Source organism: Lactuca saligna, chromosome 7 (assembly GCF_052625555.1).
Source record: "Lactuca saligna cultivar CGN05327 chromosome 7, ASM5262555v1, whole genome shotgun sequence".
In the NCBI taxonomy this organism is placed as follows: domain Eukaryota; kingdom Viridiplantae; phylum Streptophyta; class Magnoliopsida; order Asterales; family Asteraceae; genus Lactuca; species Lactuca saligna.
The window spans coordinates 141,428,413-141,500,501 of NC_136423.1; positions in this window are offsets into that span (position 1 = coordinate 141,428,413).

A 72,089-nucleotide genomic window follows, 5' to 3' on the forward strand; every position below is an offset into this window, starting at 1 on the left:
TTCCAATGTCTCAAAATTACACTTAAGCTTGTAAGTATAACCATATTTACTGAACTTTAGTAAATTATGACGAATAATCTTATTGATCTTTTGTGGTGGACTTGACCAGTGCACAAGAATGTGTACTCGATCCCTTAGTCCTTTACTTGACTCACACATCCATGTGAACAAGTAATTAGTCCTATTTTTCCAATACTTGAAAGTTCTTATTTATCATGCTATAAAACTTGCATGATTCCAAGTTCCGGTCCAATTGAGACTTGGGTGATGAGAATCTTTCCTTATTTGGTAAATTTAGACATTACCACAAATGAATCAATTTCATATTTCCACTCTTGCTATTAATGGAATCATATAAGCAACAATTTTTCCTCAAATGCCATTGTAAGGATATTTTAAAATAACTAAAATCAAAAAAATTATTTTATTTTAAAACCATGCGGAAAAATTATCCTTACAATCCATATGAAAACTTGTTGTTATCTATTCCTAAGCAATATCTCATAACTCCTAAGAAGTAGCTCAAGAATCCGATTTTCAAACTACGCGATAGAAATCCATCTATGCGATCAGATTCAGCATATTCTATCTTTGAGTTCCTTTACTTTTCTTTGATTCTTAAAACATTACCATGTGACCCAGTCACATCATGTATCAGGAATCTCAGAATAGAAACTTAACAGAGTTAGATAGTGGACTTTACCTGAAGTAGAGTCAAACTTATTGACTTTAACCTCCTTAGGTAAATTTGGTAGCTTCGCAACCAATGCCCCTTCCTTTGGCAATATAAACATATGGAGCCTTTGATAATGGTACACGGGACTATCACAGACTTAGCTTTTCTCTCTACCATTTGGTCAACCGAGTTGACTATGGCCGATCCCTTTCCATTGGGAAGAGAATGCTTTTCTGGATTTCCTGTGTCACTATTGTCAATGTCCATCAAGTTTTAAGGAAGTTGATCTTAACAAATAGATAAGATCATTAAGGGTCTTGTCATAGTCTGTTTCATAGGGGTCCCAAAGGAACTCACTATGTGACTTAGAAAGTGATTGAACCACCAAATTTCTCAAGACTTTGACACCCAACTCTCCCGGCTTGTCAATATGTGACTACATCTCCAAGTTGTGACCACACCTAGACCTTGCCTTGCCAATAGGGCTTGAGTGATCTTAAACTTTTCAAGAACTTGTGGGTTAGGGAGAATAATTGGAGGAGGTGAATGAAGTATGATTTCCAAGGGACATCATCTTCATTTAGGAAAGCTTGTTTCAAGAGATTTGGGAAGATCATAAATGTCTAAACCAGACATCTTTTGGAAGATATTCAAGATAGTTGATTTTAAAATCCTTAATATGAAACCCAATATGAAATATTAAGGCTAGGACCCAACAAACTATTTTATAACTTAGAAGAGGGATGCCGTAATCCAAGCTATAAAATATTTGAAGGTAGGTGAATGACGATTCACCAATTTACACCATGAAAAACGAAATAATAATTAGGTTTTTAATTGGATTTGAAACTCCTAGATCTTTGAGATTCATTGAACTGTTCAATGGCATGTTTCAATCTCGAGTGTTCCCTTCAGGTTTTGTGACTAGGATGCCGAGGATCACAAAACAAGGCGTGAAGTAACCTTGCAAATTACTTGGTACCCTTATGTGTTTACCCCTCAATTGATGTGCCGGTTAACCACACACGCTCCATCGATACTATGATAAACATTAAGTTACCCTTTGCCTACCTTGTTAAATACGAGTTAGTGTGCCGGTTAACCACACACGCTCCACTAACTGACTTAAACAAAGTGCAAAGTGTAATTTCATGGATTAGCACCTTATTCACATCTTCCTAAGTAACTAAGATTGGGTATTTATAAGAGTTTAGTTACTTAGTATTTATCATTAATACTTTTAATGAAGGGAGAATTCTAGTCCTGTCAAACCCGTTCGGCTAACGACCCTCCACCAGTCAAGCAAGCGGTGGGTGAGAGTGGACACCCATTAAGTTTCCATTTTATAGGCAACAACCTTATACCCACCTTATAGACCGGCTTCGTGAATGAGGCGTACTAGCGGTAAGACTGACTTTACTCTTATACATACATACATATATATATATATATATATATATATATATATATATATATATATTATTAACTTATAATATTATAAAGTATAAGGGTTGAATTTTAACTTTTAAAATTCTAAGGGCTAACTTGGAATTAAAGTATTCATAAGAGAAAACTTTACAAATTCCAAAACTTGAGGGCAAGTTTTGAAACTATCCAAAACTAATTAATTCCATAACTTATGTGTTTAAAGTAATTTTAATCCAAAAACTCTTCAAGTTCCATAACTTGGGGACAAGTTATGGAAGACTTTAAACTAATAAAAGAATTAACTTTTCTTTATTTTATAACTTATGGAATTAATTAAGATTACACTTTTTTTTATTTATTTAATGAAGAGACTCTTGGTCCTCCATAACTTGAGGACAAATTATGGAGTAATAACTCCAATTAATTAGAACTAGACTCTTCATTTTGTAACCTTTGCCAACTTTTATGAGTTTTATGAAACTTAAATGTGACTTTTCATATAACTTGAGGACAAGTTACAAAAACACATTTTAGAATCAACTCTTAGATTAATTTGGATTGAAAACAACTATTTCACTCAACTTTTCTATTAATCTAAGCAACTCATAAGAACAAGATAATTCAAATCAAACTTTTTCATGTAATTAGTCTAACCTTTAAACTAATACAAAACATGAATCTATTGACAATTATCTTTGAAATTGGATTAGCATGAACATTACCACATCAAAAACATGTTTATAAGTTCAAAAGCATCTTAGGGTAATGTTCCTAGTCCAATTCCAACCAAAAAAGTCGAATTTATGCTGTCTGGGGGTCCAACTCGTCGAGTGCACTAACCAACTCGGCGAGTTGGATGCTTTTTGCCTTGGACTCGTCGAGTCCCTTCATGGAATCGGCGAGTCTACTGGGCAGACAGCATCAAAACTCGATTTTTCAGCTCCATTTGCAAGTATAACAAGAAAACAAGCCTAGGCTCTGATACCACTGTTGGGTTTTGAGTATTCTAATACTCCTAAATGTACATGCAACCCTAAATACCTTGGATCTATGTTTTCTCTATTATACATGCAAATATCAACTTTCCAAGGTATTGTTCTATTCTAGCATACTAAACTTTGAATAACACAAGTTAGAATAACATACCTTTTGTTAGTGCTTGTCTTCATGAAGCTTGAGTGCCTAGTGCCACAAGTGTGACACCTCAAATGGTTCACACAACACCAAATACACTTGGAATAACTTGATAGAATTCTACATTTCATGAAATTAGCTAGCCCTTTCTTACTCTCACTAGTCGCCGATTTTGATCAAGAATAAGATGCTTATATAGGTATACAATTAGGGTAAACCCTAATTGTCATGACTTTCCATTTCCTTGGATCCATGGGTTCAAATACACCATGGAGCATCCATGGAGCATCATATGGGTTTTGGCCCAACTAGATAATCCATGGAGCATTAGCCCACTATATAAGTATGGATGATTTGCACAATCAACCCATATATTTAATTAGTCTTCTTTTGATCACTTATTTAATCCTAGATCAATTCTTGATCAATAATAATTAAATAATCTTATTATTCTTATTATTAATATACTAGAACTTATAATATATTAATAACCATAAGTGTCTTATTTCTCTCATTATAGTCTATCCAAGTGCATGATGCCATGCAACCCAAATGGACCATGACGGGTCGGGTCAAGTCTTACCAATTATAGTTATGGACTTAGACATTAATCTAACACAAAGATAGCGCTTCACCTATTATGGCAAAAGGAACAAATAAACTTTGACTACATAGTTTTTGTCTGCTAGTCTAATCATACATGGACATACCCTTTATGACTACTAGTTACAAATAGCGTCGAAGTACACCAATGCACAATAGATTTATGTATAAAAACTCCATATGCATCTCGTTTTGAAGAATAAAAGATGTTATCTTCTTAGAATTACTCATGACTAGATCCATGAAGTAATGTCTAAGCGGGTTGTTTCAGTACTGAAAATTTACATTTCAAGTACTCATGTAGTATCAACGCAGTTTTAGTTGCAATTCCGAAAGCACATTGGTCAAATAACCAATACTCATGACAATCATGTATTAAAACACTCACTACCAATAGTACAACCAACTGTGGAGTTTTGAATATAATTAAATATTCTGGAAGTGGGTTCAAAACATGCAAAAGATAAACACAATAATTTAGTAACATAACTTTGATAGAAATAAATGCTCTATATTAACTCTCTATGAAATAAACTCAAAATGGTTACAATTTCATATTGTTATGTGTTTCGAAGATAAATCAAACAAATTAAATAGTCTAATACAATTCATTAGTAGATTAAATGTATCAAAACTTTCTCTAATTAACAGACTTGGTGGGTGACGTTGGCTTAGTGAATAGATCGACAAGATTATCTTCCGATAAGATCTTATTGATAATGGTGTTTCACATTCAAACAACAATGTAATGACTTCTTTATTATATTACATCTGAGCTTGTATAACTTGGGGTCTATGCTTGAGGTAAGCTCACCCTTATAGTCACAAGAACTTTCATAAGGACCATCAATGATTGAGTTTCAACAATGATGTCACTAATGAATTTCTTTCAGTCACATAGTTTTCCTTTGCATTTTGACAAATGCAATTTACTCTAAGTATCAATATTAAATCCACTATGGTATATTACTTGGTGCTTATTCAAGAAAATACAACACCATTTAGTAAAAAAAAAAACAAATTTCGAATGCGAATGTAATTGTGTTTATTAGTGTGGAACTTAACATCAATGTAATATTTACATTGATATTTTCCATACTAACATCATTTCATTGGTCTTTCTAGGACCCTAAGGAATATTATTGATCTTGGTTCAATGATTATTGCCAATTTGATCTAATTAGATCTATCATGCTCAAAGGATATAAGTCATCAGATCAGGTACAAGTCATAATCGATCCCATAAACAAATTTTCTTGAGATAAAACTCATTTATTCCAGCTCAATTATAGAACTATTAAATTAGCATTGCTCAAATTTCATACCATATTTTATTATCATGAACTTTCTAGAAGTTATAAGTCGCGAGTTTACTTGCGATTCCATGCTTCTAGCTTATACCAATGAATGAGTTACTTAGATAGATCCTTATGTACAGTTTCTCTTATGTTATTCAAGGTGAATCAATTCCTAAGCTAATCCAAGTTGTTCCACCAACTAAGTTATAACATTGTTTCTAGTGAACTGTGTATTATCCAAATACATTACAAGAATGACAATTGTACTCCCACTAGAATTTACATATATGAATTTGTTTCTTGAAATTCAAAACTTCTTGAATTACCTTATTGAAACAAGGATTCTAATTACTCTTACTGGCTTTACATACTTATTGTCTACCTTTGTTCTTAGAATTCAAAACTCCTTGAATTTTGTCATTAAAACAAGGATACCATTTTGAGAGATGCTTATTTTAGTTCATAAATGAACTTCATAAGCTTACACATTCTTCACAACCTACCTTGGTTTGAATGTGTTTGTTCACATCTATATTTAACACCTTTTGAAGATCCACGTATTCTTAATGATTAAGGCTAAGTGCTTAATCAACTAAGTTTCAAATTACCTATATTAAATCTCTGTCTATGTCTCTCTCTCTCTCTCTCTCTCTCTGTGTCTCTCTCTCTATTGGGTCAAAATATGGTTTATACTTTACTTTTATAGGCAAATGTATTTTCTTTAATATTTTATGAGTTTACGGTCAGGTTTACGGTCAGTGGGTGTTTACTGCCGTAAACAGGTTTACGGCCGTAATCCCATTTACGACCCATGTTCCCCAACTATATATAGGGTGAGGGATGTGAAGAGTTGACGACTAGAAGAGACAGACATAGAGAGCACATTGTAGAGAGAGAAACTAGAGAGAAGAATAGTGTGTGTGAGAGAATCTATTGTAAGGAGCATCAATCATATCATCAATACATCATACATTCAAGTTATTCTTCTTCTCGTTCTCTTCTATTAGATCTGGCATCATCCATTTGATCGGGATTCCGCACCATCAAACGGATCTGATTGATACACAAGGACGTGGACTTAAAAGGCGTTCTTCTCTAAAAGGCGTTCCGCACCATCGCCGTAACGTCCGATGCAAGGACGTGGACCTAAAAGGCGTTCTTCTCTCGGTTCCAGTGTCACATTTTTTACATTTTTAGCCCAAATCCAATTTTCTTTTCTTTTTAAATTACATTTAAAAAAAATTTAGTTTTTTAATTTTGACTTTTAATTTTTACTTTGACTTTTAAAATTTGACCTTTGACTTTAGACTTTGACTTTATCGTTTAACTTTTAAATTTTCAAATTTAGCTTTTCGGTTTTGACTTTTTAGTATGATTTTTTAAATTTGACTTTTAAGGTTGACTTTTGAGGTTTATAGTCAAAAGGCATTTTTAAATTTAAGTTTGACTTTTAAGTTTGTTTTTGTCTTTTAGTTATGCTTTTGATGGCTTTTGAGGTCTACGAGGGAAATGAAGACATGAAAGAGAGTCATAAGGATATGTTAAGACAAAATTTCAACATGTTCAATTATATCCCTGGAGAAACCCTGGAAGCTCAGTTGCATCGATTTACTACACTTACTACTGAGATGAATCTAGCTTGGATCTTCATGACTAAGTCTGAGATAAACAAAAAGCTGCCGAATGCACTTCCGAAGTCGTGGGATATGAACGTGGCTGTCATCAAGAAGACAAAAGATCTCAATCATCTTAGTCTTGCTTCTATAACTGAAGAACTTGACGCTTTGAAGTGTGGAAAAACAATGAGTTCCGCAAACACTCCGGTCAATGAAGTTTCATGTTCTCAATCATGTGAAGCTATGATTAAACTTCTTCGTGAACATAATGATTTGCTAAAAAAGGGAAGTCGAGGACCTAAAATACGAAGGATATCAACTTAGGAAATGACAGAAACCCCTAGAGGCTGAATTAGAAGCAAAAACCAAAGACTTTAGGAAGCTTCAGGAAGATTATAGCAATAAATGTGAAAATTATGACTAATTTAAGAGACCACTTGCTGAATTAAACTGATGAGCTTGACACATTAAAAAGAAAATTTGAAACTGCAGATTTTCATTTCAGAAAATTTGATGTGTCAAGCGAAGTAGTTGCGAACATGATAGAACATTGTTTGAAATTTAAAAATAACCAACAAAAGGGTTTAGGGTATGATAGTGTTCATCCACCTTTCAATCATAACTACACATCCATCCCTCTGACTAAGGAAGAAATTAAAAATGAAGCACATCTTTAGTATGGCCAACCCCCTATTCCAGCTTCAATTATGACTGAACAATCAGGCCCAACTGAGGGTGTAGAGATGAAAGATACTAATGTTTCTACTTCCTGTGCAGGTAAACTAGTGGAAGATGAGAACAAGGAGAAAACCATTGAACAAACCAACATCTCCTTGAACACTAAATCTGTTGCTTCAAACTCAGCTGCTTCTAATCAACCTGCTGTTGAGAAATACATACCACCAATTCCAGTGAAATAGAGTGTCTGCTGCAATTGTGCTTGTGGGAACAATAAGAGACAAGTCAAGGACACGCCACCAGGGGCAGGAAGAAACAACTTCACAGTGAAGAAAAAGACATGTTTTTACTGTGGAACACCTGGACACATTGCCATAAATTGTCCTAATCGCGCATATGTTCCCTACTATGCACAAGGGTTGCAGAACGCGCCAAGAGGGAGATACTCCAAAAGAAACCTCTCAAGGTCACGTTCAGACAATGGTGACTGGAACGCGCAGAATGACAAGAATCCAAATCCCAAAGGAAAGAAGGGAATGCCAGCCATGATGTCCAATCCAAGAGATGCTCCAGCGAAACCAAGACCGGCTAGATCAAAGTCATCTCGACGATCGGCTTCAAGCTCAAAAGCAAGTACTGAGCCACACATCAGATCTAAAAAGAAATAGGTTAAACCCAGCTACAAATGGGTTCTGAAGGCTAAATCTCCTAAATCAACTAATGACTATAATATTTCTTCATCTTATGTTTGTGATAAACAGGATATATCATGGGAGAGAGTACCCTGCAATGATGACAAAGGTCGACCCGGTTTCAAAATGGACTGTGTTCCAAAGACCAACTGATCCCGCTCTGTGTTAGAGCAGCTATGGAGGCATATCATCATACTTCGGTTTGTTGATAGTGGCGGTTCCAAGCACATGATAGGGGGCATCTATCAACTGTACAACATTCTGACATTTGTTTGAAAGTATGTGTCATTTTGAGGGAAATGAGGAAAGGAAGCGATCACAAATGGGGTTAGTGTTTAGTGACATGAATAATTTTCGGATCTGTTATGCAATTATGTGTGCTGTTCTTAGACCTTATGGATGCAAATTCAATTGGTGAATTACGGTTTGTGTTTCTTCTCTATACTCCTGAGTTTATCTTACTCTGATTCGTTTTAAAGACAATTTTTTATTTTCTTAATAGTTTTTCGTTAGTAGTTATTATTGGGAAGTAATATCATTGCGTGAAACGGGAAGACTGAATGTTGAAACCTCCATCATTTGCTGATTGTCCCACATTAGATGAATTTGCAATGATTGACTGGGTGTTTTTTTTAATTTGTTTTTTTCTCATTCATTTATAAATTTAAAATAATAACATTAGAAAACATTTATTTGGTATTGATAAATAAAAAAGGAATCTAATACTATTATAAATACAATTTTTGGATAGATTTATAACAAAAGCCTTATTTAAAAAAAACAAAAACAAAAAAACCACCATCCTTTACTAAGTTTTTTACTATAAATATCTTTTTTTTTCTTGGCACCTCGGTGAAGTTGGTGTATTTCTTTTAATTATTTTAGTCTTGGAAAAGATAAAATGTGACCATCATATTTGTATAACCACATTTAACATTTAATTTAATAATGAAAGATTTTTTTTTCTCCAGAATTCGAAATACCTTATGTCGAAAATCCGAAATTACAACATCAAAAATATACGTTCCAAAATCCTTGGTTATTTTTGTAAATACAGTAGAATGGTTACATAAATTTATACAATTTCTAATGGCAAGTTCTATAAAGCATCCATAAAGATTGTTTTCAGATCTTTTAAAAATTGTCATTACTCAGTAGTGAGGTTTTGGTGTGCAATTCATTGGCGTGGTAAAACCTACACTTCTATGAAGGTTGGACCCCACGAAAACGACCTTTCATTTCTTCCTTTTCTTAACCCATAACTAAAAACATTCATAAATAAAGAAACTTCTCAAAGTCCTATTTGTCTGTCCAATTTATTTTTCGTTTCCATTAATGAGGGGCTTTATTTGTCACCATAAAAGCCACGTTCAAAATGAAAGGTGTAAAGTGTAAACAAGATAAATAATAGTATTATGATTTCTAAAAGAGCTTGAGAAACTTAGCTGAGCCAAGACGATTTATTTGACCATTTCCATATGAACCCAAGATCGTGGTTGTTGGGATTAGTAGTTCGGTAAGATTAAATTAGTCAACATCAGACTATAGGAGTAATGATTTAAGGAAATGATTTTAATAAATAGTATATGATAGTTTAAAAATCACGTAATTATATACATATATTTTTCTATTTTTCTGGAAACGGCAAAATAAGATTAAATATAAAACCCTACAATTAGCAAGAAGCTAAAATGCAGGGAAAACAATAAGATTTCAATTGGTTTTTTAATTACACTAAACATATAAAAGAGGAATGACCTTATGTAACAATATTATAAGATAAATAAATGATGAAAAAAGAAAAAGTTAAATCATACTATACTTTTTTCTTAGATCTAGGATGTATTTAATATAATTAATTGATAAATATAAACAAGTTGTTAGTAGCAGAGTTGGAATTTATAGTTTTTATTTATATAAAAAATATGGCTAAATTAGTTGTTAAAAAGTCACAAAATTACATAATAGTAACTAAAAGTTGAAATCTTCCAAAAGCTAGTGGTTTTTGGATTTATATATATATATATATATATATATATATATATATATATATATATATATATATATATATATGTATATATATATATATATATATATATATATATATATATATATATATATATATATATATATATATATATATATAAACTTCTATGCCAAACAATATTTTTCCCGTTTTTTTATAAATAAAAAATAAAAAACTAAAAGCTCTTTTTAAAATCTAGTTTCATTTTCTATCAACTTGTTTTTTTCTATACAAAACAAAATGCATGTAGAGTATATTTGATTATATCATCACACTTCAATTAAATTAAAAATAATAATAATAAAGTTTAGAGGGTATATGGGAATCATACTTAAGTTAAATTAATAATAATAATAATTATAAAATTTATAAGGTGTATTTGATTTTATTTTGAACATTAAAACAACTTTTAGATAAAAAGATTTATTGACTTAGAGTGGTAAGAAACAAAATTTAAAAAAAAAATATTAGCTTAGCTTTTTCTGGTAGATAAAAATCAATAAGTCAACAATTTTTAATTTTTTATTTTTTTTATATATGTTTTAAGAGACATTTGTATTTCACAATCTAAAAAATTATAAAAAGTTTTGTAAAATTAGAAATTTTAACTTAATGAAATATCTTTTTGAACGGTTGATGAGAAATTATTTTAAAACTTGAAAAAGACAAACATTTATTTTAATTTATTGATTTTTCAAAAAACAAATAAGTTAATAAGCTACCTTCTTAACTTAGGCTTATCATCTATAATACTATTCTTCATGATAAAATTTATATTTAAAACTATTTATAAAATTCACAAGCAGTTATAACACCCGTATTCTCTATCTATCGTGGTTGTTAGATTAATTTTGTCGACGAGGATTTAATTTGGTGGTTTGGACATACTACTTTGGTTTGAATCCACTTATATATACATAATAAATTATAGTCTCAAGCTATTTCTGGAGCATTACAAAAAAAAAAAAAAAAAATCCTTAATCTTTACATAAAAAACAAAAATTAAGAAACCACTCCCCCTCTAATCACTTATTTTTTCGAGGAGGGGGACTGTGAAATTGCAAGAAACCCTGCGAAATGGTAAAAAATATGATATTTTGGCATTTCAAAAGAGCTTGCGAAATGGTCAAAATAATGTCCTGTTAGAGTTCAGAGTTTGTGTTGTATCAGAATTGTGTACGCTTATTTCGCATTTGTATGTCATGCATAATGTCTTTACCTATTCTGAAACGTATTGTTCCGATTTTAGAATTTATTTTATTCTTAGGTTCACAGTTCTAACTGTTGACTTAGGATTCATTTCTATTGTTTCTCAAATGCCTATATATAGGAGTACTAGTTAGAAAAAATTAGTATCTTTTTGACAAAATAGTTACACACATCTTTTATAATGAACTGTTATCTTACTCATTAATGAAAATAGATCTTATTTACTTCTTTGTGTTCTTATTAGTTGTTTAAATCTTCTTATGATGTTTTCTTATTAGAATTTGTTATTCTTAATTTCTCACAAGTGGTATTAAAGTAGGAGATTCTTTAAGATGTTTTCAAATCAAATATCGTTTGAATTTCTTAATGTTCTTCAGATTTTTACTTTTTATTTTCAATCGATTCCGCATTTTGCAATTTTTGTTTTGCAATTAATTCAAAATTCTTAGTTCAAATATTTCGTTTTCGATTTGAAACGCATTTCTAGCTTACAGATCTAAATTCTAATCCCATTTCTGATTGCAATTTTTTTTTGAAAATGTCTAAAGAAGATTTTCTCTCGATTACATTCAATCTTCCAAGTAGTATTGATTCTATTACCAGAATTCCTATTCTTTTTGCTGATGAGTATGAAGTCCGAGCTTTGCATTTTGAGGACCATGTTCTTTACATTGAACACATGGTTTAATCCTTTGGCATATGATAATAAAAGATTCTAAGAAGCGTTCGAAGACAAAAGGATTGTTACATCTCAAGGGTGATTTGATGACATCATTGCTGATGATAAGAATATTCATTCTGATGAAAAAAACAAGTTGATGAACAATATGAAAGTGACAAGAATTCTAAGGTTTTCTCTTCCACCTGATAAATTTCGTTTAGTTAGTTCTTATCAAACTGCGAAGGAGATTTGGGATAGAATGAAAGAATTATATTATGGTAATGCTGATCTAAAACATTCCATTCAAACGAAATTTATTTTTCAATTTGGTTCATTTGAGCAAAAGGCTGATGAAGCTTTAGAACAAACTGTTATTCGATTTAATCATTTTTTGAGTAGAACGCTCAAACATGAATTGCCAAGAAAAACAATTGAAGAAAAAGTTAAGTTAATGAATTCTCTTCGACCTGAATGGAAATCAATTATCTCAATTGATAAATCACATGAACAATTTAAAGATTATTCTCTTAAAAATGGTTGGAATTCTTAAGTCTCATGAATCAAATGTTCTTAAGGAAGCAAAAGTTGTTTCAAGTCTCGGTCCTTTAGCTTTCGTAGCTAAAACTGAAAGCTCAAAAGACAAAAAAAGTGAAAATATTGTTAAAGATTCCGAATATGATATTTTGGATGATGAACTCACAAGTGAAGATAAGGTGTTAATGGTGACGAATCCCAAGAAGTTTTTTCAAAAATAATTTTACTCGATTTAGAAACAACAACTGCAATGAATCTGGATTAATAATTTCAAGCAGGGAAATTCTAACTTCGAAAAGTCAAAAAGAGAAGGTTAATAAAAACTTCTCAAAAAGATGTGAAGAAGAGAAGGAGAAGAAATTGATCGGAGATTTAGGATATGATTGCAATTATTGCAACAGGAAAATCATTTCGCAAGGGAATGTATGTCAAGGAAACAAAATGAAAAGAAGTAAAAGGACAAGGATGAATCATATTATGTGAAGAAGATTGAAGATATTTGCAAGATGGAAGTCAATGGGTCTGCATTGGTGGTTGGTAATGTGGACAATGATGATGGAAATGTAGAGGTCTGGTCAACTTACTCCGAAGATGAAGAAGTTCTGAAGCGACCACATGGAGATTGTTTGATTGCAAAAGGATCAAAGAATTAGAGTGGTAGAAGATGTTTCATGGTGAAAAGCATGAGTTCTGAAATCCAAAGATACTTTATTGATGAAGGCATTGTATTGGATGCATGTTTCTAAACAAAGACGGTGAAGGAGCATGTATCGGAAAGTGAAAAGGTAGTTGATAAGCTACATTCTATTCTCAAATTTCTTGATATTCAAAATTTTCATTATGATTCTAAGCTAACTAATTTACATGTTAAAATTTTTGATTTTAGTGATAGCTTAAAGATGATTTATACTAGAAATTCTAATCTTTATGATAATCTTAATCAGATCACTTTTAAAAATGAAGAAAGACGGATGATGATTGAGGCATTGGAACTTAAGTTAGTTAGATTTAGAGATGATATTATTTTGTTAAAAAGGGATAATAGGATAATTCTGAAACAAAGAAATATCTTTCTTGAAATTGCAAAACATCTGTACACCAATATAACTTAATTACATATTGATTTTGAGATCGTAAATTTTTTTACATAAAATGATATAGATTTTTCTTGATTTGAAAGAAAATGAAACTAATACTAAATGTTATAGGTGTGAATCTATGGTCTCTTCTGATAAATCTTTAAGTGACTCATATAAAGTTGGAATGGAAGCGATTTTTGAAATAAAAAAACAAGGTCTTGATAAATGATATTTTAACAGAAAAGGACAAACAATTAACCAAACAAAATTTAATTGAGAAATATAACTCTTTATGCCAAAAATTGAATTTGGAAGAAAAACACAACTCTGTTAATGATTCTCATTTCGATGAAAACGAAATGAGTGAAATATCGGTTGAAGATGAAATTGATTGTTCTTCTTTTGTGAAAAATATTAATGAAATGAAAAATAATTTTATTTTTGAAGGTTCAATTGAATTTGAACATCATGTTATGAATAAAGGTTTTGAAAATATAAAAGAAGAAGCAATTGTTTTCCAAAGGTTCAGAAAACACCTAATCAAGTTTTTATGAAAAAGGGACTGAACAAAAATGACACATTGGAATTGACATCAATTGTTAAGCTTGATAATGAAAAAGGTTGTGAAGATCATTTTTGGTATGCACCAGTTGATAATGGCGATGAAACAAAAGGTCTTTTAGGAAAGACTTCTTGGGAAAAAAAGTGAAACATGTTTCAAAACCTTTGAACAATGTGAATATTTTCACATAATGATGTTAAAACAAGTGGCACAAATGATGTTCCAATTGGTTTCTCCAAAGGAAATTCAAAAGCAAAGAATCGAAAATCAATAGAAGAAATAAAAGTAAAGAAAAAGGCAATGAATGCTAGATATAAAAAGAATTTGATTGAAATGAAAATTTTTTGGAAGAAAAAGGAAAATAGGTGTAATGATAAGAAAGTTGATTATCAATCTTATAATTCAAATCAAAAGTTTGTTGATACATCAAGGTCTTTTAATCAAAATATTAATTCATCACTTCATCCAAAATCAAAATCGAAATTTTCACCAAATTCTTATTACTCAAAAGAGGAAAATTCAATGGTGTGTGTGACATCCCCATTTTCACGGTCAGAAAAGACCGATTTTGTTTATGCTTTATAAAGATCAGAGTATCTTTTTAATAAAAATGTCGCGGAATTTGTTCACAGTAAAATATGATAAATACGTTATCAAAGCATTTCCGAAGAAAAGTATTTGTATTCATTTTAAAACATTTGGGATGTTATCGTCAATACATAAATATAAGCATAAACAGAACTTACATTCATTATCACTAGTGATTTATATCTCTTTAATCTCTTAATGCATCGTGACTTCATATCAACATCTATGATATAAATAAACTGAGTGGGTCAGGTTGGGAAACCTGATGAGTACATAGGGTTTTCAACCCAAAATATTCTAATTATTATGTTTAATCATCAAACAGTTAACCCAATTACCCATCCCCATTATCTTCTTTACTCTTAAGGGTCTACCCTAAGAATAAACTATTTCTCATTCATTCATTCCTAAGGATTATCCTAAGGAATAGGTACGAACTCCATCATTGTCAATGACACAGCTGTTAAGCACAGCTGCTATTTCTATCACTTAGGCGCAACTGTCAAAATTGTGAATTTCTCTATGAGGCGCACCTGTCGGTATTGTCCTTCGGGCATAGTTGCTAAGGTTATTTCGTTTATTGACAGTATCGTTTTCGAGAGTCCACTCGCAATACTTGTCAATGGGTTTTTAGAGTACACTGATGAACACATCGTTCACAACACCTACAGGTTGCGGGCTTGCTAGTGTCCATTGGACTGTCTAGAATAGTCCATGGTTGTCATCCATACCTTGCTAGATGACGGGGTCATCGCTTGGCTCATCGCTTAGGTCATCACTTGGCTCATCGCTTAGGTCATCACTTCTAACCATAATTTACCACTCATATATCATCGCTCATCCTTCATCTCATCTTTCATCGCTCATCATTAATCTCATCTATAATCTACCCAAGTTTTACCCAACATATTTTGTAGATATAAAATACATATATAGTTTAAATCATTTAAAACATGTATAAAATCATTCATCTAGCATAAACAACAAGTATTCAAGTAATATGCACACATAACACGTAGATTATATATACTATTTCATAGCTATGTGTAAGATGAAAGGGACCATGCACTCACTTGAAAAGGTGGTGACTCGACACTCAGACAGCACTTCGTTACTCTTAACACAATTTTCCTTTGATAATACCATTACAACTAGAGTTTAGTCTAATATTCACCGAGACTATGTCACAACCAGAAATTTTGTGTCTTGTAATCATTACACTTAAGTAAAATGTTGAATCAAAACTTAAGAGCATGTATAATGCTTACTATATGACATCAAAATTTCCAATCAAATACATCATACAAGTACTAAAAATAGTCAACAAGCAATTGGAAACCCTAGAAGTTCTTGTTTAGGTCTATTTTGGACTAGGACTTCCTTATTGGACTCAAAGGACCAATAAGCTTCCAACTTGACTATCATGGGTTTAGAACCTTCAAATGGGCTCTAATTGGACCCACATTCATTTATTTCAACATTTTGGGCCATATTGGGCCTAGAATGAAATAAATTAAATATTATGAACCATAATTAACCCAATCTAGCCTAATAAAGCATAAAAATCACAATTATATTTTATAAGGCCAATAATCATTCAAATTAACTCCTATATGGGCTTAGGGGCAAAAAGCCCAAAAATCCTCTCTCTCCCTTCTCCATTCTCGACCCAAGCCCAAAGAAAAGGAAGAGTTGACTTTTGTTGCCACCTCATCTTTATTTGTTGGGTCTCCATGCATGCAACTCATATTTCCAAGCAAGTATCTTATCAAGGTCTCTCTCTTCTTCTCCCTCTCTCCCTCTCGGCCGAATTCAAAGCACACACACACACACACATTTCACTCATCTTTTCTCTCAAGAAACTCTCTCAATTCCTCTCCTAAATTTCGAGATTTTAAGGAGCTTCCAAGAAGATATCTCCACAAATTCTTCACTTAAGGTAAGATCAAGCTAGGATCCATGATTTTTGGTACTTTGTTTTATCAAAAACTTTTTCTAATTCATGTAAAAATCTTGATCACTCTCCTAGAAACTCTCTAAGTTCGAGATCATCCAAGAAGTGGTACTAAGGCCAAATTTTCTTCCATTTCTCCTCCAAAACCGAAACCACACCCAAAGGTGAGTTTCATACTCCCTATTTTTCTGTTTTATAAGTTTTGTGGGGGGGGGGAGGGGGGGAATACAAGTGAAAGTGTAGATCTATGTGTATTTGTATGCCTTGTATGATTTCTATGCTTATATGTGTGTTTTTTTTTGTGTGAGTATGATGTTGGATCTAGTCAAAAGCCCTTAAAAATTGAGATTTACTTTGTGTTATATGTTATTAGCATAAATTATATTACTACTTATAAATTATTTCAAGAAAAATAACCAAGTTGATTGATTCCATCTCCTTTGGGCTAAAAACTCATTTTTGGACTCAAAATGTTAAAAATATAAAGTTAAAGGGCCCAAAATGACAAAACACGAATTCTGATGGGTGTAACGAGTCAAAACAGATTTTATAATGTATTTTCTGGAAACATACCATTTTGAGGGATTAAAAAGCAAAATTTGAAGCATAATGGGCCAAAAAAATGACATTTTCGGCCCAATAGGGCCCAATATGCGAGATTTTCAAAATTGAGGGGTTGAAACTGTACTTTTCTGTAAAACAGGGAACTATTAGTGTTCCAAGTCCATTTCAAGGGTTAAAAATGCTTTTCATAATTAAAAAGGACCAAATATGCAAAAATTTAATTTGGGCCAAAAGTGTAAAAGTTGCGGAAAAATGAGGTTACAGCCGTGAAAATTATATTTTGAGGGACTAAAACTGTTTTCAAATGAAAATGTGATAAAAAATATCATTTTCAACAAGTTTTGATATTAAAATGCCAAGAAAAATGGTTTAAGGACTAAATCAGAAATTATTTTATTCATAGGGTTAAAAATGTAAATTTACAAAAAGAAAAGGGGTTGTAAACAGAAAAACTTCAATGTTTAGATCAATAAATCCGTTGCGATAAAACACTGACACCGCGACTATCAACAAATCACAATACACATTCAACACCAAAAATCGTTATCAAACGAATTGATTCGGTCTCGAATCAATAACAAACCTGAAACGACTAACACGACGACAACTCGATACATACACGGAAAATTTGGGAATTCAATACACACGTGGGAATGCACAGACGTCGATACACCATCTTTGGGCCCAAAAGTGTCAAATCTTGCTTGTTGGGCCTAGCTAGCCCAATGACCTGATCTTTAGGCCCGAAGACAACATCCTTACGAGTTGTTGTGGTCTTACATGACCCCAACACAACGTAAAAGGACTTTCAATGGCTTTTATACTATTGGACCCCAAGGGTCCTTTGGTACTGCTAGTAAAGTCGAGAATTCACCAAATGCGAGTCGGGCCAAGGGCTCTTCGCACTCACTATATCCCCGACCGACTAATGGGATTATTGAGGTCTTCGTGCTCTCTTTTCTCCTCGGATGTGGGACTACAAGAAGTCAGGGCTGTTGGGTTACGTGAATAGTACGGGCGACGCCTAAGGGATCATTAGTATAGTTGTAAACTGGTTGTTTGTGTAACGCGTATTTATAACAATTCACCATGCGTAATAATCCAATGTCGCCTGGAAACAATGACTTCACATACCGCGATGGTACAACAACTATACGGAATTCAAAGTGTTAGGAAAACATCGGGTTTTCCTAGGGTTATTCAATACATACAGTTACGAGATGTACACCAAGTTTAATAAACTCTTTTTACAATTATAGAAACAAACAAGCATACTTATGGATCTTCGCAAACTTTTTGATAAACTCTTTTCAGAAAATATCGGATTTTCTGGTAGTTTTCAAAACAATACAAAACATTACTTTTCAAACACCGCTTATGAACTCACCAACATGTCATATGTTGACGTTTTTCAAAATACTTGTATTCTCAGGTAACAGGTAAACCAAGGGGAAAAATGTATTTAGTGATGGCTTGCAGTTTGTTTATCTATTATCGAACAATTTATTTTTAGGAATGTAATGTTAAAACAATGTACCAAGTGTAAACCCTACCAGTTGTACTATCTCAATGCATGGTGATGTATAATGTTATGTTTCATATATATTCAATGTTGTGGTATTCAATTGAGTCACGATAGCCCTCGGACGTTTCCGCCGTCTGGTTCGGGGGGTGTGACAGACTAATTAATAGTCTTGCTATTATTACTATTATATAAGCATGAAACAATATTTCTCAACCACTATATACAGACAGGGGCCAGACATAAAACACCGGAGGACGGGACCATTTTGGCATATAGCACTTCTGAAATCCAACAACCTTATGCGGCCCTTTAAACCAGATTTCCCGTACCGTGAGTGATTAAAAGATATTATAACGACATTTATATAACTCAAAATAATAGTCCAAATACTTATTATAATGTCCTAATAACATTACTATATTAAAACATAAGATATACTAACGATAGGGTAGGCGTAGCTCACTTACAACGAGTTTTTTTTCGCAAAACCGGACTTCGCTAGAGCAGCGTTTCCAAACTGAAAAGCTCTTCTTCTTGGAGTTTCCTGGCGCTCCTGGACTCGCCTCTAGCACTTGGGAATTGCTAGGGATTGGGAGGAGAGGTTTGGGGTATTGAGAGAGAAAGAAGAGTGAAGGTGTGAGTTTTGAGAGTGATTTATGCCTCTATTTATAGGCTGAGTTCGGTGCGAACCCGTCGTGTTCCCTACACAAACGCAGCGTGTTCGTTGCCATGTGTTGCCATCTTGTTCCAAGCCGTGGGGAAGAAGGTGTGGCCAAGATTGCGCCACGTGTCACTCGCAGATTACCTCAAAAACTAATTATCTTCTAAAATCCGTAACTTTTGCATACGAGCTCCGTTTTTGATGTTATTTATATCCACACATAGCTAATAACAATATCTACAACTTTCATTTAGACTCCATTGGTTAATTCTCCACCGATCTTAATCTAATAAGTAGGAGGAGATTATATTGTTAAATGTCCGCATAAAATTCATAACTTCTACATACGGAGTCCGTTTTTATCTGTCTTTTTATCGTTGAGTTCCTATTAATGAGATCTTCAATTCTCATTTAGGTTGTGTAGGCTAAAAACTGCTCGAACTAAAATTCGAGTTTCAGGTCGTGCACTGTTATGCCAAATCTTAGAAAATTCATAACTTCCTCATACGAAGTCAGATTTGGGCGTTCTTTTTTTTGTATGTTCTCAGTTTAACACATACTAAAACTTTTGTTTAGATCACTAAGGCTAAAAATTCATTTATCATAAATTCACTATTTACGTCTCCCGTTACCGTGTCGGTTTTGCCGTAAAACCTCGACATGTCATATCTTATTCGTTATAACTCAGATTTCGGCGTTCTTTATATGTACGGAACCCTTGATACATATTCTACAACTTGGTTAAGATTATTTATTCTAAATAGTATTTTTTTTAAAAGTCATTTTTGATGCTTATCGTTTCTAAATTGACTAGCCCAAAGCTGCGGATGTTACAGTGTGAATTCAAAATATGTTAAGTTGTTAAAGGAAAAATGATTTGGATCAAGATGAAACAAAATTAAGACTACATGAAACAAAATTAAGACAAAAAAACAAATTTTTCGAAAAAGATGGCACTAAAAATGAAAGAATTTATTCAACGAAATCTCAATTTGTTGAAATTAATCTTTGCTATTTCAAACTCTAGTTTTCATGATGGAAAAAGGGGTGAATAATATTTAAATTAGGTAATAATTTTGGATTGATAAAACTAAGATTTTTCCAGTTTTGATCTCAAAATAAAAAATCTCACGTGGGTCCAAGAAAGTTTGGGATCCTAAATTGGTGTAAATTTTGTTGGTAATGAATGACAAGAAGTTCGATTCGGATTGGTATATTGATAATAGTTGTTCTCATCATATGACTAGAAGGAAATCATAATTGAGGGAGTATCAAAGTTTGAAAGATGGAGGAAGAGTGAAATATGACAATAATATAACCGGTGAAATCAAAGGATATGAGATGATTAGAAATAGCGAATTCACAATTCGCAAGGTAGTATATGTGGAAAGATTGCAGCACAATCTAATAAGTGTTTCTTAACTTTTTGTAGGTACTGATCTTAAAGTTTCTTGTGATGAAGAAGGATCGGAAATAGTACATAAAGAATCTAAGGAAGTTATTCTAAAATAAAAAGGAAATACGAAATATATCCTCTTAACTTGCATCGTATTCAAGGAAAACCTTATATTTGTCTACTTCCGAAAGAATCTTCAAATGATAGTTGGTTATGGCATAGGAGACTTTCACATCTTAATTTAAAGGGTTTTAAGAAGCTTGTTCTTAGCGATCTTGTCCGAGGACTTCCACTTGTCAAATATTGAAATGATCATTTATGTGCTGCTTTTAGTTGGGTAAACAAAGTAGAAAATGTCATTATTAAATCGTAAATACCAAGATAATTGACCATCTTGAATTAATTCATATTGATATTTATGGCCCATCATCTATCGAGGATTTGAAGAGTTCTTGACTAGCAAAGGAATAAGTCTTAATTTTTCATCTCCTTACTGTTGAAACAAGAAAGTGGACCTCTTCAGCTAAGATGGACCCATAAACCCCCCTTTACAAAAGCAGACCTAAAGACTCGAAGAGAAGAGCTACCCAGAGAGCTCATTTGTTATCTAGTGAACTAAAGACAAGTTGGTGACCTGTAGAAGCACCATGCATGAAGACAACTACTTTTACTGAGTTTACTTGTACACGTTGTAATATCTGGTGGACCATTCAAGGACACCGAAGTCAGTCACTTTAGTTTATTTTATCATTGACTTGTAACCTTTGGGACTCAATAAATAGAGGTTTCGACTTCATATATCGATACCACTCAAGAGCTTATCAATTACAAAAACTCTTCATCTTCATATTATCTGAGTTATCCTTTGATACTCCACTCGAGTCCCTTTTCACTTTAGTTGAACATGATTTACTGACATGATTTGAGTGCAAATCATGTACGATTCAACCAAGTGTTTACTTGATATAACTTATTATAACTTCCTGCTATTTACTTTCATTTACATTTCCACAATATAACTTATCTAACTTATTATTATTGTTGAGCTAACAAGATCTACTGAGATTAACTTTATTCCGAAAGTATTATCTTGTTACTAACGTTATCAAGTTTTTCTCTCAACACTTACACTCAACAACAAAATGGTGTAGTTGAAAGACAAAACCATTCTCTCTGTGAAGATGCAAGGACCATGATATTCTTTGAGAATATGTCGTATTTTTTGGCTGATGCAATCGGAACTACATGCTTTACTCAAAACTGATCTTACACTAATAAACAATTTTCAATTACTTCTTATGAGATATTAAATAACCGTAAACCTAACATGAAATTCTTTCATGTTTTTGGTTCCAGGTGTCTTATCTATAATTTAAAAGAACATCAGAACAAATTTTATGGGAAAGCTGTTGAAGCAATCTTTTAGGATGTACACTCATATCCAAAGCTTATCGTGTTCTTAACAAGAAATTGAAGAAGATTGAAGAAAGTTACTATGTAACTTTCGATGAAAATTACATTAAATCATATCAAAAGCAAGATCATCAAACTGAATAAATTTTTCCAAAAACAACTTCATTGACAATTCCTCTTATATCTTATATGAAGTTTTTTTGAATTTGTTTGATGAACCTGAAAAAGCTATATCTTCAAAATCAAAGGCAGTTAACAATCAATGTGATGAAATGCTAAAATTGGTTGATGAAGTAATTGAAAATGTTGAAATTCATGAAGAATAAGAAATTAATAACATAACTTCTACAACTCATCTGATCGAGGGGAGAGTGAAGAAAATTCTAATGTATATTCAATTTCGAATTTAGAATTTCACATAAATATTAATGAGCTTATGTAGGGTGAGAATTTAAATTATCATGGTTATTTCCAGGGAGAGCTCAACTCTGAATGCCGATATCCAAGGGGAGAGTTACTTAAATAATGAGAATGATGATCAATCAGAAGTTAAAGAAGTCAATGTTGAAGTTGATCATGAATATGACTTGAATTATCCACCTTTGACAAAATGGACAAAAGATCATACATAAACCTAAGTTCTTGGAGATACATTTTCAAGGGTTCTTACTCGAGCTCAACTTAAAGAAGAAAGGCTATACTAATGAAAAATATAGAATTTTGCGTGTTTAATTCATTCATTTCTAAAATAGAACCTAAAACAGTAAAAATTGTTCTTGATCATCCAGATTGGGTTAAAGTAATGCAAGATGAATTGAATGACTTTTAAAGGAATAAAGTCTAGGAATTAATTCCAAAACCACCAAATGCATATGTTGTTGGACTGAAATGGGTGTTTTGGAATAAGATGGATAAAGAAGACAATGTGGTATGAAGCAAGGCACATCTCGTATTCAAAGGCTATTGTCAAGAAGAAGGAATAGGCTACAAAGAGACATTCGAACCTGTAACTCGTTTGGAATCAGTTTGTATTTTTCTAGCGTATGCTGCTTACAAAAACTTTGCAGTTTTTCAAATGAATGTGAAATGTGCATTCTTAAGGGAGAACTTGAAGAGATTGTATACATTGAATAAACATCAGGTTTCGTAAATGAAAAATTTCCTTATCATTGCTATATTTTTTATAAAGTTTTTTTTATGGACTAATGGTATGAAGCTAAAACTCATTTTTTAAAGGATCGGTTGACCCTACCTTCTTTTGTAAGAAAGATGGTGATCATTTGATGATTTTCCTAATTCATGTTGATGATATCATTTTCGGATCCACAAATCCACGTTTAGTTGTTGATTACTAAAAATTAGTGGAAACTAAGTTTGAAATGAGCTCATTGTGTCCAATTAATTTCTTTCTTGTATTGAACATTAGACATAGTTCAGATGACATTTTTATAAACCAAAAGGCTTTCACAATGTCCTCGGTTACTAAATTCAGAATAAATTACGAATACAAATTAAAAGTTCTTATGGTGTTCGGAATAAATTGACACCATCTCTTGATAAATTAGCTATAGATCTTACTTTACACATACAAATGATTGGATCATTTTTATATCTTACATCAAGCAGACCCAACATCATTTAGCTATCTGTTATTGTGCTCAATTTCAATAGATTCCCCGCGAACCTCACATGATTGTAGTAAAAAATATTTCCAAATGTCTTTAGAGAACAGTCTCTCTTTGTTGTAGTATCTAACTAATTTTAGATTCTTTGTGCATGCTTACTCAGATGCATATCTTGGTGGATATGGGTTTGATCATAAAAGTATGATAGGTGGATGTCAATTTCTGGATGGAACACTCGTTAGCTGGTAATCAAAGAAGTAGACTTGTGTTTGTTTATCTACTACAAAATATGAATATATAGTAGCGATTTCTTGCCCTTCGCAAACCCTTTGGATTCAAAGTCAGCTGTGAGACTATGAGATAAATATGAATAAAATACCACTATATTTTTTATTCATAAAGCACAATAAGAATATGTCATAATACAACTCAATATTCTAAAACGAAACTTATTGCTTTCAGATATCATTTTTTTAAAGGTCATGTTAAAGATGGAAACGTTTAAGTTCATTTTTTCATTCAACATATCAATTGGCAGATATCTTCACAAAAGATTTAGCTGAATCAACATTCAGTTGTATTTTAGATGGGCTTGGAATGATAGAAGTTGATTCAATTTTGAAAACTTCTTGAAAAGTTATTTTTGCGAACTGTTATTGTTCATCTGCGAATGATTCTGTTCTTTGGAGGCAGTTGGATCATTACTATTCGTTTGTGAATGGTTCCGATCTTCAAAGGCAGTTAGAGCATTACTGTTAATTTGAAAATGGTTTTGATCTTCAAAGATAATTAGAGTTCTATTGTTCATCTGCGATCAATTCCGATCATCGTTGTTAATCAGAAGATTTCATATTTGTGATTCAATCACTGTTCATCTCGGTACAGTTCCAATCATCGTCATTATGTAACACCCCGTTCTTAAAATATCTATTGATGGGTTCCCGGGATCAAGAGTAAGGGTGTTTTGGTCTTTCATGAGTGATGGGTTATTTTTCGGGAAGGTTTCGGATCGGGGTGTGCTGCTAGAAGCGAAGATCTTCTCGCCACCTTTCCGTGGATATAAAGTTCAACAGAATCGGATCTAGAATGAAGTAGTTATGATGCTTTAAAGATATTGACATTTATGGCCCATAATGGGAAAAGTGAAGAAAAGCCAAGCATGAGAATGGGACACGCCGGGTACGCCCAACGTAGGCTGGGTTACGCCCAGCATAATCGGGTAATGAACGCGGGTCTGTGGGGGGGCGTACGGCCGACGTACGTACAGAGTCTTTAAACCCTAATTTGAGGGTGAGACACTATATATAGAACATTATGGATTCGACCCTAGCTCCCATATCAGCCTCCCTAGCCTCAGAAGAAACCCTAGAACGTTCCAACCTTCATTTCTAGAGATCTTGGCCTTGGAAAGCTTATCTTGCTGGTTTAAGCTTGAAAGAAGAAAAGATGGAGTTGTGAAAGAACAAGTTGAGTCGCTGGAGCTTGTAGATCTAGAAAGGCATCATCTTATAGATCCCTTTTGAGGTAAAAAGTCTCTAGCTTGAAAATCATTTTGTGTAGATCTATGTGTTGTGCAGTTTTGACACCATTCTTGTCCCAAAAATCTCATCTTGATGGATGATTCGAGTTGGTCGAGATTAGTTGTCCTTTCAGACCTTAGGAGAGGTATTGAGTAACAAAAATGAGGTCCCACGGGCTTTGGTTGTCTCATATGTGATATAAGTAGGTCTTAATGGATTAAGACCTTGGATTAAGAGCTTTATGGACGTCCCAGGTAATAAAGTTTGATACTTTATGGATCCCAGACATATTTGGCCTATGGATATGAAGTTTGGGCTTAAGAGCTTGAGCCATTAAGAACTTATGTGGATTTGTTGATCAGCGAGGTTACGCCCCTCGTAAAGTGATGTATTCCCAGCGTACTCACCATTCTGCCTGTACGCGTAGCATACATCAGGGGTACGCCCCACATACTCTATCTGCATGGATCATGAGTTTTGGGCCGCGGTTTCGGGGATGTTTGGGTATTTGGGCCTTAGTGGGCCATCAGAAATCTTATTATATGGACCAAGGAATGTATTGTGGGATTAGGATGAGGCCCATTAAGGGATTGGGCCCAATCTAGCAAATTGGGCCATTAATGGACCATTAGTGGGCTTGAGAGCTTACCTAGTGTTGGGCCTCTCATATTGATTATGGGCCTTAGTCTTGGACCAGACCGAGTTAAGGGTAATTGGTCAATTTACCCTTCGAAGGATATTGTGATTGATCTAATGGTTATTTCTGCTTTGTTGGCTAGTTCGGGATTTTCGGTGAGTCGGTGATTTGGGAGTCTGCTTTTCAGTTCAGAGTTTCGGCAGTTGCGAGGTGAGTTATCCTCATTATATCGACAGGGTCTAAGGCATCAAGGCCAAACCTTTATCGGATTGTAATCCGGGTATTGTTGTTGTGTTATGAGTTTGCTATGTTTGCATCCTGGTAGTTAGGATGGTATATGTTAGTGACCGGTTAGGTCGGTATCCTGTTTAAAGTATGTTATGTATGTGATCTGCTAGATCGGTTGACTGATGATTAATTGTTATGTGGTTATATGTTTATGTGCACATGGTTGGTTGACTGGGATTGGGTTGAGGCGGGTCCCGCTTTGTGTTGTAGGCCAAAATACCCAGGGTTGACCGGATATCCCGAAGGCCTAGCGAGCGGTTCGGATAGGCTGTAGGCCCCATGAGGGCGGACCAGACATGCCGAGGCTTGGAGAGTGGACCAGGCCGACTGAAGGCCCAGTGCGGGCAGACCAGTTATACTGTAGACTCAGAGAGTGGACCAGGTGTGTTGAAGGCCCGGTGCGGGCGGACCAACCACACTACAGACTCGATGGATATGGCTAGACTCGGAGGGTGGACCAGGTGGACTGAAGGCCCGGTGCGGCGGGCGAGTCACACAGTAGACCCGAAGTGCATGGTTGTTCTATGTTCTATTATGATATGGCATGTTATGTGTATGGTATATGTTGTTGGTATTTTGGGGGTATCTCACTAAGCTTTCGGGCTTACAGTTGTGGTTTAAATGTTTCAGGTACTTCAGGAGACTGTGGCAAGGCAAATGCATGATCGTACCGCTCTTCATGTTTTATGTGTTTATGATGTGGTTCTGGGGAAATACTCTGATAATAAGTGTATTGAAAACCTTTTTGTAATAACTTTATGAAATTGGGTTGTTTTTGAAAATTTTAAATTGGTTGGAATTTTTATGGTCATTAGACATTAATCGTAACAAAATTTCTTTTTGTAGTTACTCTTTGTTTAAAATAGATTGTGAGAAATCGTATGACGATGTACAAGGTAATTGTTTGTTTCATTTCTTATTTCATGTTGTTTACTATTCACCTGTGATGGGTCGCAAAATTTGAAGCACATCGTAGTTTCTTTTTTATAAAAACTTTCAAAAATCCAAAAAGATTTTCTCTTTTATAAAATTTTTCAAAAATCCAAAAATATTTTCTTTTATAAAAAATTTCAAAACATTTAAAAAGATTTTCTCTTTTATAAAGTTTTTCAAAAATCCAAAAAGATTTTCTCTTTTATAAATAATTTAAAAAAAATCCAAAAGGACTTTCTCTTTTATTAAAATTTTCAAAAATCCAAAAGTATTTTATATTTTTCCTAAATTCTTTAACACTTCCTGTTATTGCATGCCAAATCGGAATTCTATGGGATTATGTATTTTCTTTTATGAAGCATTGACTAGGTAGGTGTCCCTTGAAGTATGCTGCAACAAGTTGTTCGTAGCCTAATTGATTCTTTTGTTTTTGAAGCCTTAATGAAATTTCTTGTTCTAAAAATTTCTTCTCAATAGGCTATATTACAAATAATCATCGAGCTACCTTTCTATACTCATTTGGGAGTTTGGAGATTTCCGCTAGAGCATTCATTTCCTAGAGGTACAATGTTTCTTTTAGCCAATTGTGGAAATTGATGATGTCTTGAGTATATCCAAAATCAAACATAGGGTTCTTTAATAAACCATAAGGAATTCCTGATTTACTAATCAATAATTTTTTATTAACCCTTGTGTATGGTCGAACGTACATAGTGAGAAGTCAAATTGGTCAGGGATTGATGTATCCTATAAATATGGTAGGTGCATAGAGTAGATTAAGATTCGACCGAGCCAAAAAACCATTATTTACATATTGTGTTCATTTAGTTCTTTGAATGTCTTAATTTTTTGTGTTCGTAATCAATTCTAACATGTTACAATTGGTATCAGAGCATGGTTCTCTCAATGAATTACAATTTTCTCATGTTTTTCATTTTTTGAGTCGTTCGTTCCAATTCAAAATATTCCACACTTAAATTCAGAAAACTTGTATTGATCGATTCTTTTGAATAGATTCTGCACTCTGCATGCTAGATCAATTGATTTCTGATCAATATTTGTTTGATTTCCATTTAAATCTCATCTTAAATCTAAGGTCCTCTTTCTTCTAAATCTATACAACAATGGCGAACTTCAATCTGAAAATAATGACAAACTTCTCTCACTTGCTCAGATCATCAACTAAGATTCCAATGCTGATTCCCAAGTACTATAAGGAATGAGATGATAGGATGGAAGTCTATCTGAATGGTATCAATGAAGATTTGATGCGATCCATCAACAAAGGTCCATATCTTTCAGAGATGTTTATTACTCTTAGAACTGCTACTATGAATGATGATATGATCACTCAAGGAAACAAGATGAAGGCGAATGATAAGAAAGGTCTATATGAATTATGTGGCGCTCTTCCACCAATAGCTTACAATTATGTTCGCGAATCTTCTACAACCAAGAAAATTTGGGATACCTTGAAGGTAAATTATTAAGGTAATGAGAAAACGAAGAAAAGTTATGTGAAACAGTGCTTGCTAGAGTTAGGAGAGTTAAAACAGAAGGATAATGAATCAACCGAATTGTACCATGATCAATTGAATGAACTGAATTTCAAGTGTTCTCGATATGGAGTGACCCATTTGTCCCTATATTTTAATCATACTTTTCTTATGGGCTTGCCAACAGAGAGGAGGAACATCTGTTTGGTGATTAAAACTCAAGAAAGTTTTGATGGTTACTCTCTTGTAAATCTATATAATGTCCTGAAATCACATGAATGTGAGATCAATGACATTGCCGAAGAAAGTAAACTGAGTCTTGGATGACCATTAGCTTTGGTATCGGAAGTTCCTGGTAAAGAGTCTGAGTCAGAAGAAGAAACCAAGGACAATGAAGAGGTAGTTCTATTCTACTCTGATCATGAAGCAGTCGCTTACTACTCGAACAACAAGGTGAATAAATTCTTCAAGAATCCTTTCAATGTAAAGTGTAAAAGATGAGTCGAAAATGGAGAAGAAAGATGTTAAGATTATGCATGAGAAGAAGGTGTTGAAGCTTAAAGGAGACTCAGGTTACGATTGTAACTATTTTAATGGGTCGAATCATCTGGCGAAGGACTGCATGCTCAGGATGAAAGAAGAGAAGAATGAGAAAGTTAAGGATGAAGTGTATTATGCTGAGAAGCTAGAGGAGATTAGAGCTTGAACTAAGAGTGTTTCTTTGGTGGCGAGAGGAGGTAATGAAGAAGAAGGAACTTATAATATATGGTCTTGTAGATTAGATGATGATGAGATGAAAAATCCAATTCATGGAGCCATTTATGCGAAACTAGAGGAAGATTACAAGGAGAAAGTTGCTTTGGATGATTTGAGTGATGAAGATCAGATTACTGGCCAGTTTTTTATGTCTACTTACTCGAAAAAATCACCAATGACTGCTAAGGTACGTGATCTTCTTAACTCATTTAAAATTCCTTCATCTTCTTATAATGATATTTTGTCTGAAATTGATAATACGTGTGCTTATCTTAATGACATATTAATCTCCATAAGTAGTGAAGTAGAAAAGTCCAATTCCCTTTGTTATGAAACTAAGAATAAGATAGAAGAAAAGAAGGGTGTAATAGAATATTTACACTTAAGAATCACAAATTTGTTTATTGATAGGGATTTTATTTGTATGGACAACATTATGCTTGTTAAACAGTGCCATATTTATTGTAATCCTGCTAGGATATTGTATGCTAAAATGACTGAACTTCATCATTCTGCTAAGATTTGTAGTGAACAACATCGAAAGCTACTTCCTTTTCTTGCTTTTAAAAGAGAACAAATAGACGAAACTACATATGATTGTGAAACAAAGATAGAAGATTAAGATAAAGTTCCAAATGATTCATATCCGTATGGGATTGTAAATATTAATGAACATCTAAATGCAAATGATTCATATGCATATGGGATTGGATCAGACTTATGTTAAGTTGGTACTTTGTGCAAAATTGAAGCCGCCTTTGAAATCAAAGAAAAAGAAGCCCTTCATGTCTCTTGATGTTGAATGAGAGATGTTTTCCTGGGATCATTATGCTTTCGTATCAAAGGAAATATGATATCACTATCTCCATATTTTGTTTTAATGGCTTCTATCTTATTCTTTGGCATCAGAATGCACTGAAATCCTCGAGGTTATGGGTCTTACCAACTCGAAACTTAGATTTTGTAATGTCTGGAATATGATTTCGCTTCCATATCCCAAAAGTGAATGAGCCAAGACTCCATGCCAAATGATTAATATTAACTTGGTGTCGAATTACATGGTGTACTTGGTTAATGTTCGAAAATTGTGTCGGTTCTTATCCAATTGGGAGCATCAAAAGATCCGATGGACATGACGGTTCCAGATTTCATGGGTATCAAGTAGAACACGATGATCGCTTTTATGGCGTGCGGGGTATGCTATGGGGAACTCACTAAGCATTACCTTACAGTTTGTTGATTTGTTCAGGTAGATCTGAGCCTAAGGGAAAGGGCAAGGCTTGATGGCGCAGAATGCACTCCTCGGCATTTGATTTGATGGGACATTCTGATATTTAAAATAAAATGTTGATGTTATGGATTTTGAAAACAATTGTCATTGTTATTTCATATTTTTAGAAATGTTTTGGTTAATTAAAAATGAAAATTTTATTTGAAAATTTGGGTTATTATAAGTTAGTATGAGAGCCTTGGTTTGAGGGATTCGGGCACACTCTCGGGTGTGCCGAGACTCAAACTAAGGAAATGGTAAAACTGTATTAAAAAAAAATCAAAGGTTAACAACTTCTTAAAATGAAAAAAAGGGAGAGTACAATGCGTGTTATCGGCCGATCCCAAGTAAGTAGTTCCCCAATATTTACTATTAGTCTTAATACAGTCTCGAACAAAGGAGAAAGATTTAAAAAATGATTTTCATGGTGTTTTCAAAATAATCAAAGAGGATGTGATGTGTACTACCAGTCGAAGCTAATAAGTAGACCCTAAATTACCACACGGTTATTTGATATTGTGATATGTTAGAACATAATGCAAGTGATAAGATAGGGATCTTTGGGAATTGCATGATAGAATTAGCTAATTGTATGATGCTTGATATCCTAGGGTTCTTCTTTGTATGAAATTGACATCATTATTGTAGTTTTGTAGTGTATGTATCATAGTTATACATAACTAAGATTCTATAGCCTGAGAATGTTTGATTTGACCTTATTTCCCATTCATATTTGGTAAATAGCTTAGGGTAGGATCAGATATTCGACTGTCTATAGGGTCCAGTGCTATGTATGATTAACGCACACGAGTGCAGTAGGGTTGGTGGATGTTTCATGTATGAGTTGTGTGGGGTCAGCCATCCAGTCTCGTGATGTTTAGCATTCCTATAGGGAGTGAGGATTAAGCACATGCGTCTTCTTGTGTATGTTGTTAGGGTTGTTGTGATGATCCTTGAGACAAATACAGGTAGGTGTGGAAGGTAGTATGGTCCCATACTATTGAAAGCACATGACCCATAAGCGTAATAGGGAACTCACAACCCCTTGTGCTTTGTTGGGAGTTGGTTCCCCATGTTTGATAGGCGAGTTATCTGATATCTCCCTAGTTTATTTTCAGCATGGTGATGACGCATAGTTTGGAGGCACGATCCGGATCGGGATCGGGAGCTGGCAGTCAGAATGGACCAACTATGCCCGAGGATAGGATTAGGGAGATTCTTCACGAGGATGTTGTTGCTCAGTTTCGAGAAGAGTCTCCAGTGATGTTCAGGTCTATTACAACCACCATGTTGGAGTATTTTGATGAGCGTTATGCTACTTTGTCCGAGGTTGCTACTGTTGCAACCAGCGCAACCATTCTTATCGCTCGTGTTGGTGTGATGATTGATTGTGAGGGCCAACGAGCGGTAGTTTGAACCCCAAGTGGGGGAGAACTGGTTATTTATGGAGAGGGCACCAGCGAAGGTTAAGGGTTTTGTTCGGCTGCCATGGCTCGTCGGTATATTTAGCATGGGTGTGTTGGTTTTTTGGCTTATGTGGTTGACACTCGAGTTAGGCATTATATTTAAGTTTCATAGGTTCCAGTGGTCATGGAGTTTGCTGATGTATTCCCAGAGCAGTTGCCCGGTGTGCCTTCTCGAGAGGCAGGTCGAGTTCAGGATTGACCTTGTGCCAAGTGCGTCCCTGATTGCCAAGGCGCTATACCGCTTGGCATCGCCTGAGATGCAGGAGTTTTCATTTCAGATGCAAAAGATGCTAGGTAAGCAGTTCATGAGGATGAGCAGTTATTAAGAATAAGGATGGTTCACACTGAATGTGCATTGATTACCGGGAGATGAACCAGTTAACGATAAATAACCGTTATCCTCTTCTGCGGATTGATGACCTCTTTGATTAGTTGCAAGATGCATCTTGGTTCTCCAAGATAGATCTGAGGTTTGGGTATCATTAGGTGAGAGTAAGAGACGAGGATGTGGAGAAGACCATGTTATGGACTTGTTATAGGGATTACGAGTTTATGGTGATGCCATTTATGCTCACCAATGCGCCTGTTATGTTTATGGATTTGAATAATCGGGTATGCAGTCCGATGCTCAATCGATCCATCATTTTTTTTATTTTTGATATCTTGTTGTATTACTAGACTAGAGAGCAGCACGAGGAGCCTGTTCGAGTGCTTTTGGGGGGGGGGGGGTTGAGGTGATAACGACTTTATGCCAAGTTCTTGAAGTGCAAGTTTTGGTTACGAGAGGTCTAATTCGGGGGGGGGGGGGGGAGTACCTTGTTTACTAGGATGAGATTTTGGTCGATCCAACCAAGATCGAGGTTGTATTGGAGTAGGAGGTTACGAAATATCCCATGAAGATCGGGAGTTTCTTGGGTTTAGTAGGGTACAATCGGAGATTCATTCAGGACTTCTCCAAGATTATGGTAACCCTCACTCGTCTGACGAGGAAGGGGTGGATTTACGTTGGGGCCCTGATAAGCAGTTGTCATTTGAGAGTCTTTGGCAGAGGATATGCAAGGCACCAGTTTTGAACCTGCCGGAGGGAGTCGAGTATTTGGTGGTATTCCGTGTCGCATCCTTTATTGGTTTAGCGGCACTCATGATGCAGAAAGGACAAATAAATGTCTATGCTTCATGGCAGCAAAAGCCGCATGAGTCGTGATAACCCACACATGATCTGGAGTTGGGGTTTGCGGTGTTCGCCCTCAAGATTTGGAGGCATTATCTATATGGGGTCTGTTGTACTGTTTACACAGATCACAAGAGTTTGAGATATCTGATAGACTAGCCAAACCTTAACATGAGGCAACACAGGTGGCTGGATGTCGTCAAGGATTATGACTGCAAGATCCTTTACCATCTTGGTAAAGCCAATGTGGTGGTGGATGCCGTGAGCCGCAAGTCAGGTGGATCTTCAATCAAGGAGATATGTATGAGGATATCCGTTGATTATCCGCTTATGGGATTGATCAGGGAGGATTAAGCAGAGGAAGTTCGAAAGGAGAACTGTATGCAGTAGAGGATCTCGTAGAGAGATTGACAGATTTGTCATGGTTAGTTGAGGGTTGTTGAGCCTATGTTGTCGGGATTGGGTTCCAGTTTCAAGTGGGATCAGGCAGATTGTGTTGGAGGTGCTGTATTAGTATCTAAGTTCATAACTATATTTGGTATGTACTTGACCTAGTTGTATCATGGTCCTTTTAGGTTGCCTTCACCAAAGCAACTTGACTGGATGAGTAATGGAGAAACAGGTTACTATGATTTATTAATATATTATATGAATAATATATTAAAAGAGAAATCATATTTGTTTAATTAATATTGGTTAATAATTAATTAAGAATTAATTTTTTGATTTAAAGATATTAATTAAACTGCAGGGACTGAAAATGTAATTATAAGATAATTGGAATTTTGGTTGTGGATACCATAAGCAAGGGAAGGAAGAAATCTTATGGGATCCCATAAGGATTTTTCGTCCAAGGGGTTTGATTCTGGTAGATTCCTATGGGCTTCTTAGGGCTTAAGCAACGAGATTAGGGATTTGACTGAAAACCTAATTCTGCAGCTATATAAAGACCCCTTTGTCATCCAAAAGTCGGTCACTTAAACCTTAGAGATCATAGATCTGATTTTAAGCCTCCATTCCCTTATCTCCATCATTCTCCAATTGCTTTGGTGTTTGTGATCTATTAGAGGGACGACATTTGAGGTGGTAAGGTTCTCAAAAGCTCAAGATTTTCAAGCAACAATCAAGGTAACATTCTTACTAGTTTATATATGTTGATTTTAACCTTTATTGTATGTTAGATTTGGGTTGACAAGTCTTGGACAAATTGTTGCATTTACAAATAGAAAAACTAGATCGAAGCATTAGGGTTTGCATGAACACCATAGAAATGTTGTTTTGTTGATAACCCAACAGTGGTATTAGAGCCTGGTTCGTTTCTCTTTTGTATTTGATGCATAGATAATTTCTTCAAGCTCAAAATGTTGAAAATTTCAGCCTCTGACTGATGGACTCATCTAGTCACTAGATGAACTCGGTGAGTCCTGTTCTGTGACTCGACGAGTCGGCTCGTCTGGTGGCTGATTTATCGGGATATTGACTAAAATTGAATTGGGATAATTACCAAAAACAGTTTTGACTGACAAAACTCGATTTTTTCAATATGGTGTTGATTATGCTAATTCATTTGTAGCATAATTGTCAAAAATAAGATAATTACTTGTTTTTATAAGATAAATTTAATTATTTGTATTTTTTATTTGAATTATCTTGTAAAGGAAAGGATTATGTCAAATTACGTGATAAATATTAATAATAAGATTAATTAATGATTTTTCAAGTGTAATCTAAAAGATGTTTTGAAAAATTTCAAAACTTGCCCTCAAGTTTTGGAATTTAATTTTTGATTAAAAGTTGAACTTTGAAATATTTAAATTCTAAACCCTAGAATTTTACATGTTTAAAATTCAAGCCTTATTATAACACCCTGATCCTCAGCTACTAATATTAGTATTGCTTCGTTCAATTTTTGAAGGACCTACTCGATGAGTTGGCTTCCCTACTCGTCGAGTAGTAGCGGGTTAGTCTGTGAAGTTTAATGACCAACACTCCGAGTCCAGGAAGGCACTCGACGTGTAGATTATGGCAGATGAAACCCTAAGTACGGGGACATGCGCCCTATTTAAAGGGGTCATTAACCTCCCCCAACTTTCCCTTTACAACTTCTCATCTTCCGAAACTCTGATTTGTGTGTGTGTGTGATCTTTAGTGGGTTTAAGCTTGAAGGAAGGACTCGGTGAAGGGAACACTTGAGGAAGCAAGCTAGAGGCAGCAAAGAACTCGTGGGCATTCAAGATCCACCCTTGTGAAGCACTCCCTGAAGGTATTAGGCCATTCCTTGGCTCATTTCCACCTAAAACCCTCTTTTGCATGAAATCTAAGAGAGGGATTTTAAGTTTAAGCTAAGATATGAAGTTGTAACTTCAGATTTGGACTCCCTTTGGACTTTATATGCATAAAGTTATCAGTTGCACCTAGCATGAGCCTTCCCCTCAAGTGTATGACTCCATTCTAAGCTTAGATTTCTATTTGAGAGCTTAAAAGCCTTGCATGCACGTAAAGTTTGGAACTTTATGTGAGAAGCATACCTTAGAAGCTTGGATCTGTAATTTGGAAGCTTTGCATGGCTCAAATGGGTCTGCATGGCCTCAGATCTGTAGGAACTCGCCGAGTCACATAGGGTGACTCGGCGAGTCTTATGAAGATAGGCATGGACTCGACGAGTTGGATGAACAACTCGACGAGCCCGATGAATGCTGCCATAAACTCGGCGAGTCGGATGAAGATTGCCGTAGACTTGACTAGTCGAAGGAGCAACTCGACAAGTTGATTAAGACTTCCCTCATCTATGGAATGTACGTGGACGTGTCGTCTTGCAAGTGGGGAAACTTGACGTGTAGCCCTAGATTATCGATCGGACCTCGTGAACTCGACGAGACACTTGGGTGACTTGACGTGTAGAATATTTTCCCTGAAACTCGGCGAGTCACTTGTTGCACTCGGTGAGTTAGGGTCAACATGGACTATTGAGTCGATCTTAACTGAAGTGGACCAGGGTGGATTTAGTCAGAAAGTGTTAGTTCGTGGTGTATATTTAGTCGAAAAGTGTTAGTTCAACATCTGTGTCAAGTGAGTATTCTCACCATACCTATGGGTCTAAGGCAACAAGGCCGACCCATTATGTGATTACGTTATACGTGATAAATATTATGTGTTTGCTATGATATGTGATTGCATGTTGTATGAAGACCCCGGGGGAAGCCCGTGGCATTGGATGTAAGACCATGAGGGATAGACCATGGCAGTCCTTGGTGAAGACCATGTGGGGTAGCCCATGGCATTGGATGTAAGACCATGCAGGGGAGCCCATGGCAGTCCTAGGTAACGACCATGCGGGGTAGCCCATGGCACTATTTCATATTTTATTTATGCATGACTTATGTGTTATGTGTGTAGCTTTTATGGCTATCAGGATATGTGTTGTGTGGATTGTGTGTGGTATGCTCTAGGGAACTCACTAAGCATTTCGCTTACAGGTTGTTGATTGTTGCAGGTACTTCGGAGCCTAAGGACAAGGGCAAGGTGTGATGATGTGGCGCGTACTCTACCTCTCTTTTGGATGTTTTAGGACTCTCTGATGTTTTTAGAAAAAGAGAACAATGATGTAATGAATGTGAATTGGAAACAAATGTTTTGAAAACCTATGGAATGTGTAATCGGTTTGATTAATTAAAACGAAAAATTTTCTTTGTAAAATTTGGGTTGTTACAAGTTGGTATCAAAGCCTTGGTTTGAGAGATTCGAACACATCCTCGGATGTGTTAGGACTCAAACTGAGGAAGTGATAATTACTTTCAAAAGTAACTTAAAAAGGATTTTAAACCCAAAAGAGGAGAGTACAACACTCATGATCAGCCGAGCGAAGTAAGTAGTTTCCCAATTTGAATATCCATGATATACTGATAATGAGCTCTTTTGATTATGCGAACTTGCTAAGTGTATGTGAAAAAAATTATATACGGTTAGGAGTCGCAGCCTTAGAATGGGTGATTTAGCCTTATTTCCTTTTCCTTGTTTGGATGTGGTCTTAGGTTAGAATCTGTTATTCAAAATTCTATTTGATCCTTTCTGTGTATAATTTGCATGCCTAGTAGCAACCTGCATTGATTGGTATGATTGTTGTGAGTAGGATGATCATAGGGTGCTCAGGGATTGATTCATGCGAGAGATATGATTCGTAGTTTTACGGATATGATAGATTGGAAGTACTGGGTAAAGCAGGGGGAAAGGTACGGGTAGGTGTGGAAGGTAGTACTGGGCCCATACTATTGGAAGCATAGGATCCGTACCCGAACCCATGTTCTACCTGGGAATTCCAAAGAAGCATGGTATGGATGCAATATCGATATGGTAAACCTGATCTTTATGTTTGTGTTATGACAGTTCAGCAAGGTGGTTACGCGATTTCGAGCAGGGGGATCAGGATCGGGATCGGGATCGGGGTCGGGATCCGAGGCTGGGTCAGGCGGCCCTACTAATGGTATTGAAGAGAGGCTGCATGAATTGGTTGCGGCCGAGGTTATGAGGGGCATCCTTGATGCTACCCCAGTCATCTTTGGGACGCTCAAGGAGGGCATGATGGAGATCATGGAGGAGAGACTTAGAGCATTCAGGGCTGATATTTCTGCGGGCCAGGGTGGAGCTCGAACTTCCTCGTTTAGGGAGTTCAAGGCGTGTGGAGCTCTGGAGTTTTCGGGGTTCAGGGATCCCATTGTGAGTAGACGCTGGGTGGTAGACATTGAAAATGCTCAGCGTACGACTTCTGGCCTGGAAGAGGCAAAGGTCGGATTTGCTTCCTTTATGCTGAGGGACAGGGCCCGAGATAGGTGGGGCGAGGTTACTAGTCAGATGGGAGTAGCTGGTATGGCTGGCATGACGTGGGCTGAGTTTGTTCGACATTTTGATCAGGAGTTTGCACCACCTATTGAGGTACAATGGATAGTAAGAGAGTTTCATGATCTACAACAGACTACTGAGACTGTGGCGGAGATCACCGCCAAATTTCGAGAGCAAGCTTTGCTGATTCCTCACTATTCAACAGATGAGGACATGAGGAGGACCCGATATAAATCTGTGCTGAGGGAGGATATTCAGGAGTTTGTGAGTTTCACAGGGTGTAAAACCCCCTGTATGAGATGGTTGAGAAGACCCGTGAAAGGGAGATGGAGTTGGAGTCCCGCACGAAGTAGAAGACTGAGCAGGTACAGGCAGCGGGGACTCAGGCTAAGAAGCCTAAGCCCTATGATTCTTCGAGTAAGGGCCAACAGGGTCAGGTCCAGTGTGCCAAGTGTGGGAGATTTCATAGTGGGGCTTTTCGGACAGCCAGAATGTCAGGATGCTACTCTTGTGGCCAACACGACCACTTGAGTAAGGATTTCCTCAAGAAAGGCTTGATATGTTTTCACTGTAACCAGACAGGTCATAAAAAGGCTGATTGTCCGAGGTTGCACGGTGGAGGGGGAGGATCTATGGCGGCACCCGCGCCCACCACTATGAGGATTACGGATGGCCGCCCTATGGTATAAGCTCCAGCAATGAAGAGCCGCGCTTTCCAGCTGACTACCAAGGAGGCTCGAGCAGCACTAGATGTTGTGGCTGGTATGTGTTCATTATTTTATATTGAATTTATGTTAAATGGTTATATGTATGATTTTTATGCTTTAGATAGGGACCCTCTTGGTCAATGGTATGTCGGCTCATGTTTTTTTTGATTCGGGGGTTACCCGATCTTTCGTGTCTCTTGCGCTTAGCAAGAAGTTCCGAGATGCACCGGGGACCCTAGATACCCCGCTTGAGGTGGAGATTGCAGATGACCGCACTGTAAGTGTTGCGAGGGTGTATCAGGATTGTGTTCTGAATGTGCATGGCGAGAGGTTCCACGTTGATTTGGTCCCCATACCATTGCGAGGATTGAAAGTGATTATTGGGATGGACTGGCTGGGGGCCAATGAGGCCATGATCAATTGTGAGCGGCAGTTAGTCCGGGTTCGAATCCCAAGGGGGGAGAACTGGTTATCCAGGGCGAGATGGCCTTGTAGGGCCCGACCCTTTGTTCGGTTGCGAGGGCGAGGAGGTTCTTGCAGCAGGGCTGCATGGGATTTTTGGCCTATGTTTCAGATACGCGGGTGGAGGCAGTGACGGATATTGATAATGTACCAGTGGTGCGGGACTTTCAGGACGTCTTCCCTGAAGAGTTACCCGGAGTGCCTTCGGAAAGACAGGTGGAGTTTCGAATCGATTTGGTACCGGGTGCCGCCACGATAGCAAAGGCACCATATCAGTTGGCGCCACCCGAGATGCAGGGATTGTTTGCGCAGCTCCAAGAGCTACTAGACCAAGGGTTCATCCGTCCGAGTAGTTCTCCATGGGGAGCTACGATCCTCTTTGTGAAAAAGAAGGACGGGTCACACAGGATGTGCATCGATTATAGGGAGTTGAATAAGCTGACAGTGAAGAACCGTTATCCTTTGCCTAGAATTGATGATTTTGGTTGACCAGCTCCAGGGGGCATCGTGGTTCTCTAAGATTGATCTTCGGTCAAGGTATCACCAGATGAGGATTCGGGATGAGGATGTACCGAAGACAACTTTCAGGACTTGCTATGGGCATTACGAGTTCGTGGAAATGCCATTTGGGCTCACTAATGCTCCGGCCACATTCATGGACCTCATGAACCGAGTGTGCAGGTCGATGCTGGATCGGTCGATGATTGTTTTTATTTACAACATCCTGGTCTATTCTAATACCAGGGAACAGCACGAGCAACATTTGAGAGAGGTACTGAGACCTTGAGGATGGAGAAGCTGTATGCAAAGTTCTCCAAATGTGAATTCTGGTTGCGGGAAGTGCAGTTTCTGGATCACATCATCAATCAAGAGGGTATTTCGGTTGACCCAGCAAAGGTGGAGGCGGTGATGCGATGGGAGGTACTGAGGAATGCCTCCTAGATTCGTAGCTTCTTGGGCTTAGCGGGTTATTATCGGAGATTTATCCAAGATTTCTCAAAGACTGCTGTGCCATTGACCCGTCTGACCAAGAAGAATGTGACTTTTCGATGGGGTGAGGACCAGCAGAGGGCTTTCGAGACCATGAGGCGGAGGTTATGTGAGGCTCCAATTCTAGTTCTGCCCAGGCGGTTGGATGATTTAGTAGTGTATTGTGATGCATCTATTTCAGGGTTGGGTGTGCTACTGATGCAGAGGGGGCACGTGATCGCTTATGCCTCGAGACAGTTGAAGCCTCACGAGGCTAATTACCCCCACTCATGATCTGGAATTGGGGGCAATGGTGTTTTCCCTAAAGATTTGGAGGCATTACTTGTATGGGGTGAAATTCATTGTGTATATAGATCACAAGAGCTTAAAGTATTTAATGGACCAGCAGAATCTTAATATGCAACAGAGGAGATGGTTGGACGTGCTTAAGGATTATGACTACGAGATACTATATCATCCAGGGAAGGCCAATGTGGTGGCCGATGCGTTGAGTCGCAAGGCGATGGGGTCGCCAATCAGAGGTATCTGTATGATGGTGACGGTAAGTTCCCCCTTGATTGACATGATTCGAGGGGCTCAGGTCGAGGGTGTGAGGAAAGAGAACTAGAAAATGGAAAGGATTCGGGGGCAGTATCCTTTGTTTATTAAGGATAGTTGAGGCTTGTTGATGCATTGTGGCCGAGTGTGGGTACCGGTGTTAGGGGGAGTGAGGCAGAGACTGTTGGAGGAGGTGCATAAGTCTAGATTTTCTATACACCCAGGTGCAACAAAAATGTATAGGGATTTGAGGCGGGGCTATTAGTGGCCCTGCATGAAGCGAGAAATTGTCGGGTATGTGGAGCGGTGTTTGACCTGTAGGAAGGTCAAGGCCGAGCACCAGCGACCTCATGACAAGGTTCAGCCATTACCCATTCCCATGTGGAAGTGGGAAGAGATCAATATGGACTTCGTCACGAAGCTACCACGGACAACGAGGGGAGTAGATGCCATATGGGTAATCGTGGATGGACTGACGAAGAGTGCCTGCTTCATCCCGATCTCGGAGAGTATATCTACAGAAAAGTTGGCAGACGTTTATGTTCGGGAAGTGGTGGCTAGGCACGGAGTGCCGATATCAGTGGTATCAGATAGGGATGTTCGGTTTACATCAAGGTTTTTGAAGAAGTTCCATGAGGAACTGGGTACCCAGCTGCATTTTAGTACGTCATATCACCCCCAGAGTGAGAGCACGATCCAGACACTAAAGGACATGCTGCGGGCATGCGTGCTGGACTTCGGAGGAAGTTGGGATGCGTATCTTCCACTGGCAGAGTTTTCATATAATAACAACTATCATGCCAGTATTGACCGAGCACCATTTGAGATGTTATATGGGCGGAGGTGCAGGACCCCAGTGTGCTGGAACGAGGTTGGGCATCGGGTTTTAGGGAGCACGGAGGTGGTACTCGAGACCACCAGATTGATTCAGCAGGTACGCGACCGGTTGCAGGTCGCGCAGAGCCGTCAAAAGACTTATGCGGATCGACGGCGATCAGACCTCGAATTTCAGGAAGGGGACTTTGTTTTACTAAAGGTGTCGCCCTGGAAAGGGATTATTCGGTTCCGCAAGAGGGGCAAATTGGGGCCCCGGTTCATAGGTCCATTCAGGATCGTAGCCTGGGTGGGCATGGTGGCATATCGATTAGAGCTTCCAGAGGAGCTTAGTCGGATTCACAACACCTTCCATGTATCTCAGCTTCGGAAGTGTGTTACCGACGAGTCCTCAGTCATACCCTTGAACGACATTCAGTTGGATGGGAGCCTGAATTATGTCGAAAGACCAGTTGCGATTTTGGATAGGAAGACAAAGAAGCTTCGTAATAAAGAAGTGAAGATGGTTAAGGTGCAATCACAGCACCGAAGGGGTTCCGAATGGACCTAAGAATTGGAAGATGAAATGCGAGGTTTCTACCCGGAGTTATTTGAACAAGTGGGCTTCGAAGACAAAGCCTAATCCAAGTGGGGGAGAGTAGTAACACCCTGATCCTCAGCTACTAATATTAGTATTGCTTCATTCAAGTTTTGAAGGACCTACTCGAGGAGTTGGCTTCCCTACTCATCGAGTAGTAGCGGGTTAGTTCGCGATGTTTAATGACCTACTCGCCGAGTCCAGGAAGGCACTCGACGAGTAGATTCTGGCAGATGAAACCCTAAGTACGGGGCCATGCGCCCTATTTAAAGGGGTTATTAGCCTCCCCTAGCTTTCCCTTTACAGCTCCTCATCTTCCAAAACTCTGATTCGTGTGTGTGTGCGTGTGATCTTTAGTGGGTTTAAGCTTGAAGGAAGGACTTGGTGAAGGGAACACTTGAGGAAGCAAGCTAGAGGTAGCAAAGAACTCGTGGGCATTCAAGATCCACCCTTGTGAAGCACTCCCTAAAGGTATTAGGCCATTCCTTGGCTCATTTCCACCTAAAACCCTCTTTTACATGAAATCTAAGAAAGGGATTTTAAGTTTAAGCTAAGATCTAAAGTTGTAACTTCAGATCTAGACTCCCTTTGGACTTTAGATGCATAAAGTTATCAGTTGCGCCTAGCATGAGCCTTCCCCTCAAGTGTATGACTCCATTCTAAGCTTATATTGTTATTTGAGAGCTTAAAAGCCTTGCATGCACGTAAAGTTTGCAACTTTATGTGAGAATCATACCTTAGAAGCTTGGATCTGTAATTTGGAAGCTTTGCATGGCTCAAATGGGTCTGCATGGCCTCAGATCTGTAGGAACTCGGCGAGTCGCATAGGGTGACTCGGCGAGTCTTATGAAGATAGGCGTGGACTCGACGAGTTGGATGAACAACTCGACGAGCCCGATGAATGCTGCCATAAACTCGGCGAGTCGGATGAAGATTTCCGTAGACTTGACTAGTCGAAAGAGCAACTCGACGAGTCGATTAAGACTTCCCTCATCTATGGAATGTACGTGGACGTGTCGTCTTGAAAGTGGGGAAACTCAACGTGTAGCCCTAGATTATCGATCGGACCTCGTGAACTCGACGACTCACCTGGGTGACTCGACGTGTAGAATATTTTCCCTGAAATTCAGCAAGTCACTAGTTGCATTCGGAAAGTTAGGGTCAACATGGACTGTTGACTCGATCTTAACTGAAGTGTACCAAGGCGGATTTTGAGGGTAGTGACTGGTTATTATATGTCGTTCTTTAGGAAGTTGAGTTGGAGCAGCTCGTGGGGTATATTCAGTCATAAAGTGTTAGTTCAGCATCCGTGTCAAGTGAGTCTTCTCACCATACCTATGGGTTTAAGGCACCAAGGCTAGCCCATTATGTGATTACGGTAGATGTGATAGATATTCTGTGTTTGCTATGATATGTGATTGCATGTTGTATGAAGATCCCGGGGGAAGCCCATAGCATTGGATGTAAGACCATGAGGGGTAGCCCATGGCAATCCTAGGTGAAGAGCAGGTGGGGTAGCCCATGGCATTGGATGTAAGACCATGCGTCGGAGCCCATGGCAGTCCTAGGTAAAGAGCATGTGGGGTAGCCCACGGCACTATTACAGATTTTATGTATGCATGGCTTATGTGTTATGTGTGTAGCTTTTATGGCTATCAAGATATGTGTTGTGTGGATTGTGTGTGGTATGCTCTGGGGAACTCACTAAGCATTTCACTTATAGGTTGTTGATTGTTGCAGGTACTTCGAAGCCTAAGTGCAAGGGAAAGGTGTGATGATGTGGCGCGTACTCTACCTCTCTTTTGGATGTTTTAGGACTCTCTGATGTTTTCAGAAAAAGAAAGCAATGATGTAATGAATGTGAATCCGAAAAAATGTTTTGAAAACCTATGGAATGTGTAATCGGTTTGGTTAGTTAAAACAAAAAATTTTCTTTATAAAATTTGGGTTGTTAGACTTATACTATTATAATATTATAAGATTATTAATATATATATATATATATATATATATATATATATATATATATATATATATATATATATATATATATATGATTAAACTAGTCTTACTGTTGGTAGGTCTAATTCACGAAGCCGATCTATAAGGGGGTATAAGGTTGCTACCTATAAAATGGCAGTTTAATGGATGTCCACTCTCACCCACCGCTTCCTTGATTGGTGGAGGGTTGTTAGCCGAACGGGTAGGATAGGGCAACTAATTCCTCATTAAAAGTATAATGATTATGTGAAGTAACTAAATGTTTTTTATAAAAATTTCTCAATCTTAGTTACTTTAGGCAAAATGTGAAATGATGCTATTCCATGAAATTACATTTGGCACCCTTGCCAAGTCGTTAGTGGAGCGTGCGTCGATAACTAACACACTAATTTGGAACTAGCAATGGTGGCAAATGGTAACTTGATGTTTATCATCGATCAATAGAGCATGTATGGCTAACTGGCATATTGATTAGGTGATTTGTAACATCGAGAGTACCAAGTACATTCGTATGGTTATTCACACCTTGTTTGTAATACTCGGTATCCCGGTCACAAACTTGAAGGGCATATCGAGAATTAAATATGCCATTGTAAAGTTCAATGAATTTCAAAAAAAATCTAGGAATTTCAATTCATTTAAAACTAAAAACTCTTTTTCGTTTTTCATGGTGGAAATTAGTGAATTGTCATTCACTTACCTTCAAATTATTTACATTTTAGATTACGACATCCCTTTTTCTAAATTGTGAATAATTGTGTCGGGTCCTAGGCCTTATTTCTCATTCGGGTATTTTATTAGGGATTCTTATCCAATCAAACTTTGTCTCTTTTTCTTTTCAAATGTCTTATTCAAAAACCAACGCTTCTACCTCAACCCATGCTGGTTCATTCTCACTCATGAATTTGTGTAGGAGGGTGATTTTTGACAGGACCAACTTCAATGATTGGATCCACAACATCCAAATGGTCACCCGCTACGAGAAATTGTTGCATTTGAAGCTCATGAGCGAGATGCTACGAAATTTCATTGCATCATGCTCACTACAATGACTATTGAACTGCAAAAGTCCTATGAGGACTGCTTCCCCTACGATATGCATCAAGATTTGATGGATAGGTACCATCAAAGCGCGAGGCAGGAAAGGTACGAGATCATTGCATTGATCATCACTACCAAGATGAAGGATGGTGAGTCCATCATGGCCCACCTGCAAAAATGCAGAGATATGTGGACCACTTGCTGAAGTTAAATGTTAACTTTGATGAGGAGTTGGCCATAGATATCATTCTACACTCCTTAAGTCCTTGTTACAACCAGTTTTGCATGACCTACCACATGAACAAGGAGGAGGTCGCTCTAAGCAAGCTTCAAGTCCTGCTAATGACTATTGAGAGTGATTTGAAAGACAAATCTGCTTCATAAATTCCTGCTGCTACTGCCCCCGTCTTGGCTATAGGAAAGGGAAGGCAAAGAAGAGGAAGGATCCTTCTAAGAGCCACAAGGGAAAGTACCACGATGGTACCTCTTCTAGCGGAATCAAGGCTGGTTCCGCTGCACCCTCCTCCAACCCGAAGGATGTAGAGTGCTACTACTACCATGATAAAGGGCATTGGAAACGAAGCTGCCCGAAGTACTTGAAAGATATTAAGGATGGGAAGATAAAGTCGTCCTTCACAGGTATTTATACTATTAATTCTAAAAACTCATCACATGCTATGTCTAGGGTCCTTGATACAGGATGTGGTTTTCACATTTGTTCTGATTTGCAGGGTCTAAGAAGAAGTAGAGATGTGGAGCATGGGAAGATAAACTTGATCATGGGGAATAGGAAAGCGTCGCTTGTCACCAAGATTAAAGTTTACTCTTTAGTACTTAGTAGTGAGTTAGGTTTAGATTTGAATAATTGTTATTACTCGTTAGAAATGACACGAAACATTATTTCTTTTCAAGGTTTGTATAAACAAGGTTTTAGATTTTTGTTTGATGATAAAAAAAGGTTCTATTAATGCTTTCTTTAATGGTACTTTCTATTTTGAAACATTGCCTTGTAATGGAATATATGAAACTGTGATGGTTGTAGAAAACTTAGGATATGATGTGTTGCATATCGATTCTTCCAATAGTTTGGACAAAGCATGCTTGTAGCATTGTTCTTTTAGACATGTCAATAAGAAGCGCATAGTCCAACTTCAAAAGGATGGAGTGTTGGAGTCATTCGACCTTAGGGACGATGACGTGTACAAATCTTATTTGCTTGGAAAGGTGACCAAGTCACCCTTCATTGGTACTTGTGAAAGGGCTGACAGTTTATTGGATCTCATACACACCGATGTGTGTGGGCCCTTTAGATCCACCACAAGGGATGCAAACTGCTTCTATGTGACTTTCAACGACAATTCTAGCAGATATGGGTATATCTACTTAATCAAGCAAAAGTCAAAGACCTTTGAAAAGTTTAAAGAGTTTAAGCAATAAGTGGAGTATCAGTAGGGCAGGAAAATTAAGATGCTTCGATCCGATCGAGGTGGTGAGTACCTTAGTCTTGAATTCCACGACTACCTCAAGGAATGCAGAATTGTTTCGCAATTGACACCATCTAGGACACCGCGGTTGAATGGTATGGATGTGCGGCGCAATCGAACCTTTTTGGACATGGTTCAGTCCATGATGATTCGTGCTTTGTAACCTATCTCATTTTGGGGGTATGCCTTAGAGACTGCCGCCCAAATCCTTAAACTAATCCCTACTAAGAAGATTGCCAAAACACCTTACAAGATGTGCACAGGGAAAGCTCCCTCGTTGGCACATATTAAGGTTTGGGGTTTCAATGCTTTCATAGGACAAGAGACTCACGACAAGCTCGAACCTCATAGTGAGTGGTGTATTTTCATCGTCTATCCACAGAACTCCTTTGGATATCTCTTCTATAGACCGAGTGACAATGTTGTCTTCGTTGTGAGGAAAGGGTTTTTCCATGAGCGAGAAATCATAAGCTAAGAAGACAGTGGGAGGCAAATTGATTTTGATGAGCTTCAAGAGTCAAGCGTTGAAGGAACCTCTAACTCTGGTGTTCAACCTGAGGAGGAAACTCCTATTGAACCGATTAACGAGTCCTTACCTTCTTAGATGATCTAGTAGAGTTAGTGTTTTGCCTGTGTTCTATGGTTTTCATATAACAAGTGAAGCTGATATGTTTATTAGTGATAGCACACTGGTAGATTTGGATAAACCTAATAGTTACAAGGAAGACATGGCAGGCCCAAAGTCTGCAAGATGGAAAGAGGCTATGGACATTGAGATTCAGTGCATCTATGACAATCAATTTTGGAACTTGGTTGACAATGTACCAGGTTGTAAGACGGTCGAGTGCAAATGGATCTTCAAGAAGAAGACCAACATGGATGGGAAAGTGCACACGCACAAGGCGTGATTGGTAACGAAGGGCTTTACTCAAGTTCTCGGAGTTGACTATGATGATACTTTCTCACCAGTAGCAAAGTTAAAGTCTATAAGGGTTATGCTAGCCATAACTGCAATTCATGATTATGAAATATGGTAGATGGATGTCAAAACGCTTTCCTTAATGGGAAATTGGCTGAGGATGTTTACATGATTCAGACTGAGGGTTTTGTCGACACAAAACACCCTAATAGAGTGTGTAAAATTGAGAAATCCATCTATGGATTGAAACAAGCATCTCACAGATGGAATTTTTGTTTCGATGAGAAAGTCAAAGAGTTTGGTTTTTTGCGAAGCGAGGATGAGTCATGTGTATATGTCAAAGCTAGTGGGACTATAGTTAGTTTTCTCGTTTTATATGTCTACGACATACTGCTCATAGGAAACGACGTGCCAACCCCGTAGGAGGTTAGGTCCTGGCTTGGGAAGTGCTTCACTATGAAGGACCTCGGAGAAGCTGATTATATTTTAGGGATAAGGATAGTGAGAAATAGGAGTAAAAGACTAATAGGACTTAGTCAAAGTACTGACTTGAATAAAGTGTTGAAACGTTTTAGCATGGAAAATTCCAATAAATGGGAGGTACCAGTCCAAAGCAATACCAGGTTGAGTAAGACTCAAAGCCCGAGTACTGATGCCGAGATAGCAGAGATGAGCAGAGTACCTTATGCTTCGACATTTGGCTCAATCATGCATGTTATGATGTGTACTCGCCCTGATGTGGCCTTCGCTTTGAGCATGGTCAGAAGATAACAAGGAAACCCTGATAGAGCACATTGGACCTCAGTCAAGAATATTCTAAAGTACCTTCGAAGGACTAAGTAATGGTTTGCTATCCTTGGTGGGAGTGATGAATTAAAGGTGCGAGGGTATAGTGACGCCAGTTTTAAGGCCAACCGAGACAACTTCCGATCTCAGTCGGGCTGGGTCTTTACCCTTAATGGAGGAGCAGTGACTTGGAAAAGTTCTAAGCAGGAGACCATAGCTGATTCAACATGAAAATCAGAGTATATAACAGCGAGCGAAGCGTTGAAGGAGGCAATATGGTTGAAGAACATCATCGGAGACCGTGGAGTTGTGCAAGCCATAAAGGAGCCTATGAAGATTTTTTTTGATAACGAAGGTGCGGTTGACATAACCAAGGAACCAAGGGATCATGGTAGGTCTAGACATATCGATATGAAATATCATTTTATTAGACATTGGGTAGAAGATAGACTCCTCGTAGTGAATAGGGTATCGTCAGACGATAACCCAACAGTTCCCCTTACGAAGGGACTGAGTAGGGTTAAGCACTAGCAGCATACTAGGAGCATTGGGTTGAAGGATGATATTAGTTTTAGTGATTAGATAATGATATTAGTTTTACTGATTAGATAGCTTTTGGAAACTTGTAATAGATTAATTGTAATTAACATTTGATGATTAAATAAAGGAGTATTATTTATGAGTGAAGTTACTGTCTTGTGTTGATTATTTACTATTGTTTCACTTTTCATGTTTTCACTTCCTAAATAATAATATTATTTAAACTATCCATAGTCGATCATACGTTGGAAGTAGGTATGATTGAAGACTATCCTGAATTGGTTTGTAGATTGTCTAAGCGTTTAGGCATAACAAAAGTATGTTGCAACGTTTATGAGTGCTCTTGACATAAGATTTGAGTATTGGAATGGACCTACACTCACTTGAATCACTTCAATGAATTTAATCATGAGTGATTTGTGAGATTATAATATCATATAGTCTTTAAACCTAGATATATGGTTTATTGTTTGCAAATCGGTGGTCGTGTATGAAAAGGGAGATAGCCTGGTATGTTGAGTGATGCTTGAATTGCTGGATGGTCAAGGCTGAGCTTTAAAGGCCGCATGGCAAGCTACAGCCTATGGAGTTTCCGATATGGAAATGGGAGTAGATTTCTATGGGTTTTATCACCAAGTTGCCGAATACAGAAAAGGGTTTTGATGCCATTTGGTTCATCGTGGATTGATTGACAAAGAGTGGTCACTTTTTGGTTGTCCGGGAGAGTTCTTCGGCTGAGAAGTTGGCCCATGCGTATGTTCTCGAGATTGTTTCTCGTCATGGGGTTCTGGTCTCTATTGTTTTAGACCGTGATGTTTGGATCACTTCTTGATTCTAGCAAAAGTTCCACGAGTAACTGGGCATGAGATTGCATTTCAGCACTGCTTATCATTCATAGATCGATGGTCAGAGTGAGCGGACAATACATACCCTTAAGGATATGTTGTCAGAATATGTTATTGACTTTGATAGGAGTTGGGATCCATACCTACCTCTTGTGGAGTTCTCTTACAATAATAGTTATCACTCAAGCAATGGTGCTTCGCCTTTTGAGCACTTGTTTGGTCGAATATGTCGTACCCCGCTTTGTTGGGGAGAGGTTGGTCACAGGGTTATGGGAAGGACCGTAGAATTCCTTTAGACCACACAGCGTTTCCAGCAGATCAGGCATAGACAGAAGACAGTTCAGAGTCGATAGAAAAGCTATGCCGACTAGCACCGGTATGAGTTGAAGTTACAGATCGGCGATATTGTAAAAGGCTCACCTTGTAAATGTATGATACACTTTAGGAAGAGGGAGGAAGTTAGGCCCCTGATATAATGGGCCTTTTTGGGTGATTTCCAGGGTTTCCAAGGTTTCATACAGGTTGGATCTACCTGAGGAGCTTAGACAGATTCACAACACTTTCCATGTTTCGCAGCGGTGAAAGTGCGTATTGGATGTTGATGCTTTGATTTCCTTGGACGATATTCAGGTTGATGAGGACCTGAACTATGTTGAGAGGCCAGTGGCTATTTTGGAAAGAAAGATAAAGGTTTTGCAGAATAAGGAGATACCTTTGGTAAAGGTACGATGGTAAGATAGGAGCAGCTCCGAGTGGAACTAGGAGCTGGAGGCTGAGATGCGAGAGGATTATCCCGAGTTATTTGTCACGTCATACTTCGAAGATGAAGTCTAGATCAAGTGGGGGACAATAGTAACATCCCGATAAGTTACTTCTAAATTTAAACCCTTTATTTTATTTATATTTCATTTGGTCATAAAGTTTAAGAAATATATGCAATAAGGGCCTTAAAGGCATTATTGTAATTTGGGGAACTTCGGAGTACGCCTTACGTACATGGTGTATGTTGAGCATACTAGGGCGCGGCTATGTTGGGAGTACATCTATGTATGTTGGGCATACTTGCTAAATGAGGAAACCCTTATTTTTAGGGATTAAATGGTATTTAAGCATCCTTATGGCCTCATTTCCCTTCATCTTATCAGCCTCCACCCTCTGATTTGTGTTTGAAGACCTAGTTCACCTTGAGAAGCCATTTCTAGCCTAAAAGTGTGTTTTTGTGTGCATAGAAGAAGATGGAAGGAAGCCAAGCTCATATTGGAGGAGTGAAGGACTTTGGATACGGTATTTATTCTTCATTTGCAAGCCTTCTAAGGTATAAATCTTACATCTTTGTCTTTAAATCATGTAGATCTAGAAATGGGTGTTTTAGTGATACTTTTTGGTCCTAAATGTCTTATCTTGAGCATGGCATGCTCTTGACGAATTGAGTTGTCCTTTTAGACCCTAAGGGGTCCTAAGTCATAAAAATTAAGTCCCAATGGTTAGTTTTGTTCCATGCATCATGTAGAAGGTCTTAATGGATTAAGACCTTGAGTTAGGCTCTTAATGGGAAAGTAACATCATAAAGTTGGAAACTTTATGACTATAGAGTGTACTTTAGCCATGGATATGAAGTTTGGTAGTAATAGCTTAATCCATGAAGCTTTTAATGGAGATTTGGACCTTGCAAGGGTACGCCCAACATACTCAGAGTACACCATGTGTACGAGGTTAACCACCCCGATGGTGGTTAACTGCGAAGGGTTGGAGTACACTTAGTGTACCTCCTAAGTACGCCCCACATACTTGCGTTGCGCAGCTTGGATGAGTTGTCTCGGCTGGATTGACTCAGTTGGCTTAGTGGGTTGGACCAGTTCACTTTGACTTTGACCAAGTTTAACCTTGAGAATCTTTTGGTATTCTGATGGAATTGGTGAATTGGTAGGAAAAGGTATCGGTTAGGGAGCTGAGATTCGGATTCGACCTTATCAACTCCTGTTCAGTTTACGAGGTGTGTTTTCGTCATTGTACTTGTGCTTCGAAGGCACCAATGTTGGCCCATTAGATTAGATATCCTGTTATGTGATAGGATGTTATTGTGTTATAGTGATTTGTTAGATCGATATCTCGGTATCTTAGATGATACTATGTTTAGTGATCTTTAAAGATATGTCGTTTTCTTGAGTAGTTATATATGTTTATCTATTATGTATACGTCAACTTGTTATGTGTGGTTGGGTTGGGTTGGCCTAGTGGAGATTGAAGGCCAAGAGACCTAGGGAGGCCCAGATAGACAAAATGCCCATGAGGCGGACCAGTCACGCCAAAGGCATAATGAACAATCCAAAAAGGTTGAAGCTCGGGTGAGGCGGTCCAGTCATACTAATAGTTCTGTGAGTGGTCTAGATAGTCTATAGGCTTGCAAGGCTATTTAATCAGGCTGAAGGCCAAGTATGCATGCTAGTTTTTGTTATTGTTATGTGTATTGTGTGTTTGTACTTTGGGGGAACTCAGTATGAATTGGCTTACAGTTTTGGGTTATGTTTCAGGTACTTTGGATGATAAGGAGAAGGCGTGAACATACACATCCCCATGTTTTTTAATTATGATTTTTGTGAGACTTTGATGTTTAACATGTTTTAAAAACTATGATTGTAAACAATATGTGAAATTGGTTGGTTTTAAAAAGTTTACATTTATCATGATTTGTATGAGTGTTACAGAACAAATGGAGGATGAACCCCCATGAACATACCAAAAGAAGACGAAAATAGGAAAAATGATGATTACATATGTAATAGGCACATTCTGAATGGTATGTATGATTGTGTATTCGACATCTATTAAAATCATGAATCTACAAAACATCTGTGGGAGGCCCTTGAATCCAAATACATGGCAGAGGATGTCTTAAGTAATAAATTTCTTATTGGTAATTTTAAAAATTACAAGAAGGTAGATTCAAGGCCTGACAAGGAAGAATATAATGAACTTACAAGGATTTTAGGAGAATTTGAACAACACAAGATACAAATATATGAATGCATTTTGTTTCTCAAGTGTTTTTGATAAATTAAATCTATCCTAGAAAGACATGAAACACACTAGAACTCCAAAAATAAGAGTTGTGTCTAGTATAACTTGGCATTCACTTGAGAATTGAATAGGGTCTTCAAGATAATGAAAGTAGAAAATAAAAGGAAAAGGAAGTTCCTAGATCTTCTGTGAACACGGTGGAAGACAACAAACATCAAAAAAATAATAAAGGAAAAAGGAAGAGGAAAGATGACCATCATAAGGTTTCAAACCAGAAAGCAATACTTTTGTGTTGTGATTACAGCAAACTCGGTCACATGAAGCGAAATTGTCAGTTGAAGAAGAACAAAAATGGATCAAGTCCTTATGGACAAGGATCAAATGATAATGTAAAAAACGACAAGGTCATAATTTTATTTTTGAAAAATCAGTTGTTTTTATATATCATATAACACTTATTCTTGAATGATTTTATCTTAAGGATGATGATCATGCACGGTGGATAGACTGTGGGGGCAACAAGTCATGTATGTAAAGATCGCTCTTGGTTTAAGTGTAACATCTTCTTTTGTGAAGTTTCTTAGTTAGGTATTATGGAAAATAAATGGATCAATTAAAGTCCTTGGACTTCAAGGGAATAAGTTTTAGACCTTATTGGATGTTGAAATATTGGTTATGTGATCTAATCCCTTGGTTTGTGTTTTGAAATCAAAGCGTAGAATAGGAAAAGTGATGTTTCAGTCTTCTTTTATGAATTATGGTTTTTAGTTTGGCATGTGTTACACCAAAAGTAACTAGATAAAGTTGTGGGGATCGTCAATACCTTTTCGTAGATATAAAGATCACCAAAAACGTAGTTGAAACGAAGATGTTATGGTCGTTTGAAGTTGAGGTGGATTTGGGTGAAAACTGTTGCCACTGAGTGGGGATAAGGGCCCACGGCGTGGCAGTCGCCATGGCACGGCGAAGCGTGACCACGACATGACAATTAGTCAAGCCAAAGTCCATGATTTTTAGGGTTTTCAACATATTTAAGCATAAGGGTCCAACTTTTTGGCCTTTTTATCAGCCTCAATCACCTTTAGAACCCCTTAGGAGAAATCCTAGCCTCCATCATCAAGATTTAAGCTTCTCATCTCTCCTCTCTCCTATTTTGGATGCTTTTTATGCTAATTTGTTGAACTTTAAAGATCAAGAGGGTTATTTTGATTGCAAGGAATGATGCTTTAACTTTGGTTCCATCAAGGACACTACATTTCTAGACTATTGTAAGTATAAACTTCCAATCTTGCTATCTAGTTCTTTAAATCTTTTCATTTGGGATTTTTGGTACTTTTGGTACATTTTATGGGTAATCTAAGATTTTAGTGGACTCCAACATCTTTTGATCAAATTAGAATGCTTCTTGGACCTCATGGAGTAGGAAATTTGTGATGTTTTGCCTTCCCTTATAGACATGTTAGGTATCTTGGTTATTTTGGTGTATTAAAGTTTAGATCTTGGAAGCTTGAGAAAATGTTATAGATAAAATTAGAAACGTTATCCCTCTACACACCATGATCATTCAGATGTGAAGGTTGGACACTTGGACGTAATGGATTAAGTGAAGAAGGATTGATTTTTGGATCCCTTTGAGACTCAGAGTCTATATTTTAGTGGTTTGGTGGTGGTTTTCGAAGCCAACAAAATTAATAACCCCAAATCTTGCACACAAAATAATATATAATGGTAAAGGGATCGTGTCTACAACGATTGGTTCAATTTATATGTCTATGAAAATCACGTGTTCAAGTACTTGTGAAATAAAATAAAAGTAAAACGGGGGTATAAATCTATATGATTGTTTTGAAAAAACTAAAATTATGCTTGAAAGTAGAAATTACAAGTAAATGGTTGATTTTGGAATACACTACATCGATTTCTTAGTTAACCTATCATTAGACAAAATGGAACAACGCTTGTGATTTAATTTAACATGACTATAGCAATTCATGAGGATAAATCACCTCAACTTTTCTTTTTTATTAATATGGTTAGAGGAGCTTAGAACACATTTTCTAATCAAAGTCACAAAACCAATGAAGCATGTAATTTTATGAAAATCAATTAGCATTAAGTTTTAAGATTCACCAAACCCAGAAGATAATCAAATGCTTACATTATCATTATGGAGGAAATATTTCCATGGTTTAAATGGAATGAAAACAAAGATATAAACATTCATTCATCTGAGCTCATGATGAAAGACAAATAAACATAAGAAGATGTTTGACTAGAAAACATTGCCATAAATTTCAAATACAAGATAATATGAAGTCTTCAAAGTAACTAATCGTCCATGGGTTAAACCATCATCAACCAAACAAAAATCTAGCCAAGCATGTCCAAGATTAAAGAAAAACAAACTAGATTAGAGATACCAAACATTTTTCTAGATTGAAAGCTGAAAGAAATACGCTAGGCTTCAAGTCTTCCTTGAGAGAAAAATGTGTTCTTCCTTCAAGATTTATCCCCCTTTTCTCTTAAAAAATATAGTAAAATATGGCCAAAACTCAGAAGCAAAAGTTACCCAATTGTATCCCACTAACTTTCCCCAAATAGAGACTAAAGCCAAAAATCTGGATTCTTCACAGCATGATCCACACGACCCATTTGTGGATCCACATGGACCGCATGGGTGTTGTTGAACTCGGTTATTTGTCCCATTTAGTTTGTCTTCTAGTTGTTCCTTTATTCCTTCGTCCAACCCACATGCAAAGGTTCTTGATAGCTAAATTGTGTATTCTTAGCTCTCCTAAGATAGCCTATTGCTTCTTTGATCTTCTATAAATCAAATTCTCTTCACACCATCATCATCATCGTCATCATCATTCTTCATCCAAAATTAAGCCCAACTTGATCCTTTGATTTTGTTGACCACTTCAAATCCATAAGTAAACCACAAGTTTCCAAAGGTCATGTATTCTTTCCATTCCTCCATGTTGAATAGTCGTTGATAAGCCCTGCAATTAAGCTCAAAAGACTAGAAAGTACCCGATAAATATGAAAAATTACAGAAAAAGAGATAGAATGATCTAAAATTAAACTAAGAAAATAAGCAATAAAATGAAACTATGAAATCACCCCAACCTTAAACCATACTTGTCCTCAAGTAAGACAAGACTAAAATGAATTAGGGATGAACTATCCTAACAAAAACAATGGATAGAAACATAGAACCTGGTCAAGATCAGTCAACATGGTCAGAGTCAGCCTTGCATGGACCCTACGTGCCCTCCGAGTGTTCCTCACTTTAGAACCATAAACCATATTCCTGAACCGCTTGATAGTCGAATAGATTTCATCTGGAGGTGGTAACCATCGGAACATGCTAGACAAAGGAAACAGGGGATGGGCCCAGTAGGGGCACTTTAAATTGCTAATGCATACGAAATGCATGAAGGAAAGATGCTCACATACACGATGATTCCTACATTTATTAGGCCAAAGTGTATAATAATGAAATAGGGTTTTTGCAGCAACGGCCTCCGGGAAAAGATGTGGTTAAGAAGGTTTCTCCTATGTACTGTCCTTTATGATCTACCGTCTCACCTTCATAGAATTTTCTGGCCAAAATTAGAAATAAAATAAAACAAAATAAAAGTAACTCAATCTAATAATTAGACACAAGACAACCTATGTCTTCAATATTGAACTTCTTCTTTTGGTCTTCTGTGGTCTGCCGTTCATTGTTTTTGTTTTACTATAACACACGAGCTTGAATCTTCACTTGATCTCTTATTCTTCTTTTGTGTTGCACCTTTTATTCAATTTTTTCTTGTTTTTGTTGTGTCTTCGAATCTTCTTTTGTTGATTCCTTTTTTTTCGGCTTCGCTTTTATAATTTTTCTTCATTTGTTTGTTTTCATCATGGCGTAGAGATTGCACCATAAGTAGAGGCTAAAAATAAATACCTAATAATCATTGACAGTGTGTCAACATCTACTAAAAAGGGCGGGGAATGACTCAAGAGTGAGTGTTACAAAAAAAATGGTGGTCCCAAAAATGCAAATTGGGGGACCTATCTCAAAGTTCATCAATGTCAGGTGCGATGAACAAACTTAACTATCTAACTATTCTAGATCCCTAAAAAAATTTCCTAGCCTACAAGGTGGTGAGAAACTAACTAAGTAAGGCTCAGGCGAGACTCGGGAGTACTAAGGGGTACTTCCCCCAAAATCGAGACTCAATTCTTCATGATCTTCACAATACCTTACTGGTCTAATCTTTTCCTACATACATCTTTCTGGCTGACCACTTCCATCCCCACCTTGATCCAATCAAGGTACCTACATCTGAAACCCATACAAGCAGTTCAAAAAGTGGTCTTTTTAGGATCAAAATGTTTCACACTTGTCAAGCACAAGGAATTTCACAACAAGACCCAGGAAAAATCTATAACACAATAGTTATGACCCTGTTCCATGGCATCCAAGAGATAAGAATAAATGGATAACAAAAATGCATGTATGTTAATGGCGTAAGGTAAATGTTATGCAAAAATAAAAAAACTGCAAAAAAAAGAAGAAAACAAAATCTTTTGGGATTTTAGAAAATAAAAAAAATGAATGTAAATGAAGGATAAAATGCTATGAAATCCTAGCTAAAATGCATAAGAAAGATAAAAAATATCCAACCAAGCTTAAAAATAATCATTGTCTTCAATGCTTGGGGTAGGGTGAAAGTACCTAAATTAGGGGGTTGGGAGGAGGATAGGGATGGTAATATTGTGGGTAAGGTTAAGGGTAGGGTGGAGGGGATAAGGATGACCGGGGGAGGGTATGGATATGGAGGATGAAGTGGTATGTTCTTACATGGTTCTATGATTGGTATCAGCCCCACATATGATGTGTCTAATGTGACATGATTTGGTTGGAGTCACAAAGATCATCGAATCGCTCGGCAAAATTCGGGGGGGGGGGGGGGGGGGAGCTAGAAATATTCGGAGGCACTTGTGGTTGCGTTTGTTGGGGCCATGGGTAGGCTCATCATCGAACTTGTCATCCATATGCATCTCGACACTATCTTGAGCATGGAGTGCATCCTCATAAATCGTTTGGGTGATGGTTCTCTCGAGTCTCCATTGATTGTGGTCATGGTAAGTGAAATTCGATACTCTAGGGTCGGGAAGAATGAGATAGCTGACTCCTTGAGTACAAAACCATGTAACCACCCCTACTCCCACGACAGATATGATGTATGTTTGTTAGAACTCGAACATCCGATAGAGTCTTGTAGTCTATGGGCGTATGGTCTTCTGGGAGCTCGATGTCGAGACTACGGGATAAAAGTGTGAGAAATCCTCGTATGCAAATATCATCGGATGCTTTAGTTTTCATGAGGGCACATTTATAGGAAAAGAATGAAGAAAAATCCAAGATGGGAGAGTTTTCACGCCTTGTCATGAACCAAAGTAAAAACAGCTCAACCTTTGTGACTTGATCGACTTATTTTCGGCAAGGACAATGCACACTAAGATACAATGGTCAATGCAGACGCATGGGTGAATTCTGTCCAAGAAAAGATCCCACCGGTAAATTCTGTCCAAATATTCTCATGGTTGAACTCAGGGGTTAGTGAATCAAAAGCCACAAATGCGTTTGTTGATGGCAATCCCATGATGTCATTTACACTCTCAAAATCGAGAAGGATCAATTCCCCCATAAGTTAGAATAAAGCTTTTCTTCTCTCGTTGTCTAACCCGTAGTAAGCAAGGAACTCTCTAGTAGGAAGTTGATATGTATGCACCATGAGTATGGATTTGCACACAAACTTTGTTGAAGCAACCTTCCTAGACAAACTCTTTTAGTAGTTTTCAACTACTTTCTTGTCCTAAAACCTTGGAATGTTGGTTCCTCATTTCGTCCCCTAGCCGGGGCTATTCCTTGGTCAACAGTCGAGCACTTCCATAAACTGAACATGAACAACCTATAAACAAATTTGTAAACCAAAAAGACCAACAATACAAATAGATAATGATGTAATCCAATTCACCAATAGACTCCCTATGTACTTCTAAATGGATCACCAAACCAATTCAAAATATGATTCCTAGATTTACTTGAAGAATTGTCAACTAAAGCATCATTTTAAATATGCATATAGATTATCTAAAGTCAAGGAAAGAGTATACCATGTTGGTGGTTGCGAATTCTTAAAAACAAAAATGCGCACAAGAATCCGAAATTTGAAATTCTTGCAATAATCTACCCCAATGTTGAAGATTTACTCAATAGCCCATGAGAAAGAATTTACCATGAAAACTCAAGAAATATGGCAATGCTTTGAAAATCCAATGAAAATTTTCAGTCAACTTTGAGAGATATTTCTAGTGGGGTTTGTAACCTAGACCAAGTTGAACACAATGGTGGTGTCGAAATTTTGATAGGTGATCGGAGGTGGCTGGAAAATCGAAATTCCCGACGAAATAGGTATGATCAGTGCAGCTTATTCCAGGGGCGGATCGGAGCAAAATTTAGATGGGTAATGTATAGCTCGAAAAAGGGAAAGAACGTCAGTAATTTCATGAGATTTCGACCGGTGGTTTGATGGGAAATCAAGTTTTAGTGATGGAGATGGAGGTTTCTTCACTGGAGGTTAGAGAGAGAAAGAGTTAAAGAAATGTGGAAGAAAGGTGAGTCAGCCGATGCTAGAGTAAAAAATATGCTTAATTTTTCTGTTAAGCTTGGTCAACATTCGAGTCAACGAAGGTCAACACATCACGCAGACAGTTTCAGGAGTACATGCGGATCGCGTGGGATGTGATATAAAGGATATGAGTTCAAATAATCATGCGGATAAGGGATAAATATATGTGGATTGCTTGTAGGCCACGTTGTCCAGTCCTGGAGTACACGCAAACTGCGTGGGATGTGCTGAAATAGTTCTGAATCTTTATTTTCTCGCTATCAGCATTACGTGGAAGGGGGGATCAGACGTGTACCATTTGTAGGATCTTTTGGAACAAGATTTAAGTTTTTTGAATTTGACTAGAATGAACCTCGGGACTTCAAAATTCAACAAACTCTGACTTCAAAATAAAGGAGAGCTTGGAAATGAAAAAACGGTTTTTAACTAAAACATTTATTCAGAATTAGAAAAAGATGAAAGCATAATGCCTTCCAAAAATGCCCCTCTTTAAAGTCTTTGGCGAGACATTTCGCCTTTACGATTTCATTATATCGGGGCATCCAAATGGATGACATCTAGGACATTAGCATTAAAACCCTCGTAGAAAGGTTTCAAATGATGCCTATTGACTTTGAATATTTTCCATGTTTCTTCACTTTAGATCTCCACCGTTCCATGTTCAAAGACTTTAGGAAACTAATAGACCTATCCATCTTGACCTCAAATTTCTGGGAAACAACTTTAAACGGAAATGATAGAGTAAGACTTTCTGACCTGGCTTGAAGTGTTTTTGGGTGATGGACTTGTCAAGGAAAGCCATGGTTTCCTCTTTGTATATCCTTGTCCTCTTATAAGAGTCATTCCTTAACTCTTCTAACTCTTGGATTTCAGGCTTTCTAATCCTTCCCGCTTCATCAATGTTGAAGTTGCATTTCTTGACCACCCAAAATGCACGGTGCTCTAGTTCCACGGGAAGATGACATGGCTTTCCAAAAACTAATCTAAATGGGGACATGCCTATGGGGGTCTTGTAAGCGGTCTGGTAGGCTCACAAGGCATCATCTAGCCTTAAATCCAATCCTTTCTCATTCCATTTATCGTTTAGTCAAGGATAGGCTTCACTTCTCGATTTGAAATTGCCGCTTGGCCGTTTTTTGGGGGTGGTAGGCGGTAAAGACACGATGGGTAACATTATACTTTTTCAAAAAAATCCTTTATCATCTTGTTGCAATAATTCCCCCCTCTATCACCAATCAAGTTCCTAGGCACACCAAATCTCACAAAAATAATAGATTATAAAAACTCAATAACCGTTTTGACATCATCCAACCTTGTGGCTTTGGCCTCAACCCATTTAGAAACATAATCAACCATGAGTAGGATGTCATTATTGCCAAACAAAACGGGAAATGGACCCTTAAAATCAATCCCTACACATCAAAAACTTCACAGACTAGAATTGGATATTGTGGTATTTGGTTCTTTTGAGAAATATTCCCCATCCTTTAGCACAAACTGAGTATACAAGGGTAAGAGCACGCAGACCCAAAATGAGTACGCAACCTCTAAGAAGAAAAGATTGTAGCACAACGATTGATGGATTGAGGAGTTCTGGATTGGGAGTTTGAGGAACTTCCCAACAGTTAGTTCATGTAATCGAGATGGTTAGTAGCTGGTTGAGAATCCAGGGTTGGAGGACCGCCTGTAGGACTCTAGTGAGTCAGAATGAGGATCTTGAGAACGGTTAGCAAGAGATGCTTTCGTGTTAGTAGCCAGTGGTAGAGACAACCTGCAGAGCATGGTAGAGCGGCGGTAAGGCCGCAAAATTTTTCCAGCAACATCCAGTTAGTAAGGAAAGTGTTGTAAGTCTGCAGGGGTAGACGTAGCATTCACTTGCAGTCAAATAGTAGTAGGGTGTTGTAAGTCTGCGGGGGTAGCCGTAGCATTCACTCATTCAGATAGTAGTAGAGTGTTGTAAGTCTGCAGGGGTAGCCGTAGCATTCACATGCAGTCAGATAGTAGTAAAAGTGCTGTAAGTCTGCGGGGGTAGCCGTAGCATTCACTATCAGTCAGAGAGTAGTAGAGTGTTGTAAGTCTACGGGGGTAGCCGTAGCATTCACTAACATCCATATAGTATTAGAGAGTTGTAAGTCTGCGGGTTTAGCTGTAACATTTATCAGGTTGGTAGGCAGCATGAGCGTGTTGTTTGGATGCGGGGGAAGCAGTAGTACCCACCAGTTTAGGTGCAGTAGTGAGGGTATGGGAATCCACGGGTTAGATTTCAGATCTCCCAAATGGTTCAGTTATGATTAAGCCGGCGATTCGACAGTCGGATCGTCTCCGCAGTTACGAGACCAGGGAAGCAGTGGACTGCTTGGGTTCGTGTATGTTAAGGGCTACCATTAGTCTGGGAGCCATCACTTTTAGTATTGGAATTGATGTTTTCAGGATTCGATGTATGGACCCGATCAGTTGGATCGGGAGGTTGGTAGAGCCACAGTGACAAGATATCTGGTAGCAACTAGTTCCAGTGGAGGATTTCATTCAAAAATCATAGGAACGACAAAGTGAGGAGTCATTGGACTCCACAGTTAAGTTAGAACTCGGTGGTGCAGATAACCAACGAATGATTGGAGACCAGGAAGGTCTCGAGATATTTTGGGAAGCAGCCATATAGCAGTTCAGTGTTTCAGGCAGTTCAGTGCTCCAGGCAGTTTAGTGTTTCAGATAGTTTCAGTGTTATGGTTGTTATCAGTTTTTGAGTTGGGTTGCAAGTGCATGCAGAATAGTTGGTTGATTGGGAAATGGGAAGTCTCTCACAGCAGGATAATATCATTTCAGTATAGGTGGAGTATTAGGGAATCAGACTACCCCATGAAAGCAGGTTTCAGATGGAGTCAATATGATCATGATATAAGGTATTTGTTTCTTTTTCGAGTTTAGAACCCTGCAGGGGCTGGTCTTCATGGTCATGAAAAGGTTGGGTATGCTTTTGGAGGCGACCATGTCGTTCAAGTGGGCGGGTGATGTAATTTGCTCACCGCGGAATCAGATAATCTCAAAGCGGGTTCATAGTTCTAGTTGAGTTTTGACCTTAGCAGAGAGGGATCGATTTCCCGATTGGATTGTTTGAATTCTCGCACGGAGTGGAGATGGCCGGCACTAGGAGTGGCCGGAATTACAACTCAGTAGGGGATTGAATGATCATGGAAAGGTTTGTTACTTGTAGAAAGTTGCCTTGGAAAGGTTGGTGGTGATGCAAGGTAAAAGGGGTAACCCCTTGTGTATCAGCAGTAGGTACATTGTGAGTGCCGATGAGATTTTCCAGTTGGGTAAAAGTGGTGCACTGGAAGATGGTAATGATCAAGTTAGTTAGGATAAGACATATCCAAGAATTTCAATCGGATAAGTTAAGTGCATAGCTAGTGGTAAGTAGTAAGTGGTTTATGATATAGTTGGTCGTAGTGGACTTCAAGGACGAAGTCTAGTTTAAGTGGGGGAGAGTTGTAAGACCCAGAATCAGGAGACCAAGAAAAGAAAGGTTAAGCTCTAAGTATAGAGTCAACTTGCCGATTCCAGGAGGAACTCGACGAGTCGAAGCGGGATCCGGGTCATTGACTAAGTGACCAACTCTACGAGTTAGCGAGTGCACTCGGCGAGTCTGGTCTGGGTGAGAAAAACCCTAATCCCAGAGGTTGTGCCCTGTATAAATCACATTATAACCCACCCTCAGCCTCTTTACTCCCCTTTTGAGTTCCAGAAACCCTAGAATTGAGTGAGACTTCATTATTTGAGAGAATAGAGCCTTGGAGGAGAGAATCTTGGAGAGGGGCTTGAAGATCAAGGGCTTTGCTGCAAAGGAGTGGTGTAGATCCGGGATTTACTTCAGTTGGAGCTTTCATTTGAGGTAATAGTTTGTTGCTTGGGATTTTGTGTATCTAGATCTATCTTATGTTTGAGATTTGGGCATTTTGAGTATCAATGAGACCTATTTTGAGTTTGGTGTAGATTTGAGGTTGCTACCTCAGATTTAGGTTGGTAATAATCTAGAAAGTCATACAGTTTAGGCCAATAAGTTGTTGGTGAAGCACCTTTGTTACAAACCCTAACCCTAGAGTGTTCTAAGCCTATAACTCCTTGGTTACACGTAAAGTTTGCAACTTTATGTAGGGGTTAGGCTCTAGAGGAATGGATCTATGGATTTGAGCCCCTACATGGCTTGAAAAGCCACTGTATGGAGTAAGAACTAAAGAGACTCGGCGAGTCACATGGGTGTACTGGGCGAGTTGATTGAACATGAGCATGGACTAGGCGAGTTGGAAGAAAAACTCGGCGAGTCTGTTGAAGATTGCCTTGGACTTGGCGAGTCTGTTCTTGGACTCGGCGAGTCTAGTTGCAAAACCTCAAACCTTTTCATATTAATCCTCAAAGCAGTGAGTCGGGAGGTGACTCTATGAGTTAAGCAGGATAAGACTCAGAGATCATTAGACTCGGCGCGTCTTGGGGTGACTCGGCGAGTTGAGTCGTGTTCTAAGAATTTTCAGAGTGCAAGGACTCGACGAGTCAACGGGCTAACTCGGTGAGTAGAGTCAGTCTAGAAGGTTGACTTTGACTAGGACTTTGGCTTTGACCAGAGTTGACTTAGTTTGACTGTTAGAGGGCAGCTTTGGACTAAGTGTTATATTTGGTATTAGTAGATCGGGGAGTTATTGGAGTAGCAGTTCGGGAGTTGTCAGATAGCAGTCAGAAGGGTATCAGCAAGAACTTCAGCAGTGCAGGTGAGTTTCCTTCAAGTAGGAATGGGTCTAAGGCCACAATGTCGGTCCGTTTAGTTAGCAGTAGTTTCCGGACTTCGGTCCAATGCAGTAGTTAGTATGTTTGATGCCTTCGTGGCTCAAACAAGATTTATGTGTTATGTGTTCTGGGCTACGACCCGATGCAGTATGCAGTATATGTGTTCATGCTAGTTGATATTTTATGTTATGCTATGTTCAGTCACATCCGGAGTTTGGTCTGATGCATGGGACAAGGTCCCAGTCAGTTTTGAACTTCGGTCTGATGCAGGGGCAAGGCCCCAGTTAGTCCAGACTTTGGTCTGATGCAGGGGACAAGGTCCCAGTCAGTTCCGGACTTCAGTTCAATGCAATGGGCAAGGCCCTAGTTAGTCCGAACCTCGGTCCGATGCAGTGGGAAAGGCCCAGTATGTACTTTATATATCATTGTATGGTATGTGGTAGTTTGGGGGAGCTCACTAAGCTTCATGCTTACGGTTTCAGTTTTTGGTTCAGGTACTCAGTTTTCAAAAGAGGAGCTCGGAGAGATTACAGTGCACACACCATAGTCAGTTAGTATGGGATTGTTTACTCTGATAAAAAGAATATTTTTTGAATTAATACACTGAATTTATGTTATGACCGGTGATATGTTTTTATAAATATGATTTTAGTAATGTTTAAAAAGAAAATTTTTAGTCGTGATCTTTGGGTCGTTACATGAAGCTAGCACACTTGCATGTATCTGAGGTGACAGTCCTCAAATAAATCGCTATATTTTCTTGCTCTCAGGAGCAACCATATCCGAGCAAAGAGTTTACAGATCACATAATCTATTGGAATATGTTGATACATCAGCATCAACCATCTTAAGACCACAGAGTTCCTAATCGAGCTTTTGAATTTCCCCTCAAGGACAGTACTCTCTCATCAGCATGGACTTTATGTTCTCCCAGCGTATCGAATTTGCCACAATTAGAGTGAGTAACTTAACGTGGCCATTCCACCAAGTTAAATCCCTTTTAGAAAAGGTGCAAGTAGCAAACTTGACCTTATTGTTCTTTAGACAGGAGCAGATTTCAAACACTGCTTCGATCTTTTCTATCCACTGCCTTAAAATCATCACCCCTCCTGTTCCATTGAAATTTCGGGGTTTACCATTCGTAAAATCCTTGTAGGTTCTCTCCCTTTGATGCCCATGACTCTCGCCATGGTTAGAAAGAGGTGTACCAATTCCTGATCCACTAGGGACAGGAGTATTGATGTGTGACATGGCAGCCGCTACTGCCGCAGTGACAGCCGCTTGGAACATAGCAGCGTCGAACTTAGCAGGTGGAGGCGGTGGTGGTGTCGGTGCGTCCTCACCATTGTTATGCCTGGGATTTCTACTAGACGGCATTTTTCAACTATAAATTGAAAAGATAAAGACAATGATAAGAATTCAATAGTATAGAAAATGAATGTGTCTCATGAACTAAATCGCCATAGTTCAACAACAAATGATAGTATGAGTTCCTGAATAGATTAGATAACATACCAAAATTATTGGTATTAATGATGTAAATAAGTTCGGGAAAAATAACCTAACTAAAGGTCTTACATCATACCATAGGGGAAAATGATGGCAACTTAGAAGTCTAATAAAGTACTTGAAAGACAAAAATAATTTACAAACAAGTGCTACTTAGAGCATAGGTAAGAAAGATATTCCTTAATCAAAGAAAAGATGTGCTAGACATCTTCTAACGGTGATGGGAATTCCTCGAGCGAACCCTAAAATCTTCCATCTGACGAACCACTTCTTGAAGGTGTCGCTCATGAGCCCTCTGGCGAACTCGAAGTTCTATGACTTTAGCTCGGGAGGCAGATAGTTGTTGTTACAGAGTCTCATTGGTCCTCCTGGTTCTTTCCATCGCCTCTTCGAGATGAATAGGCATCAATCTCCACTACTCAGCTGATGGCTGCCCGACCTTGTTCCACATTCCGAGCAATCCTGCGAACCATGATAGGTAGGACTTGGTCAGCTGAGCCACCCTCACTTATGTTGTAAAAGCTTCATTCCCCTTTGTAACGTAAGGGTTGAGCCTATTCATCACTCCAACAATTCAATTTTGTTGCCCACCAGGGTGTGGGACCTTGAAACGTGGGTCGGGGGTTGAGATTTGGAGCTTGACCCTCTTGGGGTAGGTTGTTGACTTCTGGCTCGGAGTTAGAACCATCCAAAAAGCCTTCTGCGAGGTGATCATCCAAAGGGATTGGATGCTCATCTTCGATCTCTTCTTCAAGCAATCCAACATTGCCATGGTTTGGGAAGTACGGGTCACCATGATGATGGAATCCAACCATGATATCTACGCGAGAAAAGGGGTATAAGAATCTTATATAAATAGGCGTACTACCTAAGATAATTATAAGATGATCTTTATTAGTCATGTCAATGCTTGTATATTGTATACCAGTTATATGAAATCACAATATGATAGACCTTTGAATAAGTGACCCAAACTCAAAATCCACAACCAAACAAGGAACAAGAAGTAAAGCAAAGATCACAGATTCTAAGTCTATAATACCAAGATCGCATAAAACCTCAACGCATCCACTTAACGACTATTAAGCTACTTGATAGAGACCTTTTTAGTTCTCAAATAAGTGATTATAGTAACACAAATACTCCTATAGTATTTTAGACTTATGTTATGTTCTAGAGTTTTCATTGTAGTAGTGTTGGTAAGTTTTTAGACTTGTTACCATATCACAACCATTCTTGGGCATATGTTAATCACTCCTCGGACAAGCATAGTTAATCAGGCTATGCCACTCCCAGGACTGACCATACATCCCCGAGCTTACTTGTGATATTCAACAATCGTAATACTTTTGTATTTGTCATTGCGACACTGATATTAGTATGAATACAGGCTTGTATACTTAGTTAAATATTTTATTATTTAAAAGTATAAACTCTTGGTCAGAGTGTTCTAATCCCATTGTGTTTATAGTTAGTATATCTTTTATGGGTTGATATACTCAATTCACTATAAACAATGCTCTGATACCAATCTGTCACACCCCAAAACCGAGAACGGCGAAAACGCTCTGGGGCGGAGGACGTCATGTATAGTATCACAACAAAGTAATTGCAAACAAGTAAACAAACATCATCCATTGCATTAAATATATAATTTTAATACATGCATGTTCTTTGTAATGTAATAGACACCAAAAATGAATGATCAAAATAAAAGACGAGTCTTGTCTGTGCTCCGTCTTCTCAAAAACCTGTCATCGGTACCTGTCTACTGATGACCTGAGAATACAAGTTATTTTGAAAGCATAGATCAACATTTAAGCTGGTGAATTCATAAGTATTTTAGTGTCTTTGATTTGTAAAACTGTAAGGAAAAGACTTGTAAATGTTTGATGAAAAAGCTCGTATAAGTGTGAAAACCCTAGAAAATCCCATATTTCCTACTAGTATAAAATGTAGTCTTCTACGAAGACCCGATATTTTTGGAGGTTTGCTTCTCCGTATGAATGGAAGTTTTTCCCCATGTACAACTATTATTATCAAAATATAGTCTACCTCATCGTTTATATGAATGTGTCACAAGATAAAAGTAAAATGGAAAATAATATAATCATTGAAATCGTATCCTTTTGTACTAGGATAAACACGGCGTGGTAACTCGCCGAACAGTACAACCATAGACATCCGTCGATTTACATTTTCCCACTGTAGCTAACAGCCAGGTGTAGAATGGTCAGTCCCATATAGTATATAATAGTATCTCCTCATATAGTATGTAATAGTATCTCTTCATATAGTAGGTAATAGTATCTCTTCATATAGTATGTAATAGTATCTCTTCATATAGTATGTAGTACATTTGTATACACTCATCAATGAACTGACTCTTGTATGTTACAATTGTACTAGGAATAGTAAGTAGTATCTCCTAAACTATCCCTATTATATTTTACTAGTAATGTAGTTTGAAGTGTCCATGTATGTTTATACACCTTTGCTATACAAAGTGTTGGAGCTGAAGCCGCAACTATCTTATCAATACATACATACATATATATATATATATATATATATATATATATATATATATATATATATACACTTACTAGATATGGTTTTTAAGAATACATAAGTGGAAAAGAGGCTTTGTAATACATTTAAAGGGTTTGAAACAATAAATAATCATGAGTTAATGTCAGTTTATAAAACGATTTAAAAGTAGTTTGTTTGATAAAACGGTTTGAAAGTATAGTAAATCCATATGTTTGATTGTTATTAATCACATGTGATTGATATAATAACTATGATATTCAACTTGTATTCCCCCCCCCCCCCCCACTTCCCCATAAAAGCATTTAAAAGAATGCAAAGGCATTTAAAAGGTTAGTTAAGGGGTATGAACTCACATGTAGTGAATGGATTATACGGAAGTGTTGGACAAGGTGCTAGGTGTCAAGTAAAGACTTGAACACACACAATGATCCTAGTTAACATATAATAAAACATATATGTATCTAATTGTCATTTAACAACTAATTAACCAAGTTAAGACACCCTAGGACATGGAAACACTTTGATTCAAGTGTTATAGGTACCAAAGGGTTGCATCTAAAGGTTATATGGCATGTCATTGGAGTTTATGGCCCACATACCACTCCTTATGGAGTTTGCGGCCCAAGGTCATTTCCCCATGAGTTTATGGCCGTAAAATCATGGTACTAAGTTCCATTTGGTATTTTTAGGTTTTATAATTCAAGATTGAGCATCCATTGATCAAGTCCAAACCTTAGGAAGCATTAAGGGCACAATATCACCATATTATAGAGTTTACGGCCTAAGGACCATTTCCTTATGTGTTTATGGCCATAAACTCTTATGGGGACATGATTTCTTTGTTTTTTAAGGTACTAAACACTTCAAGGAAGGATCAAGACTAGCATCCAAGGCTTAGGAAGGTACTAGGGTTCATTTAACCCCACTTATAAGGGTTTATCGTAAACACCTTTGATCATGTGTTTCTTGATGTTTTCTAAGTGTAAACAAGTTCAATTCAAGAACATAATGAGTTAGGGAAAGTGTACTTACTATATAGAAGCTTGATTGGGTGTTTAAGGTCCAAGAACACTTGTGTGTGTTCTTGGTGTTTTGAAGAACACTTGAAGATCTAAGTTAAAATCAAGAATGAATGGATGAAATGATGTATAACAACTAGATGTTAGGTTATAATAAGAAATCAAGTTAAGAAACACTTACGTTTTCGGAAGATCGGGTGAAGAGTGGGATGATACTTGAGAGAGAATGGTAAGTGTTCTTGAGTTTAGAAGTTGGGAAGTGAGAAAATGGAGAGTAAACTCATGCCTAAGGCATGAGTTTGCAGCCTTAAGGGAGTTCACATCCCAAACCCCCTTTGTTTGGCCGTGAACACCTAACTAAGGTGTTGATTGTTCCATTGCTACCCCGACATTCTAGAAATTACTTCCTTTTATCCGTTCATTTCATGAATAATTAATGAAAATACTCAAACGGACTTTAAACCGGCTAAAATTTAGCAAAAAGGTATTTAACTTTTAATTGAAGTGCTGGACTGTAGGGTTTGTACGAATGAAAAATTCGGGTTATCATAAAGTTTCCGGGGTGTCCATCTGAGATTTAGAATCTCTTTGAGCTTGTTTGGTGTTTATTTGGAAAATCATCTTGCATTGTGTTATAAATTCCAAGGTTCATGGATGCTACCTGTCTGGTTGAACCGATTTGAGATCTGGTCTGTTGGCAACATCATTTGGTGGTGGTTTGAACCCTACGTCGGGGATAACTGGGTATTCTGCTTGGAGGATCATCGATCTATTTGAATTTATGTTTTTGGAATAATGTATTGCAATCAGTGTTGTAAAACTCACCAATTTGATCGATTACTCAGCCTCTTACCGAGGTGAGTTACAGAATCCAAGTTCTCCTCAATCAGCCCCTTACTGAAACGGGCAGTGTTGTAAAACTTGGCCAACTCGATGATTAATATGTATAATATACTTAATGATTTATTATCTAACACACACATATGTGATTATTACTATATATATATATATATATATATATATATATATATATCTTATATTATTAGTAATTATTCATGAAGTTAGACCATTGTGTGTTTATTAGTGTTTGTGTATTCACACTTATCTATTTTGTTATATATTTCAATCAACTTATGATTTTGTCATATATAATTTCCCTAAAAGTATTTATACATGAAATACCAAATTCGAGTACACCCCGAGTACTCGCTACTCGACAGTTAGCCGAACAGGTACCTAGTAGAAATTTCTACAACCTTGCTCAGAAGAATATACAATTCGGGTATGCGAGACTTTGGGCTAAGATTTGGTCAAGACGGTTGTGAATAACAAGTTGCTATCAGATGTATGCTCTTAGGAATGCATGATTTGTTTTGTGGCATGGATCTGTTGAACAACCTGCTTGTTGTATCCAGTGGTTCTTTTCGGGATGCTAATGAATAGACCAGTAGGCGTTTGCGTCGCTCATGTTGAGTATTGGTTGTTGAGGGATTTTTCAGCTCGTTGTACATATTGAAATCTATAGTGTAGGATGGCCAATTATGGACTCCAAAGATTGGTATGTGTAGTTCATCATGGGCTTGTTCTATAGTGTATTGGGTCGTCGGATTAGTTTTTGATGCATTGTTGATCGTTGGTCATTTCGTTCATCATAACTAGCTAAAGTTATTCGAAAGTTTCGAGTAGTATCAGTTGAAATTCAATCGATGTGTCTGACTATCATCAATTTATGTATGTTGTGTATTTGGTTTATGGGTATGGTTACCCTCAATTGATATTTACGGAAGTATTGTCCATAGCGGGCTCGGGTTTTGCAACTGTCCTTGGTTATTGGGAGTTTGGATGTTGGAGCGGTGTTGTTAGTTTTCAGGCATAACTTTAGATTTGCACAAAGTCCAACTTTAGCATGGCATGCCTACATATTTGGTAATTTGATTGATCCAACTAGGGTATTAGCAACATTTTTGGATAACTTCGGAAGTTTTATCAAGCTAGTTGCGTATTGGTGGAATCTGTTTAGTTTCAATCAAGATGTGGGATTTTGTTTTGGTCGTTCATGTGGATGTTTCTATAAGCGGTTGAGGTTTGTCAATTCGGTAGATCTAATGGTATTTCACCCTCTGTGTAAGGTTGTGAGAAAGAAGGGATGTAGTAGATCAAAGAATTGCTTATGGCTTCCCTTAAGGGTGGATATTGTGATAGTTCATCAAGTAGGGTCATGATGCGGGCTGAATAAGATAGCATCAGAAGAATTGGTTCAAATTTATTTGCATATCTTATTTGGTTAGTAGCCTTTGAAATATATCAAGAGTACAATCGCCTATCTCATTCTTTGGTTGTGTGAGACCATGTTTTCATCTAATTTTGCATTGGTAGTAGCCTGTATAGTGAAAGGAATTATACGTTTTAGAAAGGTAAGGCTTGTACTGTGTTGGTAGGGATGTTGATTAGTGTTACTGCAAGTCGGTGGGTTCATGGATTAGTAACTTTGGGCCCATGTGGTGCTGGTC